Raw genomic sequence first — 72,089 nt, forward strand, 5'->3', positions numbered from 1 at the left:
TTATTCGAAGATTCGTCCTAACTCCTAGACGATAATATTCTCAGATTATATTAGTAAGTGAGTGTGTGACATTTCGAAACTGTCCAGAGGCCTTATGCCTTATTTCACGATATGAAGTCCATAAACAACTTACCTGTGTCGCATTTAGTGAGCAGACAGAGCCTTATGGCATATATGTCTGCGGCTCGTGGTCTTGCGGTAGCATTCTCGCTTTCTGCGCATGGCGTCCTGGGTTCGATTCCCGGCGGGGTCAGGGATTTTCTCTGCTTCTAGATGACTGAGTGTTGTGTGTCTTTCATCATCATTTCATCCTCATTCGCTCGCAAGTCGCCGTAGTGGCGTTAATGAACTTATGGAGCGGCGGCCGAACAGCCCCGCGAGGGGTCTCGCGGCCACCAATGCCATGCGCTCATTATTATTATGCCATATTCACGTCATGTGGTACACAGACAACTTGCCTCCATCGCATTTAGCGAAAAGGCAATACCCAGTGCGACTAAGTCACACGCGGATCCAGAAGAGGGGGTGAGGGAAGCTGTGGGGAGGAGCTGGGCGTCGTGACATATATTTAGTCTCCTAATTTTATAAGTACAGCTAATCTTCGAAGAACAAAGTAATACGAAAGCTAATAGCCTCGAAAATGGCAGGGAATTCCAGAACTTACAGACAACATTTAAGACAGTATACATCTCATTTATCTCATTTGCCTGTTTGAGAGCCACTGGACCGGCTTTTGGCAGGAAGACGGTTCAGAGCCATTTTTCCGTGATTTTCCTAAATTGCTCCAAGCAAATGCCAGGACGGTTTGTAAGATGGCAAGAACTATGCCCCTTACATGAAGTCATTAAAGATCACCGAACTCACATTGAGCGAACAGTATGGCTGAACAAAAATGACTGACAAGGCACAATGCATCTCGTAGAGGATATAGTATGGGTGTATTGGAATAATTAATGTTGGGTGATGGTTTTAAAGTAATTCATGTGACATGAAAACTTTGTGGAAACGCATCGATTTACTGGAGACTAGTTTATCCCAGGGAAGTATTCAGAGTTGACCGTGGCCGGGTGGCGGCGCGCGAAGGGAAGCAACAATAGGCATCTTAGGGCGGCTCAAACACTGAGAAAGCGGTAACGGGGAGCGGCCTCCAGCTGCCTTAAGATGAGTGACAGTGAGGGGGTAGTTGACCCCATGCTGGTTTACCGGGAAGCAAATGGAGAATTTGTACACCTGTTGATAAATGTCCGTCGTCCCGTTTTCAGTGAAACATGCGAGAAAGCCGCGCAAAGCTATGGTGGAGCGGTCAACAGAGGCCCAAATATGCATGTTTGTGACTATAGCAACTTCACGCTGAATTCACGGTCCGCAGAGTCTGAAGTAAGTTAGGTGAAGAGCGACAGAATGAAATACGCCGGCCTCCGATGGGAACGTAGGACCAAGGAATTTGAAGTACTCTCCTGGGAGTCAGAATTTCGGAAAAATTGGTGATTTATCCAGATGCTAACCTTGATGGGTGGCCTGGGAGGAGCTAAATAGCAGGAGTTGAGAGGAAGGGAAATTTTGTGGGAATTTGTTCATGTCCCAGAGCAGGCATTGGTCAGCACTGGGAAGTAACGCATAATTAACGCGACTTGCGCTGCAATTGGCGTAAGTGATTTTGCTGGAGGGGAAACCGAGGCGAAGAGCGGACTGGCAAAAGTCTCTGTAGAGGGTTTTACGTTCCCAGCTTACCTAGAGTGCGGAAGTGGCGTTCTTGACTCAGCTTGCCTAAGAGAGAGTGACCATCTCTGCAGTTTAGGACTTAGCAGACGGAACGATTGAGCTTGGATAGAAAGTTGTTGTCCAGCTATGTACTGAGCAAGATAGCTAGGAGTGAATAGACGAGCGCAGCTTTCCAGCACCACGAGACCGGCCGACGTCCGCACAACGACACCGCTCCGCCACGCTGAATTCAGTGTTATTGCGCCCGTCCCGGCTTGAGTTAGGCCACTGATTAATTTGTTGGATCACGTTGGCAAAGTTTCCACGAGGGTTTTCATGGGCCGTGTATTGTAGAATTCTTCTCGCACTTCGCATTACGCATGGGTCAGTCGATAGGAATTAATTTTGATGTATCGCGCTTTACTCCACGTAAACGCAATTTATACCAACTGCCTGTTAGGAGAGTCATGTAATATGATGATTGAAGATCGTGAGTTAAAATAAATTTGTGCTAATCGACTGCATCTGCTTTCAATCAAGTAGCTGAAATCCCAAGTCACTTTCTTAATTAATTTTATGTTCAACATTTGCATCTGGTGTTCAATAACTGAATATAACATCAATGTGCACCCCTTTTTAATTAAAAGGGATCAATTCTGAATCAATTAATGTCAATATTGCCACCGCAGTTCAACCAGGAGTCACAAGGCCTTATTACTTTCTTTGCGTTATCCGATATTGCGGCAGTTTTGCGCTCTCTGTTAATCTGTTAGTCAATTAGCTGGGGTGAACACACGCCAAAACCAGATGAGTGACGGATGAGGTGTTACATGTTCCTTTGAAAGGTCACAGCCAATTTCCTTCAGCATCCTTGAAGAACTCCGAGCTGGTGCTCTGTCTCTAGTCAGCTCTATGTGGACGGGACGTTAAACCTAATCTCCCACCCTTCCTATGTGAAGACCTGCTCACGTGGATGGGCAAGGGGCCGACAGCCTGCAGCGCACATTGAAGCCTGGAAAACGCGCGTGTCCACGTGCTGGTCTACGTGCTGGCAACAAGAAATCCGACGCGGTTCGTGAATCCATTCCACAGATCACATTCGAGATAAACGCTATGTGTAAAACATATCAACAGCATGAGCATAGAACACACATAGCAGCCTCTCAAAAAAAGGAGAATAAAGCAATATTTATATGGTTACATGCAGGCCGCTTACATGTTTTCATCTGTAGAAATGATTAATTATTTATATTCAAGAATTCCTCTGTAGTACAGAAGGGGTTGCTAAGAAGAAACACCTTGAACTACATTAGGAAACACTTCTGATATCAATCAAAACATTTTATTTCCTTCAATAGATTGTCAAAGAGTTTAATAATTGTCAATATACACTCCTGGAAATTGAAATAAGAACACCGTGAATTCATTGTCCCAGGAAGGGGAAACTTTATTGACACATTCCTGGGGTCAGATACATCACATGATCACACTGACAGAACCACAGGCACATAGACACAGGCAACAGAGCATGCACAATGTCGGCACTAGTACAGTGTATATCCACCTTTCGCAGCAATGCAGGCTGCTATTCTCCCATGGAGACGATCGTAGAGATGCTGGATGTAGTCCTGTGGAACGGCTTGCCATGCCATTTCCACCTGGCGCCTCAGTTGGACCAGCGTTCGTGCTGGACGTGCAGACCGCGTGAGACGACGCTTCATCCAGTCCCAAACATGCTCAATGGGGGACAGATCCGGAGATCTTGCTGGCCAGGGTAGTTGACTTACACCTTCTAGAGCACGTTGGGTGGCACGGGATACATGCGGACGTGCATTGTCGTGTTGGAACAGCAAGTTCCCTTGCCGGTCTAGGAATGGTAGAACGATGGGTTCGATGACGGTTTGGATGTACCGTGCACTATTCAGTGTCCCCTCGACGATCACCAGTGGTGTACGGCCAGTGTAGGAGATCGCTCCCCACACCATGATGCCGGGTGTTGGCCCTGTGTGCCTCGGTCGTATGCAGTCCTGATTGTGGCGCTCACCTGCACGGCGCCAAACACGCATACGACCATCATTGGCACCAAGGCAGAAGCGACTCTCATCGCTGAAGACGACACGTCTCCATTCGTCCCTCCATTCACGCCTGTCGCGACACCACTGGAGGCGGGCTGCACGATGTTGGGGCGTGAGCGGAAGACGGCCTAACGGTGTGCGGGACCGTAGCCCAGCTTCATGGAGACGGTTGCGAATGGTCCTCGCCGATACCCCAGGAGCAACAGTGTCCCTAATTTGCTGGGAAGTGGCGGTGCGGTCCCCTACGGCACTGCGTAGGATCCTACGGTCTTGGCGTGCATCCGTGCGTCGCTGCGGTCCGGTCCCAGGTCGACGGGCACGTGCACCTTCCGCCGACCACTGGCGACAACATCGATGTACTGTGGAGACCTCACGCCCCACGTGTTGAGCAATTCGGCGGTACGTCCACCCGGCCTCCCGCATGCCCACTATACGCCCTCGCTCAAAGTACGTCAACTGCTCATACGGTTCACGTCCACGCTGTCGCGGCATGCTACCAGTGTTAAAGACTGCGATGGAGCTCCGTATGCCACGGCAAACTGGCTGACACTGACGGCGGCGGTGCACAAATGCTGCGCAGCTAGCGCCATTCGACGGCCAACACCGCGGTTCCTGGTGTGTCCTCTGTGCCGTGCGTGTGATCATTGCTTGTACAGCCCTCTCGCAGTGTCCGGAGCAAGTATGGTGGGTCTGACACACCGGTGTCAATGTGTTCTTTTTTCCATTTCCAGGAGTGTAGTCCGTTTATTTGCCAAATTTAAATTCATTAAAGAGTAATGCAGATCATTTTTCCTTCAACTACTGTGTTTGGTGAATATCTCTATTACTCTCAAACTCCGATGGACTGTTGATAACAAATTCCATAACTGGATAAATTAAATAGATGTCTGCAGTATGTGTCTGCCCCTACCACACATTAATTCCAATTACTTCCTTTTATACAATGAATACGCTTTGCGTAAGTGACGATTTACTCTGAAATATTATCCTATAAGACTCCAGTGAATGAAAAAGTGTTAGATGTTAAATTACTGATATCTATATTCCCAAAGTTGGTTAGTATACGTACGACAAAAGTAGCGGAAACTTAAGGATGTAGCATGTCTATTGTAAGGTTTTTCTACTTTCCAGTTAAAGTTTTCATGAATATTCGCACCTATGAACCTAGAACCTTCAACCCTGTTTATTAGTTCTTGTTGCTATGCTAGCTTAAAAGGAGGTGGGATATTTTTGAGTAAACTAAACTGGACGACCTGTATTTTGCAACGTTTAAACCTCCACTACCACCACGTAGTCCATTTGTGCAAAACCAGTTCGTAGTTTTCGCAAAAGAATCATTAACGACTTTCTCTACTGATGCTTTTTGCTCTGCTTCGCAGAAGTGCTTGTATCGTCTGCAAACAGGATTAATTTTTCCTCCTGACTGAAATAAAATATCAGGTCATTAACGTAAAATAAGAATAATAGTGAGCCACTGATCGAGCCCTGTGGGAGTCCGTTGTAATTTTTCCCCGTGCAGATGATGTAGCATTCTTCTTTGTATTACTCCCGCAGTCTAGTATAACTTTCCGCGTTCTGTTTCTTAAATAAGAACTTAACATGTATTGAAGTACATATTTAGTCCATAAAAACTTAACTCCTCTTATACGATATTATGAATGCTACAATGAAATGCCTGTGATAAGACACAAAAGGCCCTAAACTGAGATTTTGTTATTTAAAGATTTTATTTTGTGCTGAGTAAAGGTATAAATAACTGACTCAGTAAAGTACTCATTTAGAAATCCAAACTATGATTGGCTATGTATCCCTTTACTACACAATTGGGTGATAACCCTGAAGTAAATTTTAGAAAATGGTTGGTTCAAATGGCTCTGAGCACTATGGGACTCAACTGCTGAGGTCATTAATCCCCTAGAACTTAGAACTAGTTAAACCTAACTAACCTAAGGACATCACACACATCCATGCCCGAGGCAGGATTCGAACCTGCGACCGTAGCGGTCTCGCGGTTCCAGACTGCAGCGCCAGAACCGCGCGGCCACTTCGGCCGGCCTTTTAGAAAATGATGCGAGAAATGACATGTATTACATTTCTGAATATTAATTCACAACCTCAAGCTTCTATATCTTGATCTATACAGAATTTACTTATTTAGGGCATTTGCATTTACAGTGCTTTTTATGAATGTGGCAACCCTTCCTCTACCCGTATTGGATCATCTTGAATAGGCAGCTAATTTACGATCATTTGCAATAAATTTTTGTATCGCTGTGGTTAAATGGCATTCAGATAGACAGGAAACATCAATTTTCTTTCCAGCTATTAAAAATTTGCAGATTTGTTTTAAAGCATTACACACACACCCTCCCCACCTCCACTACCACCACCTAATATTCTGATGAAACAAACTGATTTCACCTTTCCATTATCAGAAGACGATCTGAGAATCCCTGTCAGTTTAATTTCCTTTCATACTCTCTGCCTGAATTAGACCTTCAGTCGGTGTCTCACCTGATCCCAATAACCACAGGGATTTGACTTTGTGTACTGACGGACACCTTACGTTTTCTGCTAATAGATTTTCTAAATTGTCCTTGTCACTCCTATTCGGATGCAGCCCTCGAGAAATATAGCCCCATTAACGTATAGCACAAACCGAGCTAAGACTAGCACTTGTTTTCACCAAACATGTGAACAGGTGCTCTGCACCAAAATTTTCCTGTAGCTGCTGGCCTACACCCATGATTGCTACCTAGAAGCAGAACACTTCTTTTCCTTTTCTGTTTTTCGCTCGACGTACTTATAGGTTGCCTAACATTGTTCTGATGCGTCCTACATTTCTCCGCATCTGTATGAGGCGCTTCCTTTTCTGTTTCCATTGTTTTATTGAATTTCGAGTCTGACAACAAAATTTTCCCCTGTTGGCCCTTTGCTTGCCACACTTTCCCAGAATCCCTTTCCATGTCCTGCGCGGAATATTGTACTTTTTCTGAGAGTCTACGATGTACTCATTGCACTGAGCGACTAATCTCGTTCTGGTACAAGTGCAGCCTCAGTACAATACGTTTGAAATGGCATACGTGTGTCACACTTGCAACTGATATTACTGGCGTCTGCGCCACACTGAGCGGAATAAGTATGGAGACAAAAAAAAAAATCATATGCACTCCGCTTCGACGGAAAGACGTCCTGTCACTGAATACTGAACATTTATGACACTAGTAATCTATGCCTTGTCTCAACAGGTAAACTTGTTTCTGGAAATATGCTTACAGGTCCTTTTTATCCAATTTTGGCCAGTATTGTTTCCTGAAATGGGAAAAGTAAGCAAAAATTCAATTTATGTATTATGTTGTTAATATATAAACATAATTTTTATAAAACATTGGCAACATAAAAGTGTACTGAGTGCACAAAATTTGTGGTAATTGAATGAATTAATTTTAATTGAGCGAATTTCACAAAGTACGCAAATTAAGTGAATCGTTACTATTCTTTTGATGTTCCTCGCTAATGATATACACTTCCAAGTGTCGCATCAAAGGGGGACGATCAGCTGCACATGAAAAAGGTCACCTTCTCACCATCAGATTCCGGGTAGCGTCGACCCCTGCATGCCACAAGGTTAACGGTGCGCACTTGAAAGCCGCCAGAGAGATCCTGCACAGTGCAGCTGAGGATTCAAAAGAGAAAATCCCTTCGCCCCAGCAAGCTTTGACTCGCCGCGGCCTAGTTTTCGTCCCTCTTTCTAAAGACGTATCCACAAGGAAACCCACTGCCTACTAAATATCTCCTTTCTGTCGTCTCTGTTTGAGCCTAAAGGTTTGAGCCTCGTAAAGGCATATATCGGTGGAAGGGACCGATTGGCTGGAAAAGATTAAAGAAGATGCAAATTGAAACATCATCGAGAGATTCACACGCGCTCACTCTGTGGGGTCCGGACCACTCGTCTCTTATAGGGTGCCTAAAGGATGCTGCTTTCTCGGATAGCTATACAACAGTTCAAGCAAACCACATTAATAGTTTTTATTACAACAAAGTAGACTGACAATATTTAACTTTGGTTTACAATGTAGTGTCACAAACTATGCAAATAATTAATGTCTTTCACTATATAAAATGTCCATGCAAGTGTTGGATATGGATCACAAGTAACAGTTCTACTAGTGTCCGTCTTCTATTGTCCGGCTGAGGCTGGCAGGGGTGGCGCTTGTATTCTACATCTACATCTACATCTACATCCATAATTCGCAAGCCACCTGACGGTGTGTGGCGGAGGGTACCTTGAGTACCTCTATCGGTTCTTCCTTCTATTCTAGTCTCGTATTGTTCGTGGAAAGAAAGATTGTCGGTATGCCTCTGTGTGGGCTCTAATCTCTCTGATTTTATCCTCAAGGTCTCTTCGTGAGATATACGTAGGAGGGTGAAGGCAAGTTCTCGAAACTTCAACTAAAGCCCGTACCGAGCTACTGAGCGTCTCTCTTGGAGAGTCTTCTACTGGAGTTTATCTGTCGTCTCCGTAACGCTTTCGCGATTATTAAATGATCCTGTAACGAAGCGCGCTGCTCTCCGTTGGATCTTCTCTATCTCTTTTATCAACCCTATCTGGTACGGATCCCACACCGGTGAGCAATATTGAAGTAGTGGGCGAACAAGTGTACTGTAACCTTCTTCCTTTGTTTTCTGACTGCATTTCCTTAGAATTTTTCCAATGAATCTCAGTCTGGCATCTGATTTACCAACGATTAATTTTATATGGCCATTCCATTTTAAATCACTCATAATGCCTACTACCAGATAATTTATGGAATTAACTGCTTCCACTTGCTGACCTGCTATATTGTAGCTAAATGATAAAGGATCTTTCTTTCTATGTATTCGCAGCACATTACACTTGTCTATATCGAGATTCAATTGCCATTCCCTGCACCAAGCGTTAATTCGTTGCAGATCCTCCTGCATTTCGGTACAATTTTCCATTGTTACAACCTCTCGATATACTACAGCATCATCCGCAAAAAGCCTCAGTGAACTTCCAATGTTATCCACAAGGTCATTTATATATATTGTGAATAGCAACGGTCCTACGACACTCCCCTGCGGCACATCTGAAATCACTCTTACTTTGGAAGACTTCTCTCCATTGAGAAGATATGCTGCGTTCTGTTATCTAGGAACTCTTCAATCCAATCACACAATTGGTCTGATAGTCCATATGCTCTTACTTTGTTCATTAAACGACTGTGGGGAACTGTATCGGACGCCTTGCGGAACTCAAGAAACACGGCATCTACCTGGGAACCCGTGACTATGGCCCTCTGAGTCTCGTGGACGAATAGCGCGAGCTGGGTTTCACACGATCGTCTTTTTCGAAACCCATGCTGATTCCTACAGAGTAGATTTCTAGCCTCCAGAAAAGTCATACTCGAAAACGTGTTCCAAAATTCTACAACTGATCGACGTTAGAGATATAGGTCTATAGTTTTGCACATCTGTTCGACGTCCCTTCTTGAAAACGGGGATGACCTGTGCCCTTTTCCAATCTTTTGGAACGCTACGGTCTTCTAGAGACCTACGGTACACCGCTGCAAGAAGGGGGGCAAGTTCCTTCGCGTACATTGTGTAAAATCGAATTGGTATCCCATCAGGTCCATCGGCCTTCCCTCTTTTGAGCGATTTTAATTGTTTTTCTATCCCTCTGTCATTTATTTCAATATCTGCCATTTTTTCGTCTTTGCGACAATCTAGAGAAGGAACTACAGTGCAGTCTTCCTCTTCGGGTAGAGGACTCTCCTGTCGTTGTGCCTTCCGAGCCAGCGTACTATTGGATGACAACGTCTCACAGCATTCTCTGCTCTTACATTCTTCATCTTCGTGTTACGCCGGAACATTCCTCCCCCCCCCCCCCCCCCCCGAAAGCGACGCACCGTCGTCGTGTTGGGAACGCGACCACGTCGGGGGAAGCAGGTGTGTGGTCACATCGCTGGACCGGAAGCTGTGACTGCAGGGGACGTCAAGCTGCCGGCCGTACCCCGCCATCCAGCCTGCGCTTTGGCGGAAACGTCCTCCGGGAAACGACCAGAAGGGCACGAGTCCACCTCCTGATGCCATGAACCACATGGAGAAAGTGGCGACTGCTGCGGTGTGGGCAGGTCCAACTCCATCGCAAGGACGAGAGGATGCAGAGGAGGTGAAGGCTCCGTGTCCATGGGGTCCTCTCGCAGTGTCGTGAAACCCTATGGCGGCTTCTGTGGCCGCGCTGTCCTCTGGATCAGTGAATGGTGGGAAGAGACTCTGAAATATCATCGTGTACATGGCAGAGGCGAAGCTAACTTTGATGTCGGCGCCGCAAGCCATCTGGACCTGAAATAAGATACATGCAAGCGCCAAGTCGACGGACGATCTCGCCTCGCCCCCACCGTCTGCTGCCGCTAAAAACCCTGTGAAAGATAGTGTCATGCGGCGTGAAGCGATACTTGCGGCATTCTTTCGGCGCTGGATGCTGAGGAGGGCGGCGCATGTGGAGCAGTGTCCGATGGCGGCGGCCGAGAAGAAATTCCGCAGCAAATGGAAACTTGTTATACGAGTCAATTACAATCAACCAGCGAATGTTCCAACAAGGTCCCGCAAAGTCTATGTGCACACGTTGCCATGGTGTTTGTGACTTAGGCCAAGCAGAGAATTTTTGTGGCGGAGCGGACTGATTTTCCGCACATGCGTGACACTGTGACGTCATCTGTTCTATTTGGGTGTCCATACACTGCCAAGTACAATGTAGATGCGCTAACTGTTTCGTACAATCCCCGAATGTTCTTGGTGAAGTAACTGCAACACTTCTTTTTGCAAAGCTTTAGGAATCAACACAAGTGACTTTCCACTGTCATTTTGAACAAGAATCACGCCTTTCTGTACAGCGAGGCTATGCCGACGGGCAAAGTATCGGCGCACTACTGAGTTCTTTATACTATACAAGAAACGAGGCCATGATGTGCGAATGTATGTTAGCAAAATGTTCAAATCTGAATCAGCTTCCGTGGCTTGTGCAATTTTCTTATAGTTCAGTGGAAGAGATTGAAGCAAATCAAAATCGTGAGCCTCGACGTGACGACAAAATGCAGCAGAAGCTTCAGTGTCTATATCAGGGCCAATCGGAAGACGTGAAAGCGCGACCGCATTACCATGTTGAGTTGTTGGACGGAACACAATCTCGTACTGGTATTGAGACAACAACAAAGCCCATCTTTGCAATTTTGGGCAGTTCATGCAGGAACAGGTTTCATCAGATGAAACAAGGACTGCAAAGGCTTTTGATCTGTTACTAAGTAGAATTTTCTGCCATACACAATAGCCGAAGCCTCTTTCTCAATTTGTGAATAGTTACACTGAGCTCTGGACAACACTTTTGATGCGAAAGCAATAGGTGTGTCTTTATCACCAATTTTGTGCGAAAGCACTGCAGCGATTACGTAAGAAGAAGCTACTCAGGATCAAAGTGAACTAAGCATCGATCACTGAGCAATACAGCTTTACGTTTTTGAAACGCTACTTGGCACTCGTGTCCAATCAAAAGGGACGTTCTTGCGATGCAAGCGATGCAATGGGGCTGCGATTTGTGCAGCATTCGGTATGAACCGCATAGTAACAGTCAGTTTCCCTAAGACTGACTGCAGTTCTGTGGCATTGTGAGGAACTGGCAGATCTCGTATGACTAACAAATGTGACTGAAGAGGATGCACTCCTTGACTGTTTGACATGACGAAGATAATGCAACTCAGGTTTAAAAAAATCACACTTGTCCAGTCTACACTTTAGTCCTGCTTCAGGTAACACACGTAAATTTGCAATATTTTCTTCAGGTGTACGATCCGCTACGACAATGTCGTCCAGATAGTTTGAACAGTTTGGTACTTTCGCAGTCAGATGTTCCAAATACCGTTGCAAAGTGGCGGATGGGGAAGCACTGCCAAAAGGCAAACGCACATATTTAAACAAGTTCAAATGAGTATTTACTACAACAATTGTTGAAATTTTTCATCGAGCGGTATTTGAAGATACGTGTCGCGCAAGTCATTTTATGAAAAGTAGCGTCCAGAGCCTAATCTGTCCTCCGGGCGTGGCAAAGGATAAGTATCAATCAGTTTGTTGGTTGACTGTAGACTTAAAGTCAACACTGAGGCGAATGCGACCTGAAAGTTTGGGGAGCAAAACCAGTGGACTTGCCGACTGACTAGCTAGTATGGGCGCAATAGCTCCGCTATCTTGCAATTCTCTGAATTCAGCAGTAACTTTGTCCCGTAATGCAATGGGAACAGTTCTGACCAGGCAGAGTTTCGGTTGAGCATTGTTTTTCAGGATTATATGTGCAACAAAATTGTTAATTTTGCCTACACCTTCACAAAAGAGTTCCGGGAATTCTTTTAGCAGGCTAGCTACACTGTCTTTTGAATGGAAACCAAACACTGACAACACATTGTCCTGAATGTTAAAGCCAAGTAAGTCAAAAGAATCATGACCAAATATGTTCTCTCCATCGAGTGATTGTAACACAGTAAAAGTCACTGTTTGCGTATGCAAGCGATACATGGCAGGCAAAGTACATCTTCCGAGAACGGGAATGTCTTGTCCATTATAATCCATCAGTTTCTTGCCAGTTAGCGACAGGCATGGGGAGCCTAACAGTTTCTGTCTGTAACGACTTAACAATGTGACAGAGACACCCATGTCCAACTGAAATTTCACAAGTCTTCCAGAAACGAGTAAATGAACAAAAAGTTTGTTTGACTGACGTGTCACTGAATAAACTGCTCGCGTGCCAGGTTTACGAATGCCTGTTGCAGGCTTTGAATATACTGCATTAATGACATGTTTGTGAGTGGACCGAATTCTTCTGTTTGTCCCATTGCAAATATACGGATTGTACATGTCCTTTCCTACCACAAGCGTAACACTGAGCTTGTCGGGAGGGGCAGTCTTAGCGTTTGTGCCGTGTATGACACCGAAGACAAGATTTAATTCTGTTCGCCTGTGTAGCCGCCTGTTTAGCGAACTGCTTATGTGGCGTGGAGCGGTGTTTCCTCGCCTTGCTAGCGCAAGCTGCCACTGAATGGGCTGATCACGAACAAGGGACTGTACCCGACAAATAGCTCGATCGGACAGTTTCAAAATCTTTTATCTGAGTTTGACATCAGGTTAATTGTACACGATCGCATCACGCAACGTAACTTCTGAATATAAAGCACCGTGGGCACATTTGAATTTGGATTTCCTTGTCATACTCTGCAAATCTGTTATCCACTCGCGATAAGTCTGTTCTGGTCGTTTTCTGAAACTAAAGAATTGATACCTAGCTCCTACCACATTTACTTGTTGGTCATAATAGTTAGTGGCTGTACCACCCGTTCGATAGCAAGTTCACTCGGAGCGGTGCTAGGAAAAAGTTTGTTGATAAGACGGAACACTGCATTTCTTACGATTGACAATAGATATGGAAGTTTCACAGTACTTGGTACGTTGTGAGCGAGGATGTGAGCTTCAAATTGGGACAATAGCTCGAGCTATTCCTCTTCTCATTCACGAAACTACCGAAAGAGGCGGTATAGCAGTAGGTGCTGCTGTAGGTGGTGCTTATTCCGTTGGGCGAGCAGCGTTGGCCAGTAGCTGCTGCACTGTGTTGAGCAGGGTGGAGATTTGCTGCGTCTGAAACTGAAGCATTTGCATTAGCTGAGTAGCATCCAACACGTACGGCTGTGGCGCCTGAGCAGGGGCGAAATAGGGGATGTGGGCATTTTGGGAGAGACAAATGCAAAAAACAAACGTGGCAAGCAAGCAAAATAAGGACAAAAGCAAAGAAAATTTCTGCAACGCCCACCTGAAAACAATGATTAGCAAAAACAATAAGAGACTGTTAAAGCAAATAAACGCATCTGAAAAGCAAAAGCAGGGGAGAATTAAGGCGCCAGCAAACAAAAAAACGAAAATTCCGTGGCCGTCAGGCACGGGGTTTGTTTGCAACTTCTCATCGCCAAAGTGGGGTCCTGCCCACTCGTCTCTTATAGGGTGCTTAAAAGGATGCTGCTTTCTCGGATGCTATACAACAATTCAAGCAAATCACATAATGGTTTTTATTACAATGAAGTGGATTCACAATACTTGCTTTGGTTTACAATGTCGTGTCGCAACTATGCAAATAATCAATGTCTTTCGCTGCATAGAATGTCCATGCAAGTAATGGGTATGGATCACAATAACAGCACAACTGGTGTCCGTCTTCTACTGTCTGGCTGAGGCCGGCTCAAGCGGCGCTTATATTCTCTTCGGGTAGAGGCCTCTCCTGTCTTGGTGTCGTCCTAGTCAGCGTACTATTGGCTGACGTCGTCTCACAGCCTTCTTTGCTCTTGCGTTCTTCATCTTCGTGTTATGCAGGAACACATTCAGTCCTCGGTTTTCTACATCATCGTCACTGTCACTAGCTATTGTACAGGGTGATTCAAAAGTCATATCCCATAGGAAAAATAGGGTGAACCAGAAGTCCACCGATAAACTTTCAGAGATTATAGTATTGTCCAAGACAAAAAAGAGTCTAGTGAACATGGGCGGTAGAATGCACACCTTACGAGCTGTGAGTACTTGTTCATCTTCGCTACTGTGAAACACATCTCATCTACTGAACAAAAACTCGTAGTTCTTAAGTTATATGCTTTAGAGTCCTTGTTTACTACACATTTTTTCTTGTTTTGGTCCATACTACCACATCTGGAAGTTTGCCGGTGGAGTTCTGGTTCACCCTATTAGTCCGATGGAACATGACTTGTAATCACTCTGCATATATGCTGTGGGTAAAGGCCTCCTCTAAACTTCATGTATTCCCGTCTTCAGCTCCAGACATTTCCGTTTTTCCTTCTTGTTTCCTGATGTTACCAGCCCACCTACCATTACATTGTTCGCGCCGAGACTCCGGGGCGTTAACTTCCTCGCAGTCGCGGAGCATTGCTTGGTTCTATTTGCTTACCTAGTGTCACTCAGTCACTTCGTGCTAAGTGTGTGACGAAGACCTAAATTTTTCTTGTTGTGACACGCCGATAGGGTGCAATAGTTAACACAGGAGCCATGTAAAATTATTCTTAACATGGACCGCAGGTCCTGTGGGGAAGGCGGCTACCCGACCCCTTTGCCGGCGGCTATGCGTCATTCGACGGCAGACCAGCAGCTACTGCATTCAGCGGTCGCGGAAATCTCAACCGGTACTGGTGCTTCGGCTGCCATACAGTAGCGGACATGGAGCATTAGGAAGAACAGAAGAGCGACAAACGAGCAGCACTCGCCGTGATGCCGAACAACAATCATTCGGCCGTAGAGTTTCAGGTCTTGTTTCAGGTGACGCCACATTGGCCGACTTGCGTGTCGATCATAATGAAAGGATGCCCAACACAACACCAGACCACGAGCGGAGAAAAAAATTCAACCTGGCCGGGAATCGAACCCGGGCCCGCTGCATGGTAGGCAAACGCGTGAACCAGCAGGTGGACAGCTTAGCGCAGCAGTGCGTAGATGACGTTTTGCCATTAGAGAGCCCCGCAGCTGTAGACCCTCCCTGAGTCTGCATTTGCCAGGCTCTTCTAGCGTTGCGATACAAACAATGCTGTTCCCTCCGGTCGGTCAGCTTAAGAAATGAATAAAAATAATCATTATCGAGACAGTGACATTGTCACTTTCTGTATGTATTTCGAAGGACGTGCAGGAAACATTGGTAGACTGCATTCCATGGCAATTTGAAAGCTTGTGCATACAACGAATTCACAGTGCAGGCAAGACATTACAAATCTTATCAGCAGGACGGAACAGAATCAAAATTGAACTTAACTCTCCCAGAGCAGGTAACTTACTGGTAGAGCGGCAATTATTTTCAGCTCACCAACTGGAGGCCTACATAGCAAGTCACGGCATCTCGCTCCAGGATGCAATCAGCTTATATGAGGAAGAACTCCAGCATGCGATAGTTTCACCCTATACCGTCTTACATGTTGGGCACATCTTCAAGAAGGTGATGAAGGACGGAATTGCCACTAATAGACCATTTGGCATGTGTGTGATTCAGTTTCCTTCGCAAGTACTGCCACGCTTGTTTACGAGACGCTTTGCCCTGTGGATATATATGTCTTTTCTGTGCGGCAATGTTTTCACTGTCTCATATTTAATCATGTAAGCAGCCAGTACCACTCCGCCGTAATATTCACGAAATGTGGTACCTGTCCACTCAGCTACTGTGTGTACATTGCAACCAGGCAAACGAGGCGGTAAACCGGGAGTGCACTGACCACGTGCGCCAGAGGTATGTTGCTACTACACAATACGACACTTACGTGGAAGCCGAGACGGCTAACTCACATAGTCAATATGCCGAAGCAGTGCAGTCTCCTCCATCTCTGAGTCATGAAGGAGCCTTCCCAGCTCTGAGGGTTCAGCCGCATAGCTATACAGTCACAAAGCAGCGACGTCATGCCGTCCGCCCGGCAGAGACTACCTCCACCTCTGCACCCTAACACCCTGCCACTGGGACCGATCCGCAGCAATCCCTATCCACTGTAAAAATACGCCTCCATGTCACTGAACAACTCCGGAGATAGAAATACGCAGACCGTCCGTTCTGGGGCCACTCACATTGCAAGACAAACTTATTACTCTTATCATGCAGGTCATTCAAGAAATCCAAAAGGCACCACAAGGGGCAGTCATTTGCGCAGCGATACGCAAAATGTTATTGGAAACTCTGACTCAGCAAAACGGCGGTTCAAATTCGACAATGAAACGCCAGATTGGTCATTTCCAACAGAGAAACCCTACATGGGTTAATCAGTTCGAGCTCCCATCCCTGTTTTGTGGAGACTTCAGTGCGCATCATACGACCTGGAGATGCGGGTGAACGATCTATATGGAGCAGTTGTTTTGGACGTCTTGGATTAATTCAGTTTATTTATTCTGCACAGAGATTGCCCAACTCTCTTCCCGGCGCCTGAAGATCCTCGTCTGCAATAGACGTTAACCTGTGTTTTCGAATATCTCCCAAGAATTTAAGTGGGAGGTCTGCACCTACCCGCTGGGGTCTGATTATTTTGCTACCGTGAACTTGATGCCAATTTAAAATATAATTTATTTCATGACATTTTTGTAAATGCATTTGAAAACTTCTTCCCCAAGAAAATAGTTAAATATACTCGTAAGAAACCTTGTAACAAACCATGGTTTACTAAGGGTATAAAAATATCTTGTAACCGGAAAAGGGAAATGTATCTGACAGCAAGAAAGAGTAGTGACCCAGAAACTATCAAACATTATAAAAACTACTGTGTTATATTAAGAAAAGTTATTAAAAAATCCAGGAGTATGTGTATCATGTCTGAAATCAGCAACTCTGATAATAAAATTAAAACAATTTGGCATATTATTAAAAGAGAAACAGGTCAACCAAGAGCAGAGGAAGACAGTATTACCATAAAATTGAATGAAAACTTTACGAACAAAAAGTCAGAAGTTGAAAATATTTTTAGTAATCATTTTCTAAATGTTGTGGATATAGTAGGATCCAGGTGTTCATTAGAAGATGCTAGGCTGTTAATGGAAGAGGCCATACCTATACAATTTGATACAATTGAAATCTCACCCACTTCTCCCTCTGAAATTAGGAAAATAATAAACTTGCTTAAAAGCAAAAACTCACATGGAATTGATGGCATTTCCAGCAAAATACTAAAAGCTTGTTCTCAACAGATAAGTAAGATTCTCAGCCACCTGTGTAATAGCTCTCTGGAACAGGGCATTTTCCCTGATAGACTGAAATATGCTATTGTTATACCTTTGCATAAAAAGGGGGAGAGATCTGATGTCAACAATTACCGTCCAATCTCCCTTCTAACAGCTTTATCCAAAATTTTTGAGAAAGTAATGTATTCAAGAGTAGCTTCACATATCTGTAAAAATGAACTACTAACAAAATTTCAGTTTGGTTTCCAGAAAGGTTTTTCAACAGAAAATGCCATATATGCTTTCACCAATCAAATTTTGAATGATCTGAATAACCGAACACCACTCATTGGGATTTTTTGTGATCTCTCAAAAGGCTTTTGATTGTGTAAATCATGAAATTCTGCTAGACAAGCTCAAGTATTGTGGCATGAGTGGGATAGTGCACAAATGGTTTAATTCGTACCTAACTGGAAGAGTGCAGAAAGTTGAAATATGTAGTTCTCATAACATACAAAGATCAGCACATTCCTCAAACTGGGGAACTATCAAGAATGGGGTTCCACAAGGGTCAGTCTTGGGTCCTTTGTTGTTCTTAATATATATTAATGATTTGCCATTCTATATTCATGAAGAGGCAAAGTTATTTCTCTTTGCTGATGATACAAGTATAGTAATCACACCTGACAAACAAGAATTAACTGATGAAATTGTCAATACTGTCTTTCAGAAAATTACTAAGTGATTCCTTGTAAATGGACTCTCACTGAATTTTGATAAGACACAGTACATACAGTTCCGTACAGTGAATGGTATGACGCCATTAATAAATATAGACCTTAATCAGAAGCATATAGCTAAGGTAGAATATTCCAAATTTTTAGGTGTGTCCATTGATGAGAGATTAAATTGGAAGAAACACATTGATGATCTGCTGAAACGTTTGAGTTCAGCTACTTATGCAGTAAGGGTTATTGCAAATTTTGGTGATAAACATCTTAGTAAATTAGCTTACTACGCCTATTTTCACTCATTGCTTTCATATGGCATCATATTTTGGGGTAATTCATCACTGAGGAATAAAGTATTTATTGCACAAAAGCGTGTAATCAGAATAATAGCTGGAGTCCACCCAAGATCATCCTGCAGACATTTATTTAAGGATCTAGGGATATTCACAGTAGCTTCTCAGTATATATACTCTCTTATGAAATTTGTTATTAACAACCAAACCCAATTCAAAAGTAATAGCAGTGTACATAACTACAATACTAGGAGAAAGGATGATCTTCACTATTCAAGATTAAATCTAACTTTGGCACGGAAAGGGGTGAATTATACTGGCACTAAAGTCTTTGGTCACTTACCAAATAGTATCAAAAGTCTCACAGATAACCAACAAGTATTTAAGAAGAAATTAAAATAATTTCTGAATGACAACTCCTTCTACTCCATAGAGGAATTTTTAGATATAAATTAAGAAAAAAACAAAAAAACAAAAAAATATTTAAAAAATAAAAATAAATAAATAAATAAACACAAAAAAGTTGTTATATTAACTTAAGTATGTTGTTAAATTAACTTAATTATGTCATGTATTGGAAAATTTGACTGGTTCCACATCATTACGAAATATCGTATTGGTTCAAAATGGTTCAAATGGCTCTGAGCACTATGGGACTTAACTACTGAGGTCATCAGTCCCCTAGAACTTAGAACTACTTAAACCTAACTAACCTAAGGACATCACACGCATCCATGCCCGAGGCAGGATTCGAACCTGCGACCGTAGCGGTCACGCGGTTCCAAACTGACGCGCTTAGAACCGCACGGCCACACCGGCCGGCAAATATCGTATTCATGATCCATGGAACTAGTATTAATCTAATCTAATCTAATCTACTCGAATAACTACTGTAAATAGGAGCGATTCAGGTCCATACATGCCATCATCAGAATGGAACATGCGCAAAGAAAACTGGAGTCGTATAAAACATGCCGCAGACGAACCTTACAATCTGTTCATTTCCCTGGTAAATGAGGTGGCCGTATTTTCTAAAAGTCAAGTCAAACTGATCCAGAGGCCGATAGGTCTTTCAGTTCCATGGTGGAATCAGGAATGCTCAAAACAAGTTTCTAAACGAAAACTAGCTCACCAACTGGGCCAATTTTCTCTAATACAAACAGGTGGTCGCCGCAACCAAACAGTTTTTGAACAAGCGAAAAAAAAGAACAGTCTTAGAAACAGTATTGTGAGACACTCACCAGCGGAAATCCGTTGTCGTCGGTTTGGTCCATCATTCGCAAATTCCGAAACAGGTCCGCGTTGAGTAAAGGTTTACATGGCTGGTTGGACGACTTTGCACAAATCGTCGCGAACCCTTCGGTCATCCCTGAATCACTGCCAACCTCGGATGCTGTTTCTCCTCGTCCATGGGATCGACACAGTCCTTACTGACTCATTCCAATTGTCATAACTGCGGAACGTCTTAAAAAGTACCAGCAACGCTGCTCTAAGTTATGATGATATCCGCTTCAAAATGCAAGCCAATTTGCCGGACGAACATATATTGCTCGACAACTACAATCATTCATGATAACTAGGCATCTTCCCGGACGATTCGCGCACTTACGTAATTGTTCCCATACTTAATCCTGGCAAAGAGCCCGATTTGGGAAGTTCATACTGTCCCATTGCTCTTTCTTCTTGGGTGTTTAGAACATTAGAATAGATCCCTAAAGCAGAAAGGAACTCCCTTATGACCCGCTCTCAATACGGGTCTTGAAGAGGCACCACAGACAGCCTACGTCTCTTATTACCCACATAGAACGCATTTATGCTTGTAATGGTTATTTCACTGCATTGTTTTTCGATATTTCCGGTGCGTACGACAGCGTGCCTGATACGGAAGCTCCAGTCAATGGGTGTGCCAGACCTCGTTACCCGTAACATTTGCTCTCTGCTACAGCAATGTGTAATCTATGTCAGACAACAGGACAGTACTTTGCATGGACCGCGTATGGCATACCGAGAACTGCCGCAAGGCTCATTCTTAAGTCCTATTCTTTACGCAGTGTACCCGTCAGGCCTTAGAACAGTTTTTGGTTCTTCAGTAAATATCCTAATTTGCGCCGATGACATCTGCATGTACGCGTTTTCTCTCAGCCTGAGAGGGTTGGGTCGAGCGGCGTATGTACTGTATTCGTGGAGGTACAGAACTAGACCGAATCTGCCAGATACCAAATCTTCGGCAGTTGTATTTACACGACAGAGATGGACCACAACAACGCCCGAGATGCAATTACGGCCTTTTACTATTCAAGTAAGAAGCTCAGCCAAATGGCATGCGCTCTTTGTCGACAGCAGACTGACGTGAGAAAGCCATGTGGAATATTTCATTTCCAAGGTCGGTCGACCACCCAGTGTCCTACGACGGGTATCTCTCGTGTGGTGGGGAGCCGGTCCTACTCACTCTTTCCGTGGTATGGTTTGGTCTATACTGGATTATGGCAGTGCTTCGACATCTCTATTGAGCAAGATCGATACCCGACAATACCGTGTCATCCGCATCTGTTTTGAGGCGATGAATCCTACACGTGTGAGTGCGCTTTTGGCAGAAGCAAGGGAGATGCCTCATCAATTCCGGAGGACTATCTTGGCGCAGAAATTCATCCTGACTAGGGCAGCGCTAACAGTTCAGCCTCTTCTCCAAAATCTTAACTGCTTCATTGAGGACAACGGGTACTTCGATAGGATTCGAAGGAGGAGAATAGCCCTCCTGGTTCAAAGTTTTAGGCAGCAGAGATATTTGATACCCCTCGTCCTAAAAGATTCTCTGCCTCCTGCATTTAGTTTGGAACATGTACTAAACAACCAGCTCACAATCTCCCAGCAGCCCAGAGCGTTGGATCCAACTTTTACTACTTTTATTGGCGTTTCCCGTTTGATTGCAGCAACGTGACCCTCATCGGTCAAAATATTCACTGACAGTTCCGAAACAAGAGAGGACACCGGCTTTGCTTACTCCTGCGGAGATCCATTATCTTGGGCTATGTTTAAGCTACCGACGGAAGCCAGCATCTTCACTGCTGAAGTCCTTGCAATTAAGGAAGCCCTTCAATATGCGGCAAATCAGTTCAACGACATCCGTAGTGTCACGGATTCGAGGGGGACACTGGAAAACCTGGAAAAGCACCAATGGAGGTCCAACACTAATCACCATGTACTCGACGTAATTAAGTTACTATATCAGTGTGAAAGTAACGTGTCCGGTAATTATGGATCAAGGGATACTCTGGTCTCTAATGTAACGAGATGGCGGACCACCTGGCAAAACAAATCAAGCTATCTAGACGTCATACCAGTACCAATACGCACACCCGTCTGGTTCACGGCAGTTACCCTTCGCATCTTCATAGGATGAAAGTTAAGCAATCTCCATACTGCATAGACTACCCAACTGAAACTCAGACCTCAACCATGTGATCCTAGTATTTTCACGCCATGACAGACAATGCCGCAAGTTTGTTAAGGCCTTCATTAGAGCAGGAATTCCTCTACCTACGTCTGTGACGGACCTGTTTCGTCAGCTGACCACAACGGACTATGTCAGCTTTGCCCATTTCCCGCAAGAAACGGATAGCCAGTTATAAGTCAGACTCAAAGGTTCCAACGTAAGAAGTTGTGATATATGGACTGCGTTGAGTGAGTGAATGTACAGACTGTACCATGAAGTTTACCCGGAATTATGTAATGTGTATTCTGTATGTGTGATATATACCAAGTCTCTAGGTACTCTCATCTCTGACTAAATCGTAAATGCCAGAGGCCAACAAATTATATTTAAAAATACGTCTTCTAGTGTAGTCTGTTCTCTACTTCTTTTTTATGTTGTCCCGTCTCCTACATGTTCTCTACATGCGTCCCTCATCACTCGCTGACCAAACTTCATGTGCTGGACGGGTTTCGCATTTAAAGTCCATGTCTCAGTGCTATAATCCAAAATTGATAGTGTTCACTTGTTTTAATCTTTCAGTGCCAGAGAAATTAACCCCTTAAGTGGGTATTTTTCGTGGTGCTCCTCCGCAACAATGGGTAATTTCCACTTGCGCTGGATAATGCAGTTGCGCTACGTGACTAGCCCACCCATTAAAACATTTCTCTGTTGATTTTACTTCTACATTTACATCTACATGGATACTCTGCAAATCACATTTAAGTGCCTGGCAGAGGGTTCATCGAACCACCTTCAGAATTCTCTATTATTCCAATCTCGTATAGCGCGCGGAAAGAATGAACACCTATATCTTCCCGTACGAGCTCAGATTTCCCTTATTTTATCGTGGTGATCGTTCCGCCCTATGTAGGTCGGTGTCAACATTATCTTTTCGCATTCGGAGGAGAAAGTTGGTGATTGGAATTTCGTGAGAAGATTCCGTCGCAACGAAAAACGCCTTTCTTTTAATGATTTCCAGCCCAGATCCTGTATCATTTCTGTGACACTTGAAAGGTGGCTACACTGAGTCACAGCGCCAGAGATTGCGCAAAAGAGTTTTATTCCGCCGCCTCCACTGGCAGTGCTTGTTCAGAAGTTGCTGTGGGAAGTAGTAGTTCTGAAGTTGCCGTGACTAGTTCTCATTGCATTTGGAAGTCGTGTTCTCTCTAAATAAGAACTTGAAGCCTTGGCTGTTGTTTGGGCTTTCACAAAATTTCGCATATTTTTGTATGGCAGACATACTAAGGTTTACACCAATCATCGAGCTCTGGAATTTCTTATGTCAACAGAATTAACACATGGAAGATTGTCACGATGGGCGCTGTATCTACAGGAATTTGATTTTAGTATTGTTTACATACAGGGTTCTTCAAATATTATCGCTGATGCTTTATCACGTGCACCTATGGGTTTGAAACAAAGTGCTGAGGAGGACTGCAAAGAAAACAATTATTGTTTGATGTATATTCAAGGTGTTGCGTTTGAAAATTTTATTTCGTCTTCGCTCCAGGACATCGCTAAGGAGCAAAACAAGGATCCAATCTGGAAGGACATTAAGGAGAAGTGGAGGAGAAAGGAAAGCGTAGCGATTAGACAGTATTATTTAGTTCGCAATGATATTCTTTTTAAACGAAAATCGGTCGACAACTCTGTTTGGTAAGTTTGTATTCCTGATGAGTGGGTTAATAACTTGATTTGGTATACACATTTCAGTTATGCACACTTTGGTCCCAGAAAATGCTTTCATATATTACGAGAGAATTGCTACTTCAGTATTATGGAAAAACGTATTCGATCTGTTCTTGCCAAATGCAAATTATGTCAAAAGGCTAAGCCGCCAACTATTTCTCACAGAGCACCGTTGTTTCTTATCAATTCAGCGAAATTAAAGGAGATGGCTGCAGTCGATTTGTTCTGTCCAGTGGTTCGTTCTACTAATGGATTTGCGTACATTTTGGTAGCAGTGGAATTGACATCAAAATATGTGTGTTTTACACCTTTACGCAAAGCAACAGCTCGTTCAGTATCTAATGCCTTCATCAAACATTTTCTTAAAGAAGTGGGTCATGTTGATAAGGTTATATCAGATAATGGATCACAGTTTCGCTCTAAAATTTGGCTTCGTACTCTACGGCGTCGTAAGATTAAACCAATTTTCATTTCACTTTTTCACCCTCAATCTAACGCTTCAGAGAGATGGATGAAGGAAATCAATAAATTGTGTAGACTTTATTGTCATCAGAATCACAGAACGTGGGATCAGTATCTTCATATTTTTCAAAACATTCTGAATGAACTCCCTAATGATTCAACTCCTTTACCACCTATATTGATATTAAAAAATAAAGCACCGATAAATCGCATTTCTGAAATAGTTCCTTTTCCACCTACACGGAAACTGCGGCATTCTGAAGTTGTCAACCTGGCTCTACAAAATATTGCATCTGCGGCTGCTAGAAGAGAGAAATCAGCTAAACGTCCTGGTCGTTTAAAAACCTTGTCAGTTGGTCAAAAGGTGTTAATTAAGTCTCATCGTTTGTCTCACAAAGGAAAAGGCTTGTGTTTCAAATTTTTTCTGCTTTATAACGGTCCATATAGAGTTCGCAAAATTATTCATGATAACACTGTCGAAGTAGAAATTCTTAAATCTCGGCGCTCTAAGGGAATACGTCATATATCGAACGTTAAAATTTTTGTGGAATGACATACTTTTGAGAAACTAACAGCTATATGTAAACACACGGAGAGTACAAGGCTACCGCACCGTGTTCCGGCGGCGGCACATACTCAAAGCAACAGTCAAGTCTGCGCGCCGCACAAGGCAGTCGTTGACTGCAAACAATTACTTCCCACGTCACGCGTATCTACAGCTGATCGAGCGCTCAGTGCGAATGCACTGACAGCCTTAAACAAATACACAGTCTAATTTCTCCGATTAAATTCAATATAAAGCTGTAGTGACTTGATAAATTATGTTATTAACGTTCAGTATTTTTCAGGATACGGTTGTATAAAATATTTAAGAACTTCAGGTAAATTCTGTGTGTGTCCGACGTTAAGAGGACTTGCTATCGAGAAAATTTCAGGAAGAATGTAATTTCGAAGAAGAAACTAATAATCTAAAAAGGTAACTATTAATTGAGTTTATTTTTCAGGTAACATATTTCCACTTAGGTACGTACTTTAGACGTAATTTGCTGCTCGCGATTACGTGATTCATACTTTGTGCTGAATTTCATGTTCTATGAATTTACTTGTGAAGCGACGTGCTTGCGTACATTAACTGATTTTGACAATGATTGATTAATGAACAGGGTTGTTACTTGTGTATATTATGCATCGCTTGGCTGCTATGCTTTTTCACTGATGTCACATTTTTTTTTTTTTTATTATGTGCCTGCTGTGCTTATTTATTTAAATTTTAATTGTCACCTGATTAGTTGTGCTGATATGGTTATGTATGTAGGTCATACTTTGTGATGTATCTGCTTGCGCCTTCATGTTTACTTATTAAGATTACATATGAACATTTATTTGCTTATGCTGATATGATGCTAATGACCTTTTTATTATGTAAGATATATATTTGCTGCTTTGCGTATGGATTTCATATTTACACATTTCTGTTTTGTTGTCATAAATACACTTTAATTTGGTATATAGAAATGCTGATATGCGGTGTACGAACATGGAGCTTAGGTCACACTATGGTATTAATTATAGATTGTTCGCTTGGCAGAGCCTCGTTATAGGGATTGTGCTGCATCCACTTGTTGACATTCTGTTCTCTACTGGTATATTTACTCGCTATTGCATGTTTTGCTTACGCTTAGTGCCTTATATTTTAAGATAAGAAAATGAACTACTATAATGCTACGAACGACATTAGTACAAGAAACTTCATTGAAGTCACATGAGCTGGAGGTTTTATGAAAGCTGTATAAATTTATGCTAATAGGAAGGAAGCTAACGACATGACATACCAACACTAGGTTTAGACCATTGACAGTTATTACAGTGCATTCTTCATGAGCAATTGAAATAGCAAGTGACACTTGACACAAGAAATACTCCACATCTTTGCGTCTGTTCTGCCATGATTCTCGAAGTGGTGTACACACTGTGAAATATTACCATCATCCACATTCTGTACTCGTACTTACTTACTGAAAGTTATTCAAACTAAAGGCTGTTAGAGGTCATGTATGCATTTCTTTTATTTAATGATGGACAAGGTAACCAAAATGTATTTTATAATTCATAATGAGTAGAAGATTTGGGTCAGATGGATTACACAGAGATTGTGTGTGGACATTGTGTCTTCGGATTGTATGGGATGATGAAGTTTGCATTAGGATTTTATCTGTACTTGTTCGAGGAGACTGACTAGAGGAAAGAGTTGTTATGGAAGTGAAATGATAATGGTGATAAGGTTTATATGTATCGACGTATTGAAGAGGTATTATTGAGGTATTGAGATTGTGTGAAGTTGATGATTATTGGAGTTTTGGTGGACAAGAGGTAAGGTAAATGGTATTGATGATAAGGTTTGTATGTATCGACGTAAGAGGTATTATTGAAGTATTAAGATTATCTGATGCTGATGATTATTGGAGTTTTGGTGGATAAGAGATAAAGTAAGTGAGGATCATATTTTTTTGTTGGTTTATATGGAAAAAGGAGGATGAAGATGGCAGACTGGAACACTCAAGTGGAAGGAAGATTGTCTACACACACACTTCGTTAAATCAATGAGCAGTATATACTTTTTTTTTTTTTGGAGAGATGAAGTATTTGCATATCTTGGCACACTGACAGTTCTTCAGCAACCGTACATTTGATTTGGCTTGGCAAACATTGTTCTTGACATGATGACTATGACGTTGACTAACTATTATTGACTGTTATACACTGTTGCCACTACTACTTGATACACATGTTGAACATCAAATCTTTGACAGAATTGCATCTACACAGTTAACACTATTCAATTACACAGTAGTACATAATGTGGATGAAAGATGAGTGAGTGTGTTTTGTGTGTTTCCCTTTCCTAATCCCAAATAATTGGTACTGACCTATCTCCTAAATATTATTTTACTTGTTTGTTGCGGCTTGCACTGACACCCATAAATATTATAGGCTTACTGATATTTATGTATTTGTAATACTTAATATGACAATTATCTGATATCATTTGTGTGTTTATTATAATTTGTATGTTTAGTGTAAGAGCATTGATGATAATTTTGTAAAAGCAATTGTGTGTGCATTCAAACTGTTGTTCGTGCTTACACGTATTAACATTGGTGGATGCCACTTGGAAATGTTTAATTTGTGCTAATGAACTCTGATGAACTGTCTGATTAGTGATAGTGAATATTATGGACTGTTACCTGCACTTGTTTAACATGATGGGTGCCACTTGGAAATGTTTAATTTCTGCTGATAAACTCTGATGAACTGTCTGATAGTGAATATTATGGACTGTTACCTGCACCTGTTCAACATACCTGGGTGCCACTGATGGAACTGCTTCTACTGACATAATGTCACTTGTTGGTGTCTGCACCTGTTCAACATTGCTGGGTGCCACTGATGGAACTGCTTCTACTGAGATAATGTCACTTGTTGCTGTCTCCACCTGTTCAACATTGCTGGGTGCCACTGTTGGAGCTGTTTAATTACTGCTGATGAAATGTTATGAGACTGCTATTTGCACCTGTTGACCATTGCTGGGTGCCACTGTTGGAACTGTCAACCACTCGGAGGAGTGTTACTTGTTTATTGAACTATTGAAAAGATTTCATGTTAATATTTGTATAAACTGATTTTTTTGTGTATTTACTGTTTATGAAATGTTATGAGACTCTTACCTACACCTATTCGTCATTGCTGGTGCCATTGATTGAATTATAGTTGTGTAAACTGTTATGTAAAATCACATGTAATCAAGCATTTATATTCCTTACTGTATTTTATATATTAGGTTATTGAAGGGTCAGTGCAAAGCCAAAATTTATCTAGTTATGTGATATTTACTTATTAATATTATCTTTTATTTTTGTCTGTATTTTTTTGGACGAATTTGGTGGTATTTTCACCACCAATGCTGGCAAAAATACCATCAAATTCTAGCCCGTGGAGGAGGGGCATATGAAAGGTGGCTACACTGAGTCACAGCGCCAGAGATTGCGCCAAAGAGTTTTATTCCGCCGCCTCCACTGGCAGTGCTTCTTCAGAAGTTGCTGTGGGAAGTAGTAGTTCTGAAGTTGCCGTGACTAGTTGTGAGCATGTAGTGTGCAGTTGTTCTGACAGCCGATTCTGACAGCCGATGCTGTTCGAATGGGGATGTTGTAATGATCAGAGTGTATTTTTCGTCAATATATATGAAGGTAAAAAAAAACATTTTTTTTATTTCAAATTTCCTAACTAACAATGTCTCTTGGTCACAGGTTCAGTCAACAAAGCATCTGGCTTGTGTTCATGTAATAGAGTGTAATTCTGGTTTCTATGTGCAATTATAGTATTTCAGTTTTTTTAATTACTTCAGTGTAAATGGTGCTTAAAATACCTTGTCTTATTGAGGAAGAACCGTGCCAGATGTGTACGTTGAATCACACTTCCACACACAGAACAGTTACACTTGTGCTTTGTTGTTTCGTAGTTTTTGTTTCGTAGCTTTTATAGTTGCTGGGGACTTAATTAATTAATTGTGTTAACGGAAATTTCCTTTCATTCTTTGTTGTTATTCTATGCAGTCAGATTGCGTACTAATACTGCTCAGGGCCAACCGGTTACGAGACTTCGTAACCGGACATACAGCTACTAAAACTAAAAGTATTTGCATTATATTTAATTAAGCCCCCAGGCACACTCTCTCCCATATTTCGCGATAATACAAAACGTGCTGCCTTTCTTTGAACTTTTCCGATGTACTCTGTTAGTCCTACCTGGTAAGGATCTGACACCGCGCAGCAGTATTCTAAAAGAGGGCGGACAAGCATAGTGTAGGCAGTCTTCTTAGTAGGTCTGTTACATTTTCTAAGTGTCCTGCCAATAAAACGCAGCCTTTGGTTAGCCTTCCCCACAACATTTTCTATGTTTTCTTTCCAATTTAAATTGTTGGTAATTGTAATACCTAAGTATTTAGTTGAATTTACGGCTTTTAGATTAGACTGATTTATCGTGTAACCGAAGTTTAACGAGTTCCTTTTAGTACTCATGTGGATGACCTCACACTTTTAGTTATCTAGGGTCAACTGCCACTTTTCGCACCATTCAGATATTTTTTTCTAAATCGTTTTGCAGTTTGTTTTGGTCTTCTGATGACTTTATTAGTCGATAAACAACAACGTCATCTGCAAACAACCGAAGACGGCTGCTCAGATTGTCTCCCAAATCATTTATATAGGTAACGAACAGCAAAGGGCCTATAACACTACTTTGGGGAACACCTGAAATCACTTCTGTTTTACTCGATGACGTTCCGTCAGTTACTACGAACTGTGACCTCTCTGACTAAAAAAGCAACGTAGCTTTGAATGGAACTGAATGCATTACACAGAATAATATTTTATTGTCACTTAGTTAAATGTGGTTTCCCGAGCGAAGTATTTTACAAGTTGGTGTATCACAAAGGCGAGCTCCTCAGTCTGCCCGCCAATACCATTTTTCTATGCAAAGGCCTCTTCCTCTGCATGCTCCACATCTCCTTGTTTGTCTCTTCTCCGTTGTCCTTGGCAAAAATTCTGGAAATTCCATGACTGGAAGACGAGTCGCTTTTGATGTTCGAGGTGGAAATCTTGTTGACGGGTTATTGTTGTGAACAGGACTCTGCCAACTGTTCCCCGAGGTCAATCATGAATTCCATCTGCTTTTTTGCCCAGTCTTCTCCTGACCAGTTCGTAGCTTTGGAATTGAAATCGCTCCTATGATGCTTCTAATATCCTTGTTACCATGATTCTAACTGGCTTTTGCACGATGCCATTCTCTGAACTTCCTTCTTGAAATATATTGTTACGGAACGGGTGACCATCGTGACGTCACTCTTGTCCTTCCATTCTATAAACGTTGGCTTTTTTGTGCACGCCGTTAAATATACGGTCTTCTTCAGTTTTTCGTTTTTCGCGGAGCCAAGGAACTCCTTTTTGTTTTCTAGCATCGTACCGACGTCTGTGTTCTTACTCGTGGGTTTGACAACAAAGTCTGGGCAATTGCACTAGGTTGCGGAGTTCCTCTTTAAAGCGTTACTAATTTATGTCGCTGAACTAATTAGCTTTTCTTTTCAGCAACAGCACAAGTAGACGAATATTTTTATAGAGACATTACAAAACACCTCTCTCTGTGTTAGAAAATTCAGCAGTTCCGTTTCTGTTAATACTTTTATGTTCGTCAGACACTGAGGCGGTCTGGAATTTTTGTCTTTTATGATGTTATAAAAGATGCACGGAGGCGGCAAGTCAAACTTACTCAGAGCCTTGTTTAACCATGCCTTTCTGACGCGCTACTAACAATACGGAAGCACTTAAAATTTTCGACTGGAGTAAGTAGGCTGCTTTCTTCAGGGTTCAACTTCCGTCAGTTCGTCTTCGTGGCCAAAAGCACAACGCCGTGCAGAGAAACAACAACGACGTGTGTATCTGACCCATTAATCAAAACGCGTAAAAGGCACTGCTCCTCCTATGTTACATATAATTAAATATTCGATTTACGGATACACTCATAACTCATCCAAATCCATAAGTGTATAAGAATATAAATACACTCCTGGAGATTGAAATAAGAACACCGTGAATTCATTGTCCCAGGAAGGGGAAACTTTATTGACACATTCCTGGGGTCAGATACATCACATGATCACACTGACAGAACCACAGGCACATAGACACAGGCAACAGAGCATGCACAATGTCGGCACTAGTACAGTGTATATCCACCTTTCGCAGCAATGCAGGCTGCTACTCTCCCATGGAGACGATCGTAGAGATGCTGGATGTAGTCCTGTGGAACGGCTTGCCATGCCATTTCCACCTGGCGCCTCAGTTGGACCGGCGTTCGTGCTGGACGTGCAGACCGCGTGAGACGACGCTTCATCCAGTCCCAAACATGCTCAATGGGGGACAGATCCGGAGATCTTGCTGGTCAGGGTAGTTGACTTACACCTTCTAGAGCACGTTGGGTGGCACGGTATACATGCGGACGTGCATTGTCCTGTTGGAACAGCAAGTTCCCTTGCCGGTCTAGGAATGGTAGAACGATGGGTTCGATGACGGTTTGGATGTACCGTGCACTATTCAGTGTCCCCTCGACGATCACCAGTGGTGTACGGCCAGTGTAGGAGATAGCTCCCCACACCATGATGCCGGGTGTTGGCCCTGTGTGCCTCGGTCGTATGCAGTCCTGATTGTGGCGCTCACCTGCACGGTGCCAAACACGCATACGACCATCATTGGCACCAAGGCAGAAGCGACTCTCATCGCTGAAGACGACACGTCTCCATTCGTCCCTCCATTCACGCCTGTCGCGACACCACTGGAGGCGGGCTGCACGATGTTGGGGCGTGAGCGGAAGACGGCCTAACGGTGTGCGGGACCGTAGCCCAGCTTCATGGAGACGGTTGCGAATGGTCCTCGCCGATACCCCAGGAGCAACAGTGTCCCTAATTTGCTGGGAAGTGGCAGTGCGGTCCCCTACGGCACTGCGTAGGATCCTACGGTCTTGGCGTGCATCCGTGCGTCGCTGCGGTCCGGTCCCAGGTCGACGGGCACGTGCACCTTCTGCCGACCACTGGCGACAACATCGATGTACTGTGGAGACCTCACGCCCCACGTGTTGAGCAATTCGGCGGTACGTCCACCCGGCCTCCCGCATGCCCACTATACGCCCTCGCTCAAAGTCCGTCAACTGCACATACGGTTCACGTCCACACTGTCGCGGCATGCTACCAGTGTTAAAGACTGCGATGGAGCTCCGTATGCCACGGCAAACTGGCTGACACTGACGGCGGCGGTGCACAAATGCTGCGCAGCTAGCGCCATTCGACGGCCAACACCGCGGGTCCTGGTGTGTCCGCTGTGCCGTGCGTGTGATCATTGCTTGTACAGCCCTCTCGCAGTGTCCGGAGCAAGTATGGTGGGTCTGACACACCGGTGTCAATGTGTTCTTTTTTCCATTTCCAGGAGTGTAACTTTATATGTATTTAAAACTCCGATTAAAATTGTATACGTAACAACATCTGGAATACTCCATTCTGTTTCCTTTATTTATGAAGCTATGCTGAATTCAAGACATATAAACATTTTTTTAACAGATGATGTTTCTTAGGTGGGCGTACGAGTCTCGGCGTCAGAATAACTTTTCACAGTAGACGCTATGGACTGAGAGAAAGCCGTAGAAGGACGAAAGAAATGAGGACTAGCAGAAATGAGACTAGCTATAAACTTTTCACAGAAGCTGACGTCCACGAATCAAATTAAATGCAGGAATTCTGGTACCTTCGAAGCAAAAACACATGGCGGATTAAGCAGGGACATTAAATGCAGACTATAACAGACAAAGATAGAAATCCCGGCCAAAAGAAGTTTACTGGTATCAGATATTGGCCTTAAATTGAAGAAAAAGCTGCCGAGATTATACATTTGGCGCACAGCGTTGTATGGAAGTGAACCATGTACTTTTGGGAAAACCGGAAGAGAAGACAACAGTTTGATATGTGCTATTACAGAACGATGTTGAAAATCAGGTGGACTGGTAACATATAGAACGAGGACGTTCTCCGCAGAATCGGCGAGGAGAAAACCACGTGGAAAACTTCCACAAACAGGGGCAGGATCATAAGCAATGTGTTAAGACATCAAGTTATAACTTTGATAGTGTGTGAGGGAGCTATAGAGGGCAAAAAATGTAGGAGATGGCTGATTATAATACACACATCAAAAAAAGTTTTGCATCACCTCGGTTCCGAGAGTTCCGGAAAATTGGAACAGAGAGCAACATAAACATCATTTCCGCTCTTTTTATTGCTTATGAAAACCACACATTGCATGTTGTACCACCATACAGCGAGACCTTCAGAGGTGGTGGTCCACATTGCTTTACACACCGATACCTTTAATACCCAGTAGTACGTCCTCTTGCATTGATGCATGCCTATATTACTCGTGGCATACTATCCACAAGTTCATCGAGGCACTGTTGGTCCAGATAGTCACACTCCTCAACGGCGATTCATCATAGATCCCCCAGAGTGGAGTTCATAGCGTTTTTGATCTGTATGTTGGTTTTCCGGTTGCTGTGGGTTTATTTATAGATTCTCATTTTTTATTTGTAATTCACTGCTGCTATTTGAGTTTACATACTATCATTTTGTCATTTGGTGATAGTGATCAGACCAGTGAATGCTAGAAAATGGCAATGCCAAATGGAGAAATCGGAACCTTTCCGACATATTCTTCTGTTTGTATTCAGTAGAAGTGTGACGGCAGCGGAGGCATCCAGAAACATCTGCACCGTGTATGCAGTAACGCCACTGGACAGAGAGCATCAAGGAAATGGTTTTCTCGTTTTAAGGTGGATCACTTCGACATTAGTACACGTTCAGGAAGACCTTCGGGATTAGGTGAAGATCGTTTAAAATGATTAATCCGCAATTATCCACGTCACTGTAATCGAGAATTGGCACATGTGAAGAACTGTGAACATTTCATCGTCGTCCGACATTTACAATCAGTGGGGAAGATTCAAAAGTCGGGTGTATAGGTACCGCATGCCAAAACTACAAAAACCAGCGGGAGGTCATAAGTACATCTCTGCTTCCTCGTCATCAATTGACTTGTGAACAACACCGACAATTCCTAGCCTGTACCTTTACTGTTGACGAGAATTGTTGTTTTTATGCTAACGCGAAGAAAAGAAAGAAGTGTTTGAGCCAAAACAAAGCAGCAACTCGCCGTACAAAGACCTACACTCATCAGCAAAAGATAACGTTATGAATTTGATGGAACGGCGACGGTTTGGTTTACTAAGAGTTGCTTCCCCGACATCCAGCCACCACTGTTGACAATTTGTGTCAACAACTGGACGTCTTGCAACGCAATCCAAGAATAACGACCAGGACGACTGTACGGATTAATGCTAGTCCACGATAACGCCCGCCCGCAATTAGCAATGCTGATAAAAACAATATACGGGAGCAGGATTAGGAAGTCATTCTGCATCCACCTTAGTCACCTTATCTTGCGCCCTCAGATTTTAACCTTTTCAGCTCTCTATCGAACAAACTGGAAGGAACTTCCCTTTCAGATGAGAATGCGCTTCGAACATGGCCCGGAGAGTTCTATGTCTCGAAACCATCTGATTGCTACGCTCGCTGAATCGAAAACTTATCCCAACGTTGGCAGAATGTTGTAAATAGTGATGAAGAATATGTACTGAAGAAACACTCGAAACACAATATTATTAATTAATGTAATTATTGTAGAATAACGAAATTTCGGGAATACTTTTGTCTAGGTAACATATTTAAGTGATAGACGTTGACTGGAATACTCTCTTTCAAATTCTGAAGGTGGCAGGGGTAAAATACAGGGAACGAAAGGATATTTACAATTTGTACAGAAACCAGATGGCAGTTATAAGAGTCGAGGGGCATGAAAGGGAAGCAGTGGTTGGGAAAGGAGTGAGACAGGGTTGTAGCCTCTCCCCGATGTTATTCAATCTGTACATTGAGTAAGCAGTAAAGGAAACAAAAGAAAAATTCGGAGTAGGTATTAAAATTCATGGAGAAGAAGTAAAAACTTTGAGGTTCGCCGATGACATTGTAATTCTGTCAGAGACAGCAAAGGACTTGGAAGAGCAGTTGAACGGAATGGACAGTGTCTTGAAAGGAGGATACAAGATGAACATCAACAAAAGCAAAACGAGGATAATGGAATGTAGTCAAATTAAATCGGGTGATGCTGAGGGGATTAGATTAGGAAATGAGACACTTAAAGTAGTAAAGGAGTTTTGCTATTTAGGGAGCAAAATAACTGATGATGGTCGAAGTAGAGAGGATATAAAATGTAGACTGGCAATGGCAAGGAAAGCGTTTCTTTGGAAGAGAAATTTGTTAACATCGAGTATAGATTTAAGTGTCAGGAAGTCGTTTCTGAAAGCATTTGTATGGAGTGTAGCCATGTATGGAAGTGAAACATGGACGATAAGTAGTTTTGACAAGAAGAGAGTAGAAGCTTTCGAAATGTGGTGCTACAGAAGAATGCTGAAGATTATACGGGTAGATCACATAACTAATGAGGAGGTATTGAATAGAATTGGGGAGAAGAGGAGTTTGTGGCACAACTTGACTAGAAGAAGGGATCGGTTGGTAAGACATGTTCTGAGGCATCATGGGATCACCAATTTAGTATTGGAGGGCAGCGTGGAGGGTAAAAATCGTAGAGGGAGTCCAAGAGATGAATAAGCAGATTCAGAAGGATGTAGGCTGCAGTACGTACTGGGAGATGAAGCAGCTTGCACAGGATAGAGTAGCATGGAGAGCTGGATCAAACCAGTCTCTGGACTGAAGACCACAGCAACAACAACAACAACATTGCAGTATTACAGGTTAGTGTAAGCGCAATTGAGCCATTGTAAATAACCAGTGTAACCCCCAGAACAATGCATGCAAACATGCGAAACTGCATTCACTGTCTTATACAGAGCCAGATGTCAGTTTTTGGGATGGAGTTCCATACCAGTTACACTGGGTTGGTCAATACAGAGACAGGTAATGCTGTTTGTGAATGACGCTGTAGCTGTCATCCGATGGTGTCCCATATGTGCTCGATTGGAGACAATGATCTGGCGATCGAGTATGGCAATGCAACATGTCGACAATCTGTCGAGCATGTCGGTTTACAACAGCAGTATGGGAGCGAGCGTTATCCTGTTGGGAAACACCCCTGGAATGCTTTTCATGAATGGCAGCGCAACAGGTCGAATCACGAGACTGAAGTACAAATCTGCAGTCAGGGAGCGCTAGAGCTGTCATACGAAACCGCTCCCTAGACCGTAACTCCAGGTGTAGATCCAGTGTGTCTAGCCTGCAGACAGATCGAGTGCAGGCCCCCTACTGGTCTCATTCTAACCAACACACGGCCATCACTGGCACCGAGGCAGAACCAGCTTTCATCAGAAAACACAACAGACCACATTTCCCTCAAATGAGCTCTCACTTGACACCACTAAATTCGCTGCGGGGACTGTGGAATGTACGCTACAGGGCGTGTGGCTGGGATCTGCCCTTGAACTAACTGACTGTTCACACTTTGTTGTGTGGGTGTGGTGGCGACTGCAGGTGTAGTACGATACGACAGATCCATACGCCGAACACGACGGCCTTGCCTCTCGGTAGTGCCAGTGACCGTCCAGAGCCCGGTCTTCTTGCGATCGTACATTCGCATGAGCAGCGCTGCCGGGAACCATGTATAGCGGCTACGTTCCAGCCAAGTCTTTTTGCAATAACGGAAAAGGAATATCTCAAAGGTAACTAACGGTCACAACCGTTACAGCTCGTATTTCAGCGAACCCGATTTGCATTCTCATGTGAACTGACATCATCTTTTAGATGTAGAAACACGCCTACCAACTTTCGTTCATGTCGCACTACTCCTTTCGGGTGTTGTGATCTTTTTTTTTCTGTTATTGTGTTATTGATGGCTAAAGTCTCTGATGTGTGTATCTACTCTACTAATTAAACTGGTGGATAAACGCTACGATCTTATGGACCAACATAATATCTCGACTGAGACGGCCAGCAGCGCCGGGACTAACGAGCCGCCGCGAGTGAGCACCGAGTCAGAGGGTCAGCCGGCGGCGTGCAGAACAAGGCCAGCCGGCGGTGGTACAGGCGGAGGAGAAAGCCGAGCCCGCGGGAGGCGAGGCGAGTTGAGGCGGCCCACAATTAAGCCGGGAGCGCACCGGCCACAGGCACCGCCACCCACCCAGCCGCCAGGCAGAGCGGCCTTGATGCCGCGCTGCGATGCGGCGCGATGCAGCCGCTAATTGGCGCCTCTTTAATACCTCGCGAGCGAAAGCGGACCCGGCGCCGCGAGTGAGCATCAAGGCCGCCCCAGCTTGGAAGCGGGAAGCTACCACCTTTAATTTGTTCCACACACCGTCTTGTCAGTGGAGCTGCGTAAAGCGCTGGCTTGTTATAGAAGCTGGTCAGGTTTCTCGAGCTACCTGTTTTTGTCTCGACCCCAAAGAATCCGCTACACTGATGCGTAATCAAGCATCTGCAAAGCTCTCTGTCAGCATTGGTGAGGTTCATGAATTTTGCAGCCCTCTGATTTTGTTTTCCTTTCCTTCAAGTCCACCTAGTCTGGAACACATATATTGATATTAACAAACGAGTGCGTATGCACTGTAGATGTACAATTCAGAGACAGGTGATTTGTTTACAGAAAGGAACAAAGAAGAAACGCTTCAAAGTACCGGGCCAGTTGGATTAAGGCAGAGTAGGTAGTCGTGTGCGACTCTCCGGAAGATTTTCTGCCCTCACATGATATGACTTAGTAAAATACCTACTAAAATGTTTAATAGGAATCGTCGAACGAAAATCTAAGCGTTTTTCCTCTCAAATATGGTGTCATATCAGTTTAAACACTTAAAGTAGTAAAGAAGTTCTGCTATTTGGGGAGCAAAATAACTGATGATGGTCGAAGTAGAGAGGGTATAAAATGTAAACTGGCAATGGCAAGGAAAGCGTTTCTGAAGAAGAGAAATTTGTTAACATCGAGTGTAGATTTAAGTGTCAGGAAGTCGTTTCGGAAAGTATTTGTATGGAGTGTAGCCACGTATGGAAGCGATACATGGACCATAAATAGTTTAGACAAGAAGAGAATAGCAGCTTTCGAAATGTTGTGCTACAGAAGAATGCTGAAGATAAGGTGGGTAGATCACGTAACTAATGAGGAGGTATTGAATAGGATTGGGGAGAAGAGAAGTTTGTGGCACAACTTGACTAGAAGAAGGGATGGGTTGGTAGGACATGTTCTGAGGCATCAAGGGATCACCAATTTAGTACTGGAGGGCAGCGTGGAGGGTAAAACTCGTAGAGGGAGACCAAGAGATGAATACACTAAGCAGATTCAGAAGGATGTAGGCTGCAGTAGGTACTGGGAGATGAAGAAGCTTGCACAGGATAGAGTAGCATGGAGAGCTGCATCAAACCAGTCTCAGGACTGAAGACAACAACAACAACAACAACAACATCAGTTTAAACACATCAGTTGGGATACTTGTTAAAAACTACTGTGTCACACTCTTAATGGTAGATCCACTTAGGCTGTGAGTTAAAATGTACAGTATGTCTCATGGAACTTCGACACTCTATAGAACTCTAAAGAGAAGGCTAATAAACTCGTATTTCTTTGGTGATCACTTACCGACTAACGTGGTTCTACATACAGCGTATTAGTGGTGTAAGTACATATACTTCTATTTATGACTGAGGACGGTGTACTGAACAACATTACATCAATTTTTACTTCATATGCAGATTAATCATCATAGTAATTATGCCTAGTATGTTTTTACTTTGGTTAGTGCCTCCAAGTGCGCGTGGAACGAGCAAGCCGCTAATGCTTATTTTCCCCTGGGCAGCAGGTCAGGTACTGAAGTCTGGACTCGCGGAAGCAAAATGGGCAGGCTACAGTGTGTGTTATCCCCATACCCCAGTGAATTTTATTTCATATATATCTGCGAATATCCTGCTCCGCGGTCCTTGCAGTTCTGCGTGAGTTTATAATTAACGTAATTATTACATCTCAACTTACAACATAATTAAAACCCGTTCAACCTCTGTACTAGCAATTCAAAGATAATCACTTCACTGGCAAGCAGTATTAACGCAGTTTCAGTCTTTGCGCAGTGTAGATACGCAGTGCTTGTGAATACAGACTCCTAAAGGTACAACATTCGATAAATCTGGAATTTACAGGAACAGATTGGTGCTTCTTCTTGATACACAAGTGACAGATTAAATTATTCACAACTACAATGCGATATCACAGTGTGTTTTAATTTCTGTGTTTCATATAGAGATACAATAACTGAGAGGTTAGCTCACTTCACACACAATTACGACTTGCAGAAATCTGGTAGTAAAATATCAGACGTGTTTGTGGGAATTACCTTAGACACAAAGAAAAAACAACTAACCCACTGATGTTGGTAGATATTAAGGTTCCAGTTGTCACAATATCTGTACCCGTACGCCTAACAGCCTGTGTATAGAATGTTTCATATTCATTGCGACAAACAGCTTGAGGTGATAGATCATGTAGTGGCGAACAATTTTTATTAGACACAAAATGTTCCCTGATGCTTCCCGTAAGTCACTCATCTGTGCGGCATGAAAGTGGGTAGGCCGAGCTTCTAAAACATCTTTCCGCGCTTAGAGATCCTCACCCTTAAGTTTTTCTTGTTGAAAACCAATCTATCAATTTAGTGGGATACGTACTATGCAGATACAGTAAACCCAGTTGGTAGTCTGGTGAAACCTCGTCGTCTCACGACTGGGGGATTCAATAGAACGACGCCTAGCATTGCTGAGAAACCAAGGGAATATTTTCTCTCTAACAAAAGTTGTGTGCCATGATGTATTTTATCACACTGAATTAATTTTATACTCCAGAAGTCACTGCGGCTACCGGCCAAAGGTTCTTATAGTGCCAGAATTTACTAGTAACCAAGATAAAATTGCAAGACACTAACAAAGTTTAAAAAAATAAAACAGGTAAAAGCTTACACAGCATTTTATTAAATGGATTATCTTCTGAGCTACATAAATATTAAGCTTTACACATCAGTAAGCTGCAGATTGTCACAAGTATCACAACAATAATAGACTTTAGGAATCGCGCCCGTAACCAGATAGCGTAGCTACTGGCGTTAGGTGACGGAATAATTACACGTAGTGGTAACAGGGGGCCACCAAGATATGACATACACTGAAGTGGCAAACGTCATGGGTTACCACCTAATATGGTGTTAGACCTCCTTTTGCCCTGCGTAGTGCCGCAGCTCGACGTCGCGTTGACTCAACATATCGTCGGTAATCTCCTTCAGAAATATTGAGCCATACTGTCTGTATAGCTGTCGAAAATTGTGAAACTGTTGCCGGTGCAATAGTTTGTGCATGAACTGACCTCGCGATTACGTCCCATAAATGTTCAAAGTGATTCATTTCATCTGTGTCGCCAGATCATTCGCTCGAATTGTCCAGAATATTCTTCAAACCAATCACGAACAACTGTTGCCCGGTGACATGGCGCATTGTCATCCATACAAAATGTTTCAGTGTTTAGAAATATAAAGTGCATGTATGGCTGAAAATGGCCTCCAAGTAGCTAAACATAATCATTTCCAGTCAATGATTTGTCCTCTTGGACCACAGGCCCAGTTCATTCCACGTAAACATAGCCCACACCATTATGGAGCCATCACCAGCTTGCACAGTACCTTGTTGACAATGGGGGTCCATAGCTCCGAGAGGTCCGTGTCGCACTCGAACCCTACCATCAGCTCTTACAAATTTAAATCGTGAATCATCTGACCAGGACACTTTTTCCAATTGCCTAAGGTACAACCGACATGGTTACGAGCCCAGGAGAGACGCTGCAGGCGAAGTCATGCTGTTAGCAAATGCACTCGCGTCGGTCGTCTGCTGCCACAGCCCATTAATGCCTGCCGAGCGGTTCTGGCGCTACAGTCTGGAACCGCGCGACCGCTACGGTCGCAGGTTCGAATCCTGCCTCGGACATGGATGTGTGTGTTGTCCTTAGGTTAGTTAGGTTTAAGTAGTTCTAAGTTCTAGGGGACTTATGACCTCAGCAGTTGAGTCCCAAAGTGCTCAGAGCCATTTGAACCATTAATGCCTAATTCCGCTGCACTGTCCTAACGGTTAGGTTCGTCTATTCCAACATTGCTTTCTGTGGTTATTTCCCGCACAGTTGCTTGTCTGTTAGCACTGGCAACTGTACCAAACGCCATTGTTCTTGGGTGTTAAGAGAAGTCCGTCGTCCATTGTGTCGTCTGCGGTGTGGGGTAATGCCTGAAAGTTGGTATTCTCGGCACACTCCTGACACTTTGGATCTCGAAATAATGAATTCCCCAACGATTTCGGCAACGAAATGTCCCATTCTTCTAGCTCCAACCATCATTCAGTGTTAATTCCCGTCGTGCTGCCATAATCATGTTGGAAACCTTTTAACATGAATTACCTGAGTACAAATGACAGCTCCTCCAATGCGCTACCCATTTATATCTTGCGTACGCGACACTACCGCTATCTGGATATGTGCATATCGCTATCACAAGACTTTTGTCGCCTCTGTGTACGTAAAGCTCATCAGCCACCTGTATATGCTCTAGGATTTACAACCACAATTATTAAGCTAACTGGAACACATGAAAAAAAAAATACACTCACAGGCTCAGAACAAATGAATAGACACCGTTTGAAAGGAACACGTTCAGGTTTCTACAGATGAACAAAATTTAGCACTTGGACTTGAGCAGCTACCGTTCTGATTAAGAAAGCGATTTAAGATAACCATTTAAATCTATCAATGACTCCGACTAATATCATACACAATAGGTAATTATTTAACCAATGTGATAATCTCAGTCACCGAATTTTCCCACTCCAGCACACTTATATTACTTCACAAGTACCAGAAAAATTTTTATCACAGTCCGGATAGCTACACTCAACTCGTTCCCAGACTCTCTTCCTTTAAAAGAATGAAATAAAATAAAGGTGAATAAAACCTAACTGTGGCAGACGACGAGAGTGCGATCGTAGGCTTGCCCATAAAAAGAACAGTTTGCCAAAGAAATTTATCCTAGCGCACCGTTAAACAAAGGAAGTCTCCGCTGCAAGCGGGCAAGTCAAGCCGAATCCACCGAGCGAGGTGGCGCAGTGGTTAGCACATTGGACTCTCATTCGGGAGGACGACGGTTCAATCCCGCGTCCGGCCATCCTGATTTAGGTATTCCGTGATTTCCCTAAATCGCTCCAGGCAAATGCCAGGATGGTTCCTTTGAAAGGGCACGGCAGACTTCCTTCCCCGTCCTTCCCTAATCCGATGAGACCTATGACCTCGCTGTTTGATCTCTTCACCCAAACAATCCAAACCGAATCCGCATAGAAGTTTCCGTCTTCTTTGCCCCATGCCAACGAAACCTCTCTCTGCAACGCGCTTCAAAACGGCGCGGTAATATCAGCGTGCTCTGTCCGTTCCCCACTCAAGCAGTCATTCAAGTCCATAGCAAGTGCACAAATACCACTGGGAGCGCAACAGAGCTCATGCCATCTCAACAAACGCCATCCAGTCCTCAGTCGTTCACAAAGCGAGCACACTGAGTGTCCGCTCCCCTCCATCGTACCTTCTAGTCGCAACCAAGGTGTTTACCACTACCAACACACTTAGAACCTACGTCCTCAATTATTTGCTAATGTATTCCAGTCTCTGTCTTCCTCTACAGGTTTTACCCTCTACAGCTCCCTCTAGTAACGTAGGTTACTCCCTGATGTCTTAACAGATGTCCTACCATTCTGTTCCTTCTTCTTGTTCGATATATTCCTTTCTTCTCGGATTCTACATAGAACTTCCTCAGTCCTTACCTTATCCACCCACCCAATTTTCAACGTTCTTCCGTAGCACCACATCTCAAATGCTTCGTTTCTATTCTATTTCGGTTTTCCCACAGTCCTTGTTTCACAACCATTCAATGCTTTGCTCGAGACGTACCTTCCCGGAAACTTCTTTCTCAAATAGACGCGTAGTAGACTTCCCTTGGCCAGGAATGTCAGTTTTGTCAGTGTTAGTCTGCTTTTTAGGTCCTCTTTGCTCCCTCCGTCAAGGGCTATTTTGCTGCCTAGATAGCAAAATTCCTTAACTTCATCAATACTAATGTTAAGTTTCTCGCTGTTCTCGTATCTGTTACTTCTCATTATTTTCGTCTGTCTTCCATTTACTCTCAGTTCATATTCTGTGATCATTAGGCTAGTCAATTCATTCATCAGATTTGTAATTCTTCTTCACTTTTACTGAGGATAGCAATGTCATCACCGACTGTTATCATCGATATCGTTTCACCTTGAATTTTTATTCCACTCTTGAACCTTCCTTTTATTTTCGTCATTGCTCCTTTGATTTGTATAGACTGAACATAGGGGGGAAAAGAGTACGTCCCTGTGTTGCACCAATTTAATTCGAGCACTTCGTCCTTGGTCTTCTAGTCATATTCTTCCCTCATAGCACCGTGTGCATATTGTATATTACCCGTGTTCCCCAATAGCTTCGCCTATTTCCTCAGAATTGCGGAGATCTTGTACTATTTGACACCATTGAACAGTATTTATAGGTCGATAAATCCTATGAACGTCTCTTGGTTTTCCTTTAGTTTTGCTTCCATTATCAACCACAAGCCAGAACTGGCCCTCTGATGCCTTTACCTTTCCTAAAGCCAAACTCATTGTCATCTAATAGTTCTTCAATTTTCTTTTGCATTCTTCTGTGTATTGTCAGCAAGATGGGTGCACAAGCTGTTAAGTTGACTGTGACATAATTCCCGCATTAGTCGGCTCTTGCAATTTTCGAAATTTTGTGAATGACGTTTTTCCGAAAGTCAGATAGTGTATCAACAGGTTCATACATTCTACACACCAACGTGATTAGTGGTTTTGTTGCTATTTTAGAAATTCCGATGGAATGTTATCTATCCCTTCTGCCTTATTCGACGCTAAGTCTTCTTAAGCTCTTTTAAATTCTGATTCCAATACTGGATTCCCTATTTTGTTACATAGATTCATGTTTCTTCTTATATGAAGTCGTCAGACAAGACTTTCCCCTCACGAAGGCCTTCAATGTACTCTTTCGACCTACACGCTCTCTCCTCTGCATTTAATATGTGGATTCCCATTGGACTCTTAACGTTAGCAGCCTTGCTTTTAATTTCACCGAAGGTTATGTTGACTTGTAGAATACTGAGTTTCTTCTTTGATTTCTTCACATTTTTGATACAGCCATTTCACGTTAGCTTCCCTGCACTTTCTATTTATTTCATTTCTCAGTGACTTGTATTTCTGTATTCGTGAATTTCCTTGAACATTTTTGTACTTCCTTCTTTCATCGATCAAGTATTTCTTCTGTTATCCATGGTTTCTTTACAGTAACCTTCTTTTTACCCATGTTTTCCTTTCCAACTTCTGTGATTGCCTTTTTTACAGATGCCTATTCCTCTTCAACTGTACTGCCTACTGAGCTATTCTTTATTGTTGTGTCTATAGTCTTAGAGAATTATAATCATACCTCGTTATTCCTTACTGCTTCCATATCCCACTTCGTTCCGTATTGATTGTTCCTGACTAATCTCTTAAACTCCAGCTTACTCTCATCACCACTAAATTTTGACACCTGAGCTCGCCTTACAATCCAGCATCTAATTTTGGAATCTCTGCCTAACCACGATGTAGTCTAACTGAAGTCTTTCCGTACCTCCCGACCTTTTCGATGTATACCTCCTCTTCTTGTGATTATTGAACGGGGTATTCGCTAATACTAGCTGAAATTTATTACAGAACTCAGTAAGCCTTTCTGCACCCTCTTTCCTAATAAGTCGACTACACCGTTCGCTTATTACATATTGTTACGAGCTTCAAACAGGAGCGACTTCAGTAATGTATAGGAACTGTGATTCCTGTGTACAGATGCGAGATGAGTTATTGACACAGCTGCCAAGGAGGGGAAGGAAGCCCCTGTGCACTCCTTGTGCATACCGGGGGGAGTCATTCCGGATGTGGAAAGGGTGCTTCCGGATGCCATGAAGAGTATAGGGTGCAACCAACTGCAGGTGGTGGCCCATCTCGGTACCAATGACGCGTGTCAGTTCGGATCGGAGGAGATTCTCTCTGGTTTCGGACGGTCAGCGGAAATGGTTAAAGACTACCAGTCTTGCTTGCGAGATAAAGGTGGAGCTCACCATCTGTAGCATCGTTGACAGAACCGACTGTGGTCCTTTGGTGCAGAGCCGAGTGGAGGGTCTGAATCAGAGGCTCAGGCAGTTCTGTCACCGTGTAGGCTGCAGATTCCTTGACTTGTGCCATGGGGTGGTGGGTTTCCGGGTTCCACTTATAGGCCAGGAGTCCACTACACACAGGAAGCGGTTACACGGGTAGAGGGGGCTGTGTGGAAGGGACTGGGCGGTTTCTTAGGTCGGAGTGTCTCAGGTAACCACAGAAAGGGCATCCATCTAAAAGAGGGCTGGTGAAACACAATAAGGTAGTTGTAGAAATGATCGGTATTGCAGTTGCAAATGGTTCGTATTTGTATTGGGAAAGAACCAAGCCTTAATAGTTAGCACTGAAGCTCAAATAGTTATCAGTACGGAAAGCTGGCTAAAACCGGAAATAAGTTCAGCCGAATTTTTTTCAAACGACGTAACAGTGTTCAGAAGGGATAGAATAAATACAGATGGTGATGGAGTATTTATTGCTGTCAGAAGTAGTTTACCTGCGAAACAGTATGGGTAAAGGTTATACTTGACAATCGCGCTAAACTATTAACTGGATCGTTTTACCGACCCCGCGACTCAGAAGATATAGTTGTTGAACAGTTCAAAGAAAATTTGAGTCTCATTTCAAATAGGTACCCCACTCATACAATTATAGCCGGTGGTGACTTCCGTCTACCCTCGATACGCTGGAAAAATTATACGTTTAAAGCCGGTGGCAGGTATAAAACGTCATCCAAAATTGTACTGAGTGCTTTCTCAGAAAATTATTTTGAACAATTAGTTCATGAGCCCACTCGAAGCGTAAATGGTTGCGAAAGCATACCTAACCTCTTAGCAAGAAATAATTCTTGACAGATAGGAAGTCTCATAACGAATACAGGGATTAGTGACCACAAGGAGGTTGCTGCTAGGCTGAATACCGTAATACCTACCACCATCAAAAGAAATACAAAGTACATCTATTTAAAAAAGCTGATAACAATGATCTTAACGCCTTTTTAAGAGACAGTCTCCACTCCTTCCCATATGATCACGTAAGAGTAGAAAAGATATGGATCGACTTCAAAGAGATAGTATCGACGGTAATTGAGTGATATATACCACATAAATTAATAAGTGATGGTACTGATCCCCCATGGTACACAAAATGGGTCAGATCGCTGTTGCAGAAGAAACGAAAAAAGCATGCCAAATCTGAAAGAACACAAAATCCCCAAGATAGGCAAAGGTTTCCAGAAGTTCGAAATATAGCGCGTACTTCAATTCGAGATGCTTTTAATAACTTCCACAACGAAATTTTGTCTCGAAATCTGGCAGAAAACCCAAAGAGATTCTGGTCATACATAAAGCACACCAGTGGCAAGACGCCATCAATACCTTCGCTGCGCGATAACAACGGTGAAGTCACTGATGACAGTGCCACTACAGCAGAGTTATTAAACACGGTTTTCAGAAAATCCTTCACCAAAGAAGATGAAGTAAATATTCTTGAACTGCATTCATGAACAACTGCCAAGATGAGAAACACAGAAGCAGATATCATTGGTGCAGCAAGGCAGCTTAAATCACTTAATAAAGGCAAGGCCTCCGGTCGAGACTGTATACCAGTCAGGTTCCTTTCGGAGTATGCTGATACAATAGTTCCATACTTAGCAATTATATACAACCGCTCGCTCACAGAAAGATCCGTGTCTAAAGATTAGAAAATTGCTCAAGTCACACCAATACCCAAAAAAGGAAATAGGAATAATCCACTGAATTACAGGCCCATATCACTAACGTCAATTTGCAGTAGGGTCTTGGAATATATAGTTTGTTCGAACATTATTAATTACCTCGAAGAAAACGATTTATTGATATATAGTCAGCACGGATTCAGAAAACATCATTCTTGTGAAACAAAACTTTATACTTGTGAAGTAATGAGTGGTATAGACAGAGATGTCAAATTGATTCCATATTTTTAGATTTCCAGAAGGCTTTCGACACCGTCCCTCACAAGCGTCTTCTAATAAAACTGAGTGCCTATGGAATATCGCCTCAGTTGTGCGATTGCATTCGTGATTTCCTGTCATAAATGCTACAATTCGTAGTAATAGACGGAAAGTCATCGAGTAAAACAAAAGGAATATCCGGCGTTCCCCGAGTTATAGGCCTTCTATTGTTCCTGATCTAGTAACGACACAGGAATCAATTTGAGTAGCCCTATTAAATTGTTTGCAGATGATGCTATCATTTACCGTCTTGTAAAGTCATCAGATGACCAAAACGAATTGCAAAGTGATGTAGATAAGGTCTCTGTGTGGTACGAAAAGTGACAATTGACCATGAATTAAGAAAAGTGTGAAGTTATTCACATGAGTACTAAAAGAAATCCGCTGAATTTCGATTACGCAATAAGTCACACAAATCTGAAGGCTGTAAAATCAACTAAATACCTAGGGATTACAATTAAAAATAATCTAAACTGGAACGATCGCATAGATAATGGTGTGGGTAGGGCAAACCAAAGACAGCGATTCATTGGAAGAACACCTAGAAGGTGCAACAGGTCTACTAAAGAAACTGATTACACCACACCTGTCCGCGCCCTTCTGGAGTACTGCTGTGCGGTGTGGGATCCGCATCAGATGGGACAGAAAAATATGTTCTCGATTTCCCGCGCGCCGTTAGAAAGTGGAACGGCAGAGAGACAGCTTGAAGGTTGTTCATTGACCCTTCTGCCAGACACTTTATTGTGAATAGCAGAGTAACCACGTAGATGTAGATATAGTACCAAGTTCTTATTCTTCCGTAACCCTTTCGTCTACGCCTTCCCTACAATCACATTCCAGTCCCCCACGACTGTTAGATTTTCATCTCCCATTACGTTCCGAATTACCCGTTCAATTTCCTCACATACTTTCTCTGTCTCTTCATCCTCGGCTTCCGTCGTCGGCATGTATACCTGAACTATCGTTGTCGGCGATGGCTTGCTGCCGATTCTGACGACAACAATTCTATTACTGAGCTGTTTGCTGGAACTCATTTTCTGCCTTGCTTTCCTATTCTTAACGAATCCTACTATCGTTATATCATTTTCTGCTGCTATTGATATTACCTTAACTCATCTGACCAGGAATATTTATCTTCTTTACATTTAACTTCATTGACCTCCACTACACCTAGATTGAGCCTTAGCATTTCCCCTTTCAGATTTTCTAGCTTTCCTATCGCATTCAAATTTCTGGCGTTCCACGCCCCAGTTGGTGGAACATTATCCTTTCGTTGATTATTCAGTCTTTTCCTCATGGTCACCTCTCTCTTGCCAGTGGAACTATCACTCGCAAATTATATTCGAATGCTTTTTGCTTCTGAGATGAACGTGTTATGGCCTGCGTAAGGAGGAGAAATGTCTGCCAGGAAGTTCGGAATTTCACAGAAGCAGGATTATGCTGTATCGAAACTGAGATTTATCGTTCCGCAATATTGTTGCCCGTTTTCACCAAAATCCCACAACCATCAGGTGTCTGAGGAACTTATGTGTTCAGGAAGGCCGTAGCTAACTCCATGCAGGATCTCAACAGCTACACACGCCACTAGCGAACGGCAGTACACAAATATTGTTCTCTGGGTCGTGTTGGGTTTGACACTCACATCACATACCTCGAGTCAGGATTTCAGAATCCTTGCAGCAAGGTAAATGCCCAGACAGACAGTGCAACGACGTCTAGGGGTACGTTTATGCTGAAGCTTCGCTGCTGGCAACTTGTCACTCGCTGCTGACACATGGCTCCTTGCCTTTCTCTGGGTGCCTTATTCGTTTGCGCTACACCCATGCTGCTTGCTGCTCACCGGGAATAACCACCCTGCAGCTGGCCACACACTGCTGGAGTGACCTGGAAGCAGCCAGTTGCCGGCCAAGTTTCGGACATGTGGTGATGGTCGCAGTGCGAAACGCGAACCAGCTCGATAACATTGCCTGGGCGGGGGTCGTACTGAGCAGCGATGGTGCAGGTTAAATGCGCCGTCATCGCTTTGCCATGCCGGCGAGCAACGAAGTGGAGACATAAATGCATCCTGGAGTACCATGAACTGCCTGCAGAGAGATCGTTGTTGCATCTTCCCTTGACTTGGCAGTAGAGAGAGGCGCGTCAACAATGGAACGCTCAATACTGGACACGGGAGCAGCACATCGTCTTCTTTTCAGACGAGTGCGGTTCTACGTAGAGCATCAAGATGGACGTAGGAGTGAGTTGCGAGATCGCTTTCGTCGTCAGACGTGCCCGACACCTGACGTAACGGTATGGGATGCCATTGATTACACAATATATGGTAATTTGGATAGCAGCCATTAGATTTTTGACATGTTAAGATTGGTTAAGGTTGGTGGTGTAGGGATCTTTGATTAGTAATCAAAACGTCTTCGGTCTCTGTTTCGAAACCAGTCACCGCTTAAATTCTGATTAATAATCCCATTGGCGGCCGAAGACTTCCGCTATAAGAAGTCACCGTCATTCTGGCAACGGCAGAGCGGAAGAGCGGACAGAGGTACAAGGCACTCTCTCGTCCTTGGGGGTGGGAAACTGCCCCTAAACGTGGAAGAATCTGCAATGAATAACAGCATGACGATGCAGAAGGTAATGGAAACCACTGCATTAAAGACACATAATATGTATCCACAGGACACGTGACCAGTAATTGAGCCGGCCGGTGTGGCCCAGCGGTTCTAGGTACTTCAGTCTGGAACCGGGCGACCGCTGCGGTAGCAAGTTCGATCCCTGCCTCGGGCATGGATGCGTGTGATGTCATTAGGTTAGGTTAGGTTTAAGTAGTTCTAAGTTCTAGGAGACTAATGGCCTCAGATGTTAAGTCCCATAGTGCCATAGTCCCATAGAGCCATTTGAACCATTTTTGAACCAGTAATTGAAAAAGTATCATGATGGTCTCACCATTGGCAAAATATTCTGGAACATTCCCCCATTTGGATCTCTGGGAGGGGACTGCCAACAGGGTGGTGACCATGAGAAAAAGATTGAATAATCAACGAAAGGATAACGTACTACGAGTTGAGGCGTGGAATGTCAGAAGTTTGAACGTGGTAGGGAAGCTAGAAAATATGAAAGGGGAAATGCCAAGGCTCAATCTAGATACAGTAGGGAACAGTGAAGTGAAATGGAAAGAAGACAAGGATTTCTGGTCAGATGAGTATAGGGTATATCAACAGAAGTAGAAAATGGTAAAACGGGAGTGGGATTCGTTATGAATTGGAAGGTAGAGAAGGGAGTCTCTTACTGTGAACAGCTCACAGTGATAAGGTTGTTCTTGTCAGAATCGACAGCAATCCAACGCCGACAACGATAATTCAGATATACATGCCGACCTCGCAAGCTGAAGATGAAGAGATAGTGAAAGTATTTGAGATATTGAAAGCGTAATACAGTACGTAAAGAGGGATGAAAATCTAATAGTTATGGGGGACTGGAATGCTGTTTTACTTGAAGAAGCAGAAGAAAAGGTTACAGGAGAATACGGGCTTGGGACAGGGAATGAGAGAGAAGAAATACTAATCGAGTTCTGTAATGAATTTCAGCTAGTAATAGCGAATACCCTGTTCAAGAATCACAAGAAGAGGAGGTAGACTTGGAAAAGGCCGGGAGATACGGTAAGATTTCTTTAGACTACATCGTGGTTAGGGAGAGATTTCGAAATTAGATATTGGATTGTAAGGCGTTCCCAGGGGCTGATACAAACTCAGGTCAAAATTTAGTAGTGATGAAGAGTAAGCTGGAATTTAAGAGATTAGTCAGGAAGAATCAATACGCAAAGTAGTGGGATACGGAAGTACTAAGGAATGGCGAGATACGCTTATAATTCTCTAAGGTTATAGATACAGCAGTAAGGAATAGTTCAGTAGACAGTACAGTTGAGGAGGAATAGACATCTCTAACAAGGGCAATCACAGAAGTTGGAAAGGAAAATATAGGGACAAAGAAGGTAACTGTAAAGAAACCACAGTTATAGAAGTAATACTTCAGTTGATCCATGAAAGAAGGAAGTAAAAAAATCTTCAGGAAAATACATTGAAGGCCACTATGAGTGGGAATAGTTGTCAAATGTGATAGAAGAAGTAACAGGAGTCAATTTAAAAGACACAGGGGATCTAGTATTAGAATCAGAATTTAAGAGAGCTTTGGAGGACTTATGATGAAATAAGACAGTAGGGATAGATAACATTCCATCAGAAATCCTAAAATCATTGGGGGAAGTGGCAACAAAACGACTACCTGTAGTTTGCAGAAAGTATGAATCTGACGACGTGCTATCTGACTTCCGGAAAAATATCATCTACAGAATTATGAAAACTGCAAGGGCTAACTAATGCGAGAACTATCGCACATTCAGCTTAACAACTGATGCCACCAAGTTCGTTACAAGAATAATATACAGAATAATGGAAAAGAAAACTGAATGTGTGTTAGATGACGATCAGTTTGGCTTTACGAATGGTAAAGGCACGAGAGAATCGATTCTGACGTTGCGGTTGATAATGGAAGCAAGACTAAAGAAAAATCAGGACACGTTCATAGGATTTGTCGCCCTTGTAAAAGCATTCGACAATGTAAAATGGTGCAAGATGTTCAAAATTCTGAGAAAAATAGGGGTAAGCTACAGGGAGAGACGGGTCATTGGCAATATGTAAAAGGGCCAAGTGTGGAAAGCCAAGAACGAAGTGCTCGGATTAAAAAAGATGTAAGAAGGGATGTAATCTTTCACCCCCACTGCATAATCTGTACATCGTATAAGCAATGATGGAAATAAAAGGAAGGTTTAGGGATGGAAACAAAATTCAATGTGAAAGGATATCAATGATACGATTCGCTGATGGTATTGCTATCCTGAATAAAAGTGAAGAATTACAGGATCTGCTGAATGGAATGAACAACTAATGAGTACAGAATATGGACTGAGTAAATCGAAGAAAAACGAAAGGAATGAGAAGTAGGAGAAATGAGAAGAAAGAGAAACTTAACGTCAGGATTGGTGGTCACAAAGTAGATGAAGTTAAGGAATTCTTCTACCTAGACAGCAAAATAACCAGTGACGGACGGAGCAAGGAGGACATCAAAAGCAGATTAGCTCTGGTAAAAAGGACATTCCTGGCCAAGAGAAGTTTACTAGTATGAAACATACGAGGTGTGGCTAGAAAAAAACCGGACTAGTACTGGTGAAACAATAAAACGAATGCAATAAGGCTGAAAGTCGCGTGGCCTGTCACGTGACTCTCGCTCCGCCTACTGCTCGAGTTTCATCTGCCCCCTGCACTCAGTCTGCCCGTGGCGGCTGTTTTAAGTAGTTGACGTTTTGTCTGTGCGTCGGAAAATGTTGAGTGTACAGAAAGAACAGCGTGTTAACATCAAATTTTGTTTCAAACTAGGAAAATCTGCAAGTGAAACGTTTGTAATGTTACAACAAGTGTACGGCGATGATTGTTTATCGCGAACACAAGTGTTTGAGTGGTTTAAACGACTTAAAGATGGCCGCGAAGACACCAGTGATGACACTCGCACTGGCAGACCATTGTCAGCAAAAACTGATGCAAACATTGAAAAAATCGGTAAACTTGTTCGACACTTTCCTTGTCAACTCCTGTTAACTCAGACACTGCTCTGATTGTTAAACGGCGATCTTGTCGAACAAGTTTACCGATTTTTTCAATGTTTGCATCAGTTTTTGCTGACAATGGTCTGCCAGTGCGAGTGTCATCACTGGTGTCTTCGCGGCCATCTTTAAATCGTTTAAACCACTCAAACACTTGTGTTCGCGATAAACAATCATCGCCGTACACTTGTTGTAACATTACAAACGTTTCACTTGCAGATTTTCCTAGTTTGAAACAAAATTTGATATTAACACGCTGTTCTTTCTGTACACTCAACATTTTCCGACGCACAGACAAAACGTCAACTACTTAAAACAGACGCCACGGGCAGACTGAGTGCACGAGGCAGATGAAACTCGAGCAGTAGGCGGAGCGAGAGTCACGTGACAGGCCACGCGACTTTCAGCCTTATTGCATTCGTTTTATTGTTTCACCAGTACTAGTCCGGTTTTTTTCTAGCCACACCTCGTAAGCCTTGGGTTGAGGAAAATGTTTCTGAGAATGTACGTTTGGAACTCAGCATTATATGGATGAGAAACATGGACTGTTGGAAAACCAGAACAGAAGAGAATCGAAGCGTTTGAGATGTGCTACAGACGAATGTTGAAATTTAGGTGCCCTGGTAAGGTAAGGAATGAGGAGGTTCTACGCAGAATCGGAGACGAAAGGAATATGTAGAAAACACTGACGATGAGAAGGGACATGACGATAGGATATCTGTTAAGATATCACGGAATAACTTCCATGGTACTAGAGGGAGCTGTAGGGGACAAAAACTGTAGAGAAGATATAGATTGGAATACGTCCAGCAAGTAACTGAGGACGTAGGTAGCAGGTGCTACTCTGAGATGAAGAGGTTGGCACAGGACAGAAATTCGTGGCGGGTCGCTTCAAACCAGTCAGAATACTGATGACTCAAAAGGTTGATGGCTGTGCTCTATATTAGAGATGTCCGAGACATTATCTTTCAATAAGATAACACAAGACCACATCTTTCCCATGCTATTCGGACTTTTCTCGATGCATAAGGTATTCGACAGGTACTTACCCTGGCCCACATGTTCTCCATTCCTCCATCCATTCATACCCATCAAGTCATGAACTTCTGAGATACTAGCATGCCACCACTCACTAACCTCTATAATCGATAAACTCTGGCATGCAGTTGGAGCAGTATGGAATGAAGTACGCAGATCTCTAATCCCAGCTCTGTTCCACCGGTTACCCAGATTGATTAGAGCCATTGTCGCTGTCAGAGGTAGCGATACTGTGTACTCATCTTCACACTCTGTATATTCCCAAATCGCTTACAAACTTAATTATGTACCCTGTCTACTGTATAGTTTATGCGCAGTAATGAAAATTTCATTATTTACGATTCTCCCTGGTGTTGCAGTTGTAATTAATAGCCTGGAGTTGATTTCAGCCCATGACCTGCGACGCTATATCAGGGTGCAACGATGATTACATCTCATTTTAACGTTCCTGCCTGTATATATATGCTATTTGTGTGTGTGTGTAATGGCCACTGATGGGTAAGTATTGGACTACATATGAATTTTGAGATTCCTTATCGCTCATTGCTTTCATCTATGTAAAGCCTTCGTGTTAAAATGAAAACTGACAGCGCCACAAAGGGATCAGGGAATGGTTGCATTCAAAAGCAATCACCGCCAGAATTAAGCTATTTATCCCACTGGGAGACCAGACGATCAATTTCTGGTTCATAGATAGCGGTCGACCGCTGACAGATCCACAACAACACTCACTCTTGCACTTCATTGATCAATTGAAACCGACGCCCCCGCATGTCTATCCTCAGGTCACTAACGATGTGCAAGTCAAATGGTGAGAGATCTGGGCTGTACAGAGTGCGTTGCAGCGGGTCTGGCGTTATTGTGCAACAAGATGATTGTGTTCAACAGTATACTTCGTCGTTTTGATTTTATCGCACTTCACAATTTGTTTTATGTGTACAGCACTGTGCGTTGATTGTGCTTCCACGCTCGAGAAACTTGGCGAGCAGAGGAAGCGCCCTGTTGCAATAAACGGCCACCCTCCCCCTCCCCAAAACACAGACACACACACTGCCAACCAGGTGAAGCGATTTCGTTGGAAAACATTGCAACAACCCCTCCCCCCCCCTCCTCGTACAGCCAGGAATTTTCACGGTGTAATTTTCACATCTTTAGCGACATAATGAAAAAAAATTCGTGGACGTCAATTTCAGTCAGAGAAGGAAGTGCAAGACAGGGTGCGGTAGTGGATCCATCAGCAGCCGACCGCGTTCTACGAATCACGACGAACTGGTCGTCTCGTCTCCCAGTCGGATAAATCTCTTAGTGTGTGTCGTAACTACTTTTGAATGTCGTGGATGTTCGGTTTCCATTTGACTGTCCCTCATCCATGAAACATCCCTAGTGTGACAATTCTCCGTACTCCGTGGCGAAGTCTCTATATCGACCTAACTGACTACGTAAATCATTTCGCAGGCAGTAGGAATGAAAGGGTATACCACCTCAGATGATACCGCGCTTAGTAAAGATCTTGAGTGTGCAGTCTAGCCTTTGCGTCAACCCACAATTTTTCAAAGCTGTTCTTCAATATAAGAGTATCCAATCTGGTTCGCTATGTGTTGTGTGAAATCCATTCGACACGTGACACCATGCCGTGCATATTTCTGTAGTGTTCACCAGATCCAAAACCCTTGATCTTGCTGTTGAAGCGGCCCCGGAAAGTAGAATGTACTGCAAATTCGTTGTGTAAAGAAATATGGGTGTGGTACTAACCATCATGTGCATTCAGCCCTTGTGGGGCAAACTGAGGAGCTACTTGATTGAGAAGTAGAGGTTCCGGTCTCGTAAACTGACATACGGCCGGGAGAGCGGTGTGTTAACCACATGCCCCTCCATACCCGCATCCAGTGACACCTGTGGGCTAGCCGGCCGAAGTGGCCGTGCGGTTAAAGGCGCTGCAGTCTGGAACCGCAAGACCACTACGGTCGCAGGTTCGAATCCTGCCTCGGGCGTGGATGTTTGTGATGTCCTTAGGTTAGTTAGGTTTAACTAGTTCTAAGTTCTAGGGGACTAATGACCTCAGCAGTTGAGTTCCATAGTGCTCAGAGCCATTTCTGAACCTGTGGGCTGAGAATGGCACGGCAGTCGGTTCGGGCAGTTTACTTTTTACTGACCCTCATCGCGGGCATAAAATTCTTTGTGTAGATAATACCTATAATACTTTGACCTTAAGAAAATTAACAGATATGGCAGGTTTCTCACAGCACCGAATATCTAACGAATAAATGCACTTGAAACCACAGGTTCTTAATTTTTTTTATTATAATGGACCTATGTAAATAAATAACCCATATAAGTTATGTAGAACGTATTATGAAATGTATTTTATGCTGCGTACCGAACGTCTAAAATTTGTAAATAAGTGTGTGCACTGGGACTTGCCAGTATACAGTTTTCATAAGTTATACTATCAGGAACACGTCGTCTTCCAAAGTTCATTGAAAACAGAAAAGCCATGCCGATCTCAGTGGGTAGTAACAAGCCAGTTGCTACCTGGCTAAAGTTTTAGGCAGAAATTTTAATTTATTTACTACTGGCCTCTAGCATATATGCTTAAAGTCATCAAAAATCAAAAAGATTTTAGAAAAGTATCAGAATAAAATTCGACCATCTTCACACATATACAATGGCGGCAAAAATCATAACGCCAAGAAATAATTGTTTGAAATAAACGAAAGTTGGTGGGCGTGTTTCAATGTCTGAAAGATGATGTCTATTCAGATTTTGCGTCAGTCGCATAAGAAAGGCGCTAATAGCAATAAAGCGAAAAAATGGTTCAAATGGCTCTGAGCACTATGGGACTTAACATCTGAGGTCATCATTCCCCTAGACTTAGAACTACTTAAACCCAACTAACCTAAGGACATCACACACATCCATGCCCGAGGCAGGATTCGAACCTGCGACCGTAGCAGTCGCGCGGCTCCACACTGAAGCGTCCTGAACCGCTCGACCACAACGGCCGGTAGCAATAAAGCGAATCAGGTTTGCTTTAAACACACATAGTAATGGTCTTACCTATGAGGCTAGACGCGGTGAGCCGATGCTAATCAGAGATGCTTTTAAGGCAACAAGACGCCATTATCAACAACTCACTGAGTTTGAACGAGGTCGTGTAATAGGGCTACGAGAAATTGGATTTTCCTTCTGCGATACTGCAGAAAGACTTGGCAGTAATGTACCCACTGTACATGATTGCTGGCAGTGATTGTCACGAGAATATACGGTCGCAAGAAGACCGGGCTCCGGATGGCTACATGACGCTACCGAGAGGGAAGACCATCGTATTCGAAGTACGATTCTTTCGTATCGTACTGCATTTGCAACAGCTATTTGAGCAGCAGTTGGTACCACAGTGACTCATCGAACTGTTACAAGTCGGTTACTTCAAGGATCTCTCCGAGCCCGACGCCCTGTCAAGTGCAATCAGCTGATCCCAAACCACCGCCATTTGCGACGACAGTGCTGTCGAGCGAGGGCTCACTGGAGAGCAGTGTGGAAGCCTGTTGTTGTTTTCCAATCAAAGCTGGTTCTGTCTCGGTGCCAGTGATGGCCGTGTGTTGGTTAGCAGGAGGTCAGTTGAGGGCCTGCAACCAACCCGTTTGTGTGTTAGACACACTGGACCTTCACCTAGAGTTACGGGCTGGGGCGCGAGTTCTTATGACAGCAGGAGCACTCTCGTGGTTATCCCATGCACCCTGACTGCAAATTTGTGCATCAGTCGGGTGATTCGATTTGTTGTGCTGCCATTTATGAACAGCATTCCAGGGGGTCTTTTGCAGCTGTGTAACGCTCGCCCACACCGCTGTTGTAACCCAACACGGTCTACAGTGTCGACACCTTACATTGGCCTCCTCGATCACCAATCTGTCCTAATCGAGGACATATTGTACATGATCGGTCGACAACTCCAGCGTCATCCACAAACAGAATTAACCGTCCAGGTACCGACCAACCCAGTGCAACAGGCATGGAACTCCATCCCACAAACTGACGTCCGATTTCCGTATAGCACAATGCTTGCTTGCATTCAAATTTCTGGCGATTACCTCGGTTATTAATGTACCAGAATTTCACATTTGCAATAACTTATTTCGATCTTACATTAACCTGTGATCTTGCAATGTTAATCACTTAAATATGTTACCTAGACAGATGTATTCCCTAAATTTCATTACTCTACATTAATTTATTTTTTTTGCGATTTTTTTCCTTTGGTGTGTGATATTATATTCGTCGACAGGTTGAAATTATTCCAGCTATATAATTATACTACTACGAGGGTAATTCCAAAAGTAAGGTCTCCTATTCTTTTGTAAGTACATAGACCTGTTTAATTCTACAATGGTTTACATCAGTTTACAGCTTGAACATTTAGCTATTTTTCGACATAACCACAATTTCTGTTGATGCATTTTTGTAGACGCTGTGGCAGTTTTTGTATGCCCATGTCATACCAGCTCGCCGCCATGCTGATCAGAAAGTTATGAACCTCTTCTTTCACCTCGTCGTCGGAGCTGAATCGCTGGGACCACAATTAACGCTGACAGGTACTGTGAGACTCTGAAAAAACTCAAACGGGCAATTCAGAACCGGAGAAGAGGAATGTTGAGCAACGGCGTACACATTATCCATGACAACGCTCGCCCACACATCGCTCGGCAAACTGTTGCTCTCCTGCAACAGTTTCAGTGGAACATAATCACCCACCCACCCTATAGCCCTGACTTGGCGGCCAGTGACTATCACCTGTTCCCAAAGTTAAAAGAACATTTGGCCGGAAAGCGATTCAAAACCGACGACGATGTGAAAGGTTCATAACTTTCTGAACAGCATGGCGGCGAGCTGGTATGACAAGGGCATACAAAAACTGCCACAGCGTCTACAAAAATACATCGACAGAAATGGTGATTATGTCGAAAAATAGCTAAATGTTCAAGCTGTAAACTAATATAAACCTTTGTAAACAAGTCTATGTTCTTATAAAAAATAGGAGACCTTACTTTTGGGATTACCCTCGTAGATACAAATCGACAGCACTGAAAGAGGATTTATTTACATCAATAACTGTTACGTCATCACAAAAAAATGGTTCAAATGGCTCTGAGCACTATGGGACTCAACTGCTGAGGTCATTAGTCCCCTAGAACTTAGAACTAGTTAAACCTAACTAACCTAAGGACATCACAAACATCCATGCCCGAGGCAGGATTCGAACCTGCGACCGTAGCGGTCTTGCGGTTCCAGACTGCAGCGCCTTTAACCGCACGGCCACTTCGGCCGGCTACGTCATCACACTTACAGTTGTGTGTGCCCTATACGCCGATCTTATGTAAGTGGGCGGAGAAAGATCTGTGACTAAGACGCATTCGCACAGTGGACGCCATTGTTTTCCTTGATTTTCTGGATTTTGCAAACAGTAATTGTCTTGGTAGGAACGGACTCTACACTGTGTAATGAAAAGTATCCGGACACTCCCCAAAACATACGTTTTTCATATTAGATGTATCGTGCTGCCACCTACTGCCAGGTACTCCATATCAGCGACCTCAGTAGTCATTAGACAGGTGTTAAAACATATAAACCCACCCCCACAAAGAAAACACAAGGTAGAATTAAGGCAGCAGCAAAACACAAAAGCCCAAGGCAAAACAAAACAGAAACAATCTGTGTAGCTGGTGGCTCTGGGTTCTAAGCGTTAATAGGTTGTCACTATGTTATTCCCGCATATCGTCGGTACCATGTTATTCGTCGCCGTGTTGTTGGGTCTAGGAATCTTGCATACTCGGTTCGCTACACAAACAATCGAACAACTCGTATTAATGAGTTTTATTGCAACAAGACAAGTGTTAATACTTAACTTTGATCTGAGATTTCTTGAAGTGAGTTATACATGATCATCCTTAAGTGTGAGTGCAGTGACTGCTGAACTCTAACTGTGCTACGTAGAGACTGCTTATGAAGAGGTTGTGATGCATCAGCTAACGAAGTGGCTAACATTGAGGCCACTATCGAAGTGCGATACCACCAGTCTGGTGCGGTACTTACATTGTCTTCACCTAGGGGCCGCTGCTACCATGTTGTCATCCTGGAGGGAGGTCAGTCAGCATGCGATTGGCTGACCTCTTCTCACAGCCTTCTCTTCTCTCGTTCCAGACTGGCGTGCTGGCGCTGACTTTATGCTGTAACAGTTAATACATTTATCCCACTGTCAGACAAGATGGTCAGTGCCTTCATGGAAAAATGTTAGCAGTTGGCTACAGCGTGCATCTCTTCATTCAAAACTAATCGACAGCCGCGAATGTCTTTCTTCAGAGATCCAAAAATGTGGAAATCGCATGAGGAGAGATCGAGACTGTCTGGAGGATATGTCCACTTGGGCTCTTTGCGTAAATTGAAGTGCGCCTTCAAATCCCAACGCCCAGGAATGTTGACGGATGGCACCATTCTATTGGAGGATAATGCCCTCCACATGTTGCCAAGGTTGCTTCGACTACGCTGCAGAAGTTTCTCTGGGAATCCCTTATACATCCTGTATGCAGTCTCGATCTCTTCCCATGTGATTTCCTAGTTTTGGAGCCCTGAAGAAAGATGTTAGTAGCCTCGATTAGCTTCAGACGAGGAGACGCACGCCTGGCTACAGTCATAGTTTCGTAGGCAACTGCAAACATTTTTCCATGAAGGCACTGACCATGTTGTGTCAGAGAAAAATAAATGTACTAACAGTTATGAAGAACGCTTTTGAAATAATAAAGAGTTCATTTGCTTTTTTCCATCTGTCTCGTTTTCATGTCACTGCCCCACATGCATCTGTTAGTGTAATGAAGCTGTTAGCAAAAGATGAAATGCCGATGTAGCGAGTCATGACACGTCTAATACTTTATAACCCCTTCAAGATATCTAAACGCAATTTCTCTACATTACAGTATTCAAATGTGCGGAAGGTGTTCTGTGCAGTTGAAATATTCGAAACTCTTTCATCTACCAAGATACAAAAGCAACTGAGGCCGAGAACAAGGATCGGGATTAATTTAAGGAAAGAAAGTGGAAGGATGGCCAAACTTAATGCGTCATTTATCACCGCAAAAATATTTTTATTTAATAACAATTCAATCATTAGTCAACTGACTATTACCAAGATTATTCAAATTTGGCTCCAAACTCTCTGAGGAACGTCGACGGGGTTAGGAACACAACATAGTGCTCACCGCATCTTGGGAAGTAAAAAGACGTTATTAAGAAATAATTTACATTAATATGTGTGTGTGCAGTGTCCTCGGAATCGAAAGTAGAAGTATCAGTCACAACAAAACGTGAGTAGTAACAAATATATACGCAAAATATTTTGACACGCCGAAAATCACGTTTTTAAAAACCAAAGGTTGTATTAAATCGATGATGAAATTTACATTTACGTCTTTTGGTTTGCAGATGACAAGCTATCAGTGTAGGACACTGTAGAGTTGGTCCTGCAAAACCACATCATGTATAACGATGGTAAGAAGCGAAACGAACAAAAGCTCTCTGTAGTCCTCACTTTGTTAAATCAATTATAACCTACAATATTTTCACTTTTTACAGTTTTTCAGTAAGCGAAAAACCCACTGATAATGGCACAGAGGCGCTGAAACATGTTTGGGTAAAAAGAAAAAACAATGTGTTTGCAAAAAGGCGGAACCCATATCCTATAATTTAACTGCGAATGCGGAAAGAATGGACGAGAGCTGCAGATCGAAAATAAGTCACTTCTTGTTTGTATAGTCCACCTATTGTAAATCAGTAAGATCTCCCCTTTGGTGGTCTTGGTGAACTCAGTTATCTCAGCACTAAAACATGGAACACTACGTGCCAGTCAGAGGTAAGCTGAAGTACTGAACTCTGGGAGAGAACCATGCACACTACGAACTGGTGTGGGATCAGGGAACTTTGCTCAGGAAATGGGGTTTGGCCTTCTCCAGAATATGTCGCAGGTAACGGCGGACAGTCGGGTGTATCTTACTTCTTGAACACCCTGTCCACTACCTACAGTGTTCTGGGCTCCCTGCAAATGTCAACACATTCCCTCTCCGTACAGGTGTCACTCCGTGCAATTGTCACAAACTCCCCCCTTAGCACGCTTCCCGTCATCCATAAATCCTCAACTGCTACTAATTTAGTTCCTTTTGTCTATCATCCTCATTACTCGCGGCATTCCGCCGATTCCCGTAAGAGTTCGAGCCTGGTACGAATCTGCATCGAAGTGATCATTGGCTGTTCTCGCCTTAATTATATATATGTGTTGTCTGTTCTTTTGCTTCAGTAATTCACTGGTGGGCACTGAAGGCAGTGAAATACAAGGTTATAAATATCGTGAAACGTTGGGGCAACAGCGGTTTAGTGTGCGTGGCACTGTTGGAAATAATTCAGCGTCAGGTTCCGCCTCCGAAAGTTATAACAGCCCACCCGCCCGATTATCGGCTACGTGGGCTTTCCGACGCTGGTGCTCGCCAGCATTTCGTAGATGCCGCAGGTACCCCGGGACTTCCGACCAAGCAATGTTTCGTCGTAGGCTTTCCGACCAAGCCTGCTCCACTGCTGATATACGTTGTTTACCAGCAGTGTCCCCGTCGACAGCCTTCGTTTCCCTGTGGTTTTGTAGCCCTCAGCTACTTGAGCTCTGTACACTGTGAGTAACGGAATGAAAGGGAAGCCGTGCCTTCTCAAGGATGGTTGCCGCTACCGGGTGCAGAAGAAATGTGTTGAATATACAGACGGGTTACGCGAGAATTCCGAACCAAGTAAGTGCCGAATCCGTTTAAAAATTGCAAATGGCAGAATCTGGCCAAACAGCATCATTCTTGCCTACCTGACGAAGCAGATGTACAGCTTGAGAAACGAATGCATAACTGCAGGAAAAGAGCCCACGAAGAAAAGACAGTGCCTGTTTTTTAAATTTTTAGAGAATAATTTCAAGATTAGAAAACTAAAGATTTAGATTTCTTCACCAATGTGTCAAATTGTGTGAGAATTATAAGACTACATTGCGTAAAGCTAGAAGGGAAGATACTGGGACGACCCAGAATCGTGGCACTAGTTCAGAGATTCAACTGAGGAAAGACATTTTGAAGTTAACTAAAGGTAACATTATTTTGTGAAATGATGATCGATCTGTTCCTTACTAAAGAATTCTGGTGCTCAGTTGTGAGAAGTGAAGAAAATCATGTGTGAAAATGTAACTTTCTTATGGACAGCACATTTGACAATTGTTCAAAATAATTCAGACAACTGTGGACCAAACACTTTGACATCGAAAGCATAGGAGAAGAGACGAAGGTACTTCCTCTTTTATTTGCTTAACTGCCAGACAAAAGTCAACATCGTACTAAATACTTTTTCCTGGACTGAACAGTAATCTGCCTGAAGGGTCACCGAGAAGTGGCAGTGCTAGAGTTTGAAACGGCTGCAATTAAAGCTGTGTCAACAGTTTTCTCAGAAACATTCCTTTTCAGCTGCAATTTTCAGTTCAACCAATGACTGTGAAAGAAAATGCAAGAACTGCGATTAACGGACGAATACGGGAATAGAGAAGAAGTCAAACAGTGTTGTGCCACGTATGCTACAGGGGAACATCTTCCCACAATGTTGATTAAGCCTGGATGGTAAGAATGGAAGAAACGGCCAGTGGAGAAAAGCTCATCAAATTCACAGACTATATCGTCAATAAAGCGATGGAAAATTGTTGTGGAGTGTTTAACAAGCGACACAGGACCACAAATGGTATCGAATGTTGGCAGAGGAACCTAAACTCCTCAATAAATCAAAAATATCCACATGTATACTTGCTGATAAGTAGGGTGAAGGAGGAAGCAGTAAATGCTGTATCTGAAATTAAAGAAGATTGCATTGGCTTCTCTCGCCAAAAAAGGAGAAAAAGAGACATAGATCTTGATAAAAAGTAAGGAGACATTATAAGACTATACAGAGTCTGAGGGATGGAAGATATTTCGATAATTGGTGCCTATGACAAGTCAAACTGTTTAAATAAAAATGCATGCAAAATAAAGGCTTACATCCATCCTATCCAGCAGTCCAGCACAGACTGAGTCCGTTTTCTGCCAATTTCCAGATGGTGATGGGGGGAAGGCGAGGGGGAGTGGAGGGGGACAGGGAGGGGAGTGGTATGTGGAGGGTCTATTGGATGGGAGGGGGCTAGGATAGTGTAGGTAGCTCAATTGACCTATTTTCCCATTAAAATTTGAACTTCCAGCCATGACATCATTGCAACGTTGCCTCATCTATCGCCGCCATCTTGAATCCGCCAACTTGAATACATTTGGCAACAATGGAACGTGGGTCCATGCCCCCCTTGTGCCACTACTATGATTAACCAATAAGATTTTTTCTCAGCTGCACACCACTAAGCAGGTATCTTTTTGTCACCCAGTCAGCCGCCTTCCTGACAACAAAATTTTCACAACCAGAGTTACAGATCTTTTTTGTTTTTCTTAGTTACCCAATGAGCTGCCTCCCTTCAATTGTTTCTGGTAGAAATTTGTAGTGTAGGCTACCTCTTGGCCAGCCTGGATTCCCCCCCATTTCTCAAAAAGCAAAAACATAGCACCAGACTGCCTTTTGAGCAGAGATTCTGGTTCCTAAAATAATTAATTTGGCATTGGCTTGGATGCGTATCACTGTCCCTCAGACCAAACTTCTTAGAAGAAGCCCCTGAATGCTCACTCAAAGGGCTGCAGTTCTGAAGAATTTTGCATGTATGCATCTGGCTGACTCAGTAGCAGACAATACAGCATGTCTGGTGCTTACCTGCTGCCAAGCGGCTGGGCCAATGCCTCTTGCTCGTTCGTAGCACCCGCTTCAAAAGTCGCCTCTACCACCCAATCCCCCCCCCCCCCCCCCCAGGGACTCAGTTGCTCCCCGGGACCAGCTTTCCCTCTTGCCTCACAATGGACAATGGTGCAGAATTATGCAAGTGAATAAACAGAGGACATGCAACAAAATGTATATGGTACAGAAAAGCATCATTTCAAACCTGACTGATGTGTTTCAATTATAAATGTGGTTTTCGTTTAACAGGTAAGATTGTTGCTGTTGGGTGTTTTAATAATGTGACTAGATAACAGTTCCAGTCTTCTCTCTACTATTATACTGTTGTTGTTGTTGTTGTGGTCTTCAGTCCTGAGACTGGTTTGATGCAGCTCTCCATGCTACCCTATCCTGTGCAAGCTTCTTCATCTTCCAGTGCTTCTTGTCAAGTTGTGCCACAAACTCCTCTTCTCCCCAATTCTGTTCAATACCTCCTCATTAGTTATGTGATCTACCCATCTAATCTTCAGCATTAGGTTTGTTGCGATTCTTGGAGACATGTATGAAGAACAATGAGTTTAACCAAGGAAACCGCGTTTCAAACTCTGATAAATTCGTACAACTCCTTACGAAAATACCTCTCAGATCTCTTTCCAACATAACCACATATTGCCTTTACGGACGTTGGTACTGTTAACTTGTTTCTTCTTTGTGTAAGATAGTAATGAAAAAGGACTGTGTAACAGTTTTCGCACAGAGCTTTCACTGGCCACCTCAAAACTACCGCAATCTTCTCGTACGCAAGAAACACAAGACGTAAGCAACACAACAGCAATCAACCACCCGGCAATGCGCCGACTCGTTAACAAAAGAAACGTAATGGCGGCGGTGTGGCCGACCAGTCGAGGGATCTGACGCATGCGCAGTGACGATCGCACAGCGAGGTATTCAGCGACGGAGCCGTGTTGCCTCATGTTTAGCGCGTTGCGTACTGCCAGGGGCTAGGATGGTTCAAATGGCTCTGAGCACTATGGGCCTTAGCATCTGACGTCATCAGTCCCCTAAAACTTAGAACTACTTAAACCTAACTAACCTAAGGACATCACGCACATCCATGCCCGAGGCAGGATTCGAACCTGCGACCGTAGCGGTCACGCCGGCTAGAATTTTCAGAACGGAACCGACAGTGGAACAGGACCTCTGAACTACTTCTTTAGGAGTCCTTGTATTGATTGTTATTTACATCAAAGTCCTGAAGCTTGTTGTAGCATTATTATTTAATGAATGTAATCAAGTACTGTAATCAGAACTTTTTATCATTAATATAAATTATATTTAATCTATTAGAAATAAGTATGTTCTTCACCAGATTTAGTTTTGAGTAAATTACTTGAAAACTATTAGAGATATTGTAATGGGGTTACATATCAAACTGTCTTTAATATTTAGCGCCTTCAATTTTTCGTAAAAACGCCGATTTCGACCAAAATATAGCTCCGATCAAGTTGAGACTCCTAACAGTTGCTTGTGACGTACATTTGCACATTCTGAACAGTTTTTGGCTTTCTAGCTTTATTATTTAGCGCCACTTGTTTTTTTACTTAAAACTATGAATTTAGTGAACATATTCATCAAATGATCATGAGATTTAACATTTCTAACATTAATACATTGAAGCATATGTGGACCAAATTTGGTCCAAAAAAATGGTTCAAATGGCTCTGAGCACTATGGGACTTAACTGCTGTGGTCATCAGTCCCCTAGAACTTAGAACTACTTAAACCTAACTAACCTAAGGACATACTTCTATGCCCGAGGCAGGATTCGAACCTGCGACCGTAGCGGTCACGCGGTTCCAGACTGTAGCGCCTAGAACCGCACGGCCACTTCGGCCGCCACAAAGTTTGGAAAAGCTGCTTTAATTTTTTAATTTCACTCTTAGATTATGGAGCAGTACTTTGTATGCTACGCACAGTCGTGTTATGATGACGTGGCGCCAGTAGCAGTGAACTGGGGTAGGTCCTGGCACCACTCACTCGCCTCTGTATATCTCAAATGATACATCGCTTGTTTGGCCACAGTCTTCCAAAAATTGTACTGCAGTGCTCCTGCACGCGACAGACATCTTACCTCGTCTAGCCACTGCAACTGCGTATGTATATTGCATCCAGGAACGTGCTGAAATAATTAAAAGAAATACTGCGATCCACGCAGAGTGCCATACATGATCACAACTACTGGTGCAGCTTTTGCAGTGTTTTATTTTTATAGAAATTAAATGATCAGGCGGGGTTCAGTCAACCAGCCTTAAGCAGTGCAAAAAAAAAGAAAGGAATGAATAAAAACTTCTAATCTGAAAATTGAAAATTTATACATTGACAAACTTTGCTGAGACCTTTCCTTGGACAGTTTGATTAGCATAAAATTTAATTATTTCACAACGTGTATACTCAATAATCACGTATCTGATAACGACAAGGATATGAATAACTACTTTCAATGCATGCATACACAAATCTGACAAATCCCGCCGCCGCTTGGAGTGGCTGCGCTGTTTAGGACGCCATGCCACGGATTGCGCGGCCCCTCCCTCCGAAAGTTCGAGTCCTCCCTCGGCCATGAGTGTGTGTGTTGTCCTGAGCATAAGTTAGTTTAAGTAGTGTGTAAGCCTAGGGACCGATGACCTCAGCAGTTTGATTCCTTAAGAACTCACATACATTTGAACATTTGAACAAAATCCCTCTAGTGCGCAAGCAATAAACAATTACGTGCAGCAAAAATACAAATTACCAAAAAATCCTCGGTTAGTACCATAATCTCAACAACAAAAAATTGGTTCAAATGACTCTGAGCACTGTGGGACTTAACTTCTGAGGTCATCAGTCCCCTAGAACGTAGAACTACTTAAACCTAACTAACCTAACGACATCACACACATCCACGCCCGAGGCAGGATTCGAACCTGCGACCGTAGCGGTCGTGCGGTTCCAGACTGTAGCGCCTAGAACCGCTCGGCCACTCCGGCCGGCTACCATAATCTCCTCTGGCGCTACTAACACAGTTATGGCAGGCTACAACCCTCTCCTTATGCGGCTTCTCTTCATGCCATTCTGCGACCGATTGCAACTAACAACTGTTCGCTCGCTACCATTCGCGATAATAATATCTCAGGCTCAGAGTTTGTGTATGCACGCAACAGCAGAATCAGTAGCCAACATTCCAAAAAAAGGATATCAACGTCCAACTTTCAATTGTGCACCAGCGCTAGTGAAGGTACATATTCACTGCCAAGAGATAAGGAATATGACCCGTGATTGCAATAACAAAACATAGTCATATTCCGAAAGTTGCATTTTATGACCTACAGTTTGAGAATATAGCCATATAATATAAAATTCATATACTGCAGAAAGGACGCGCACCATGGCACTTATGAGCTGCACAACACAATTTTCGTTTTATCTCAGAATTTGACACTCGAGCTGGCAGTAGCGTCTGAAAAGTCCCTGGCCGCTTCCCGTCTACGGAGACGTCGCAACTGTCCTCAGGGCAACAGTTTCCTTTTCTGGAACTTTCTCCTCTCAGATTATTCTAAGAGGGCAAATACCGAACTGGAACCTGAAATAAAATGTTGTCACAGGGGTAGTCGCAGTCGTGTATCGTATTGTCTCTTCTCGAAATATCTAAAAGCAATCAATTTATTACCTTGTTTAAGGTTGGCTCAGCACACCAGCTCTCGTCCCGATTCGCCAGAAGCTATCAGCCGTTGTCTCGAGGACAACACCGAAGATCGACCTTATATCTCCTTTTCCTCGATCGAAGTAAACTGGAACTCTCACTGTACACATCTTTTCCACTATTGGCAAACGACGATCTGAGCACTGGTACATTCTTTGTACTTCTTCTTCTAAACACTTGTACGCCTCAGTTAGACGTTTCTTAATAGAAGCAGTTGACTTATCTAAATCAGTCAGGCAGTATTCATTATTGCCTGGAACGCATTCTCTCTATCTGTTCTCAGCCTCTGTTCGTCAATGCTTCTGGAGATAATCTTGATGAAGATAAGTAATGTTCAGGAGGGCATTCAAACATCGCTTCATACGGGAACCTTTTAATTCCAATATGCACAGCGCTGTTCTTTGTTAACTACACAAACCTTAGTGCACGTTTCCACTCCGCGGTGTTGTACTCCTCCATTCATATAGTTAACACATTTTATATGTCTTGATTTGCTTGCGCTACGCTGTCTTGGCTTTGGCTGTGTTTAGGTTTGCTGTGCACAGTGTTAAAATTGGGCCATAGTTCAGTTATGTTGCTCATTATTTTCCTAACGAACTCTCGACGATTGTCTGATATGAGTCTGATAATTCACTACGAATTTATAGACTCCATCTGGTTGCGATTTGAAGCCGATGACATTAACTTGACATCTGGAATGTAATTCTTTGATCAGCATGGGCTTCACTACTATTCCCTTCTTCTGACGTTTTTCTTTTTGTAAACAAGGCTCACATAAGCTAGTTTAAATCAGGACATTTCCGTATGTTATATTATGATACTTTAAGCATTTTATCATTCGGTTGAGTCCAGCGTGATCAGTCGTTGCATGAGCATCACAGAGTATATGGTACATCATAAACATAGCACTTGATCTTGCATTCTTCAGTAACAGGTTGTATTAATTTCGTTATTCCATCCACCTCGAGAACATCATATTTCTACAAAAACTTGTAGTCGTTGCCGTCCATCTTTCGTCCAGATTTTAGTGATTTAATCTTGCTGATAAGTCACTCGTACTTTTCTCGGACACAATTATAATTGGATTTTCCTCGGTCCACTACAATATGTTCGTAAGACTTCACCGATTAAACCATAGCTGCAATGCTCTCAACGATAGCTGCGGTGCTGTATAACGTATCACTAACCAACTGATGACAACTAAATTCATGCCGATGTCTGGTGGATTGTTGGACGCACGGTTAATAATCTGCTACTGTACATATCCACTAAATGGTATACCTCCACTTTTTAACGTGTATTTTTCAATTTATGATAGACTTTCACTCATCATTTTAGTGTTGGTATACATGCGCTAGGGAGGATATACGTGGATAAAAGCTGTCTACACCATAATGACGACTCGTGCCATCGCTGCAGCAACAGCTCAATATAGCTCATTGTGTCTGTCTTCTTCTGCATAAAATGAACCTTTTTGCAATATGAATGTTGATCAACTCTTCATTTGACACTGGTATGTATCACTGTTAATGGACACTTTTGACATAAAACCTGGCCGGTGGCCAGCCGCCACAAAGCCTAAGTCCACACCGATAGCCACATGGGACAAATAACGTGGTCACTCTGAGAATACACTAAGGCGACTGTTTGCGGTATCCAACTACACTGTAGGCTGCGGCAGATTCTGGAGTAAGTCCTACCTTCTGTACGTGCTGTTAAGTGACGTCTATGCCGGTGATCTAGCGGTAAACCGCGTGTCGTCTAAACGCAATGTCAGTTGATCGCGATCAGTCGTCTTCGAAGTTTTTATACTGAAGTCGTGAGTGCAACGGTAGTCCAACTGCAACATATTTCACTTTCTGACATACCGGTAACAGTTCCGTCCGTCTGTGTGGCAGATTTCTTTGCAGACTGCTAGCTTTTGAATGCAGCATATGCCAGAGTGCTCTGGGACCTGTTAGCTGCGAATCGGTAGCAGCTGCAGCGGCGGCGCTACGCACTCTTGCCCTCTGCCGAAAGTGCGAGCTAGCGCTCTTCGCTCTGGATAGTATAAAATACGTTGCTGTTGTTGAGTGATGCTCTACAAAAGTGTCTACGATCTGCATTTCACACTCGATAGCAGTGGAGGCAGACGACCCGTTTTAATATGATAAGTATTGTATTACACTAGTATGCAAGACATGAGAGTGCACAAAATTAATTACGTAGTTTGTGACCCAATCGGAATACCTCATTACATTGTTTGCTGTTATTATTAATGATTTGTGGAGCAGGATGTCCTTTTATGAAATAGTCATTGAGAGTGAAAATAGTGGATACATACTGATGGCAGGCTTCTCAGCATATTTTTAAAAATTTCGTAGTCTGTAATATGATACAAATGATAGCATGGCTTCTCAAGCATGAGTATGAAGTCTCAGGTAAGGGGCGATAATATCATTGATAAGAAGGGGCGTGGCTTGTGACTTCATACATTCAAGGTCCATGACCACACGTGATGTTACCATGATTCAAGGTCAGTCTAACTGCATCACAAGGCACATTACTGTACAGTATTACTTGGCGCCAATGTGAGGGCCTTTATCTATACCTCTCTGGATATCATGAATAAACAAAGTGAACTCCTATTCACAAGATTTCTGTGGAATCCATGTTGGTTCTTATCAGTGGTGCTGAGGGAATTAGAACATTAAATGAGACACAGGAGATTAAGCGGACAAGTCCGAAAGGACAGACACTATGCATTCGTGTAACTGATACGCCTGGCTGGGCAATGGATCCATCTTCATCAGTGCGGATGCACGAATATGTACGATCGCCTGTGGGACTCTCAGAGCAACTAACATAGAATCAATGCACAGGGACTGCGAATAGGTGGCCCTTGCTGATTGTGGATCGGCCGTGAGGCATGCTGAGGTAGTCCGCGCGATTGCGACAACGCTGTGTACCTGATGGCGCAGTGATTAACGCACCTGCCAAGTAAACAGGAGATCGTGGGTTCGAATCCCGGTCCAGTACCCAATTTCCCTCTTCGCCGCTGATTCCTTTTAATTCCTTCTGCCGCTGACAGCGGTGATCCCCTTAAATTTACCTGAGTGGTGATGCTCAAAGTAGAGGGGCTATAAAGTGCAGACTGGTTAAAGCAAGAAACTCATTTCTGGGAAAGAGAATTTTGTTAACATCAAATATAAATTAATACGTTAGGAATTCTTTTCTGAAGGTATCTGGCTGGAGTATAGTCTTCTATGGAAGTGAGATTGGTCGACAAGCATTTCAGACAAGTAGAGAAAAGAAGCTTTTGAAATGTAGTGCTATAGTGTGGTGCCTAAGATTATACAGGAAAATAACAAATGACGATATTGTGAATCGAAATGGGGAAAAAAGAAATTTATGGTACAACTTGATTAATAGGACACTTCGGTTAACAGGATGTAAACTGAGATATCAAGGAATTGTCAGTTTGGTAATGAAAGAAAATGTAGGTAATACATACTATAGAGGGAGACGAAATCTTGAATACAGTCAAGTAAATTCAAATGGATGTAGGTTGCCGTAGCTATGCAGAAATGAAAAGGCTTGAACAGGACAGACTAGCATGTAGAACTCCAATAAATCAGTATACGGACTGAAGACCACAACAACAGAAAAAACGACAACAGTACAGAGAAGCTTTATGTTATCCAAGAATTTTACAATGCGTGAGCGTAAAACATGTTCCATAATTCTATAACAGACTGATGCCAGTGACATAGG

This window comes from Schistocerca nitens, chromosome 1 (genome assembly GCF_023898315.1).
Source record: "Schistocerca nitens isolate TAMUIC-IGC-003100 chromosome 1, iqSchNite1.1, whole genome shotgun sequence".
Classification (NCBI taxonomy): Eukaryota; Metazoa; Arthropoda; class Insecta; order Orthoptera; family Acrididae; genus Schistocerca; species Schistocerca nitens.